Source organism: Onychomys torridus, chromosome 6 (assembly GCF_903995425.1).
Source record: "Onychomys torridus chromosome 6, mOncTor1.1, whole genome shotgun sequence".
Lineage (NCBI taxonomy): Eukaryota > Metazoa > Chordata > Mammalia > Rodentia > Cricetidae > Onychomys > Onychomys torridus.
The window spans coordinates 68,354,442-68,426,530 of record NC_050448.1 but is presented as its reverse complement, the minus strand read 5'-3'; the positions used below and the strand labels follow the sequence as shown (position 1 = coordinate 68,426,530).

At 38.5% G+C, this 72,089-nt stretch overlaps 4 protein-coding genes across 4 annotated transcripts; all 4 read left to right on the top strand.

The window, feature by feature from the left end:
• Nucleotides 1-10,263: 10,263 nt before the first annotated feature.
• LOC118585235 (late cornified envelope protein 1D-like) lies at nucleotides 10,264-20,241 on the top strand (the record flags this gene model as incomplete). Its single annotated transcript, XM_036189487.1, has 3 exons — nucleotides 10,264-10,311; nucleotides 10,372-10,669; nucleotides 20,057-20,241. Coding segments are annotated over exons 1-3 (531 nt in total), but the record flags the coding sequence as incomplete, so codon positions are not given.
• Nucleotides 20,242-29,927: 9,686 nt separating this feature from the next.
• On the top strand, nucleotides 29,928-30,359 carry LOC118586196 (late cornified envelope protein 1C-like). Its single transcript, XM_036191348.1, has one exon. The coding sequence runs from the start codon at nucleotides 29,928-29,930 to the stop codon at nucleotides 30,357-30,359; it is 432 nt and encodes a 143-aa protein (XP_036047241.1).
• Nucleotides 30,360-49,597: 19,238 nt separating this feature from the next.
• LOC118586195 (late cornified envelope protein 1C-like) lies at nucleotides 49,598-50,059 on the top strand. Its single transcript, XM_036191346.1, has one exon. It carries the CDS (start codon nucleotides 49,598-49,600, stop codon nucleotides 50,057-50,059), a length of 462 nt encoding a protein of 153 aa, XP_036047239.1.
• Nucleotides 50,060-68,843: 18,784 nt separating this feature from the next.
• LOC118586194 (late cornified envelope protein 1A-like) lies at nucleotides 68,844-69,260 on the top strand. Its single transcript, XM_036191345.1, has 2 exons — nucleotides 68,844-68,891; nucleotides 68,952-69,260. Exons 1-2 carry the CDS (start codon nucleotides 68,844-68,846, stop codon nucleotides 69,258-69,260), a joined length of 357 nt encoding a protein of 118 aa, XP_036047238.1.
• Nucleotides 69,261-72,089: the final 2,829 nt, after the last annotated feature.

The following is a 72,089-nucleotide window of genomic DNA, read 5'->3' as shown; positions in this document are numbered from 1 at the left end:
GTACATACAAACCTCACTTAAGGGCAGGCTGCATGCCAAGCACTAGATAATTATCAATGAAATCAATGGTATTTTGTAAATTTTTTTTGTCTCACAATGCTGTAGTCAGGCTTTTTTTTAAACCTAATGGTCCTTTGCTTATACATTATGGCTTCCAATTTTTGTTTATGAGTTCTGTGTTTGTGCAAACATTAGTGTCTCTACATGTACATGCAATTCTAGTGTTTCCCCCTTTTTTCTATTTGTTTATTTGGTTTATTCTGATTTGTTTTTGTTTTTCTGCTTCATTTCTAAAGATAGAGAGAAAGAATTCATAGAATTGGAAGGGTGAGGAGGTGAGGAGTATGTGGGTGTATATAAAGGAAGAGGGAAACTGATCTTAGTATATTTTGTAAAAATAATTATTCCTATTAAAACAAAATCTAAGAAAAAACATTGCCTTTGTTGTATCCATATTTGTTTTTATTTGATTTAAGAAATTTAAACAATTTCCTTCCTGAATTATTCTATCACACAACAGTCATTCAAGAGTTTAATTTTTAGTCTCAATTGTTTTTATATGCTTTCTTTTCTTATTTGTCATTCCTAATGGTTTCTAGTCTGATAAGGGAAAATCATTTTACCTTCCATATTTGTTAGGACTTTTATGGTCAAAATGTGATCTATTTTTAAGAGCATTCTAATAACTACAGAGGGTGAAGTCCTCTGTGCATGTGGTATTTTTGAAGTTTCGTCCATGTGTGTTGAATCCACACTTTCTTTGGAAGTTCATTTTATTTTTAGTTTTTATGACCTATCTATTGATAAAAGTAAAATATCAAAGTGAACCACTCACACTTGACATCCAGATTTCACACAAAAACATAACACACACACATACACACACACACACACACACACACACACACACACACAAACACTCACAAACATGCCCATACACACATATAGGGAGATAGATAGATAAGGGATAAATGTTAGTGTAATATTTTTTATAATTTTTGAAGAATTCTTCCTAAAAGAGATTAAAATAAAGAGATAGTTTTGAACGGTTTTATTACATGTCATCTATATATTATAATTAAACCACTAACAATAATCAAATAGTATTATTTAATAAGATGTTAATTAAAATTAAGTGATTTACAGACTTTATAATTTGAGAGTACTTATGTATCATGTGTAATTGTTAAACAGGTAGGCAAGAATGAATATCCTAAAAATCAGCATTGAATTTTCTTGATTTGGCCACCAGGGTGCAGAGAAAGAATCATTTTTCTATTTGAATTACTTCTGGTTAGAGTTTTCAGTGCTTTCTTATATTCCAGTAGAAGGAATATGTGGCCTTATAAAAGAGAAGTATCTGACAACTGATATCTTTGGAATGTCAACAGCTTTTGGTCAAAATAGTCATATTGACTTACAGCCGAAGTCTCCAGAGCTCACAGTCAAGGCTGACTCTAGTCTTCTCCCAGCCAGCATGGTACTAATGCACAACTATGCACAGGTGCTCAGCTGAGGACCTGGGAGTTACCCTACAAAAGGGCAGAAGTGTGGAGTAGCTGGAGTCACAGACACATCATCCTAGAAGTCCTAAACAGAGCCATGCATATCTACCATTGTGGAAACCATGGGTCATGTCCTGACCAATCCCAGTTGCTGAATCTTTCAGAACAACTGAGGAAACTACTTACCTGAGTCTGCCTCAGAGTTCAGGTTCCACTGGGGTGAGCCACATCTTTAGGTGTATCTATTTCTAAGCTTGCACATCAATGAAGATTCCAGTGAAAGGCATAGACATCAACAAATAGCTACAGAATGAGTGTTCAACTACTGAACACAAACCTTAAGACAGGTTGTTAAGGAATTCCCCATGACTACACTAAACATCATAGAATAAAGAAAAATAATGTGGACCTCAGCTGCTAATCATAGCAGCTAATGTTTGTTACATATAATTTAGAGAAAATCTTAACAAGAGAGAGAGAGAGAAAATATCATCATTGATCTGAGAAAAAATTTGAGAGCAGGTGGGAAATGCTTCTGGTAAAGCAGCACAAAAGCCTGTGTGCCAGAGACTAGCCCCCAGCTCCCATCCACCCCAGAACTCCCATCTGGACCAGAGGTGATTGCCTGGGGTCATACCCAGACAGGCCTGCCCCTAGGTCCCATCCCTGGGCACCAGCCATTCCGGTGAAGACCTGCCCAACTTGACCCCAGGTTCTGGCCACCCGGCAGGATCCCCCCTCACCAAGGTTCCCCTTCTCCAACGTCCCCCTGGAAGACCCTGCAATCTCCACACTCTGTCCCCATACGCATTTGCCTGAGACCCCAGCCACTGCCTGAGACTCAGAGACCAGCCCTGAGCTCTCATCTGGCCCAGAACTTCCATCGGGACCAGAGAGAGGCTTCCTGAATCTGTCAGCTCTGTCTGGACCAAGACCACTGATAAGAACAAGAATGAATCCACAAGGAGATGGGCAGATGTCAAGGCAGAAGTACATACAACAAAATAAAGAAAAATACAGCATCACCAGAACCTAGCCCTCCTCCAACAGCTAGACCTGAACATCACAAAATGGAAGAAGCAGAAGAAAACAACCTTATGAATAACATCATGAAGATGCTAGAGTCTTATATAGAAGAAATAAAAAATGAAGTGGAGGAACAGACAAACAAAAAATGGGAAGAACACCATAAAATACTAGAGGAAAGTACAAATAAAGCAGAAGAAAACAATAAGTCCCTGAAAGAAAACCATGAAAAAGCAATGAAACAAATGAGAGAAACAGTCCAAGACCTGAAAAGGGAAATAGAAAAAATGAAGAAGACGCAAACAGAGGGAATGCTGGAAATAGAAAATCTGAGTAAATGAACAGGAACTTCAGAGACAAGTATAACCAACAGATTGCAAGAGATGGAAGAGAGGATCTCTGGTGTTGAAGATATGGTAGAAGAAATAGATTCGTCAGTCAAAGAAAACAATAAAGTCAACAAAGTCATGACCCAAAATGTCCAAGAAATTTGGGACACCATGAAAAGACCAAACCTACAAATAATAGGGATAGAAGAAGAAGAAGAATACCAACTCAAAGGCACAGACAATATATTCAACAAGATTATAGAAGAAAACTTTCCCAACTTAAAGAAGGAAATGCCTATGAAGATACAAGAAGCCTATAGAACACCAAACAGACTGGACCCCCCCAAAAGTCCCCTTGCCACAAAATAATTAAACAACTAAACGTACAGAATAAAGAAAGAATATTAAGAGCAACAAAGGAAAAAGGCCAAGTGACTTATAAAGGCAAACCTATCAGAATAACACCCGATTTCTCAATGGAGACTTTGAAAGCCAGAAGGACTTAGATAGATGTAATGCAGACACTAAGAGACCATGGATGCCAGCCTAGACTAACATACCCAGCAGAAGTTTCAATCATCATAGATGGAGTGAAGAAGACCTTCCAAGACAAAGCCGTATTTAAACAATACTTATCCACAAACCCAGCTCTTCAGAAAGCACTAGAAGGAAAATCCCAACCTAAGGAAGTCAGATACACCTTCAAAAACACAGGCAATAGATAACAGCACAGCAGTAAACCCCAAAGAAGATAAGAACACACACTCTACCACCAAAAACAAAACAAAACAAAACAAAAACAAACAATCAAACAAAACCCCAAGCAAACAAACAGAAACCAGGAATGAACAATCACTGGTCATTAATATCCCTTAATATCAATGGACTCAATTCACCTATAAAAAGAAACAGGCTAACAGAATGGATACCATCTTTCTGCTGCATACAGAAAAACACCTCAAATCAAAGATAGACACTACCTAAGAATAAAAGGCTAGGAAAAGACTTTCTAATCAAATGGTCTTAAGCAGGTGTAGCCATCCTAATATCCAGCAAAATATACTTCAAACTAAAATCAATCAAAAGAGATCAAGAAGGACATTAGATACTCATCACAGGAAAGATCCACCAAGATGAAGTTTCAATTCTGAACATTTATGCCCCAAACACAAGGGCACCCACATATGTAAAAGAAACATTAATAAAGCTTAAATCACATTTAAAACCTCACACATTGATAGTGGGAGTCTTCAACACCCCACTTTCACCACTGGATAGATCTCCCAAATCGAAACTTAGCAGAGAAATAAAGGACTTAACTGATGCTATGTCTCAAATGGACTTAATCAATATCTATAGAGCATTCCATCCTAACAAAAAAGAATATACCCTCTCAGCACCCCATGGAACCTTTTCTAAAATCGACTACATACATGGCCACAAAACAAATCTCAATGGATACAAAACAATTGGAATAACTTCCTGTGTTCTATCAGACCACCATGGTTTAAAGTTAGATTTCAACAACAGAAAAAACTACAGAAAACCTACAATCTCATGGAAACTGAATAATGCTCAACTGAATCACCAATGGGTTAAGGAAGAAATAAAGAAATTAAAGACTTCCTAGACATCAATGAATACACCACATACCCAAACTTATGGGATACAATGAGAGCAGTGCTAAGAGGGAAATTCATAGCACTAAATGCCCACATAAAGAAGTTCTGAAAGCTCTAGAACAAGAAGAAGCAAAGATTCCCAGGAAGAATAGACTGCAGGAAATTATCAAATTGAGAGCTGAAATCAATAAAATAGAAACAAATAAAACAATACAAAATATTAATGAAACAAAGAGTTGGATCTTTGAGAAAATCAACAAGATAGACAAGCCCTTATCCAAACTAACCAAAAGACAGAGAGAGAGAGCATTCAAAACAACAAAATCAGAAATGAAAATGGGACATAAAAACAGATAATGAGGAAATCCAGAGAATCCTCAGGTCATACTTCAAAAACCTCTACTCCACAAAACAGGAAAATCTAAAGAAATGGATAATTTTCTGGATAGGTACATCCCTAAGTCAAATCAAGACCAGAGAAACTATTTAAATAGTTCAATAACCTCTAAGGAAATAGAATCAGTCATTAAAAGTCTTCCAACCAAAAAAAGCCCAGGACCAGATGGTTTCAGTGCAGAATTCTAGCAGATCTTCAAAGAAGACTTAATACCAATACTCTTTAAATTGTTCCACATAATAGAAGCAGAAGGAACATTACCAAACTCCTTCTATGAGGCTACAATTACCCTGATTCCTAAACCAAACAAAGATGCAACAAAGAAAGATAACTACAGACCAGTCTCCCACATGAACACTGATGCAAAAATACTCAATAAAATGCTGGCAAACAGATTCCAAGAACACATCAAAACAATTATCCACCATGATCAAGTGGGCTTCAACCCAGGGATGCAAGTTTGGTTCAACATACAAAAGTCCATCAATGTAATACACCATATAAACAAACTCAAAGAAAAAAAACCACATGATCATCTCACAAGATGCAGAAAAGGCATTTGACAAAATCCAACACCCCTTCATGATAAAAGTCTTGGAGAGATCAAAAATACAGGGAACATACCTAAACATGATAAAGGCCATTTACAGCAAGTCAACAGCCAACATCAAAATAAATGGAGAGAAATTCAAAGCGATTCCACTAAAATCAGGAACAAGGCAAGGCTGTCAGCTCTCCCCATACTTATTCAATATAATAATTGAAGTTCTAGCCAGAGCAATAAGACGACATAAGGAGATTAAGGGGATGCAAATTGGAAAGGAAGAAGTCAAGCTTTCCATATTTGCAGATGACATGATAGAATACATGAGTAACCTCAAAAATTCAACCAAGGAACTGATACAGCTTATAAACACCTTTAGCAACATAGCAGGGTACAAGATCAACTAAAAAAAAAAAAATCAGTAGCCCTCCTATATACAATTGACAAACAGGCTGAGAAGGAAATTAGAGATACACCACCCATTACAACAGCCATAAATGATATAAAATACCTTGGGGTAACTCTAACTGAGCAAGTGAAGGACTTATATGACAAGAACTTTAAGTCCCTGAAAAAAGAAATTGAAGATGTCAGAAAATGGAAAGATCTCCCATGCTCATGGAAAGGCAGGATTAACATAGTAAAAATGACAATCTTACCAAAAGCAATCTACAGATTCAATGCAATCCCCATCAAAATACCCACACAATTCTTCACAGACCTGGAATGAATAATACTCAACTTCATATGGAAAAACAAAAAACCCAGGATAGCCAAAAGAGTCCTGTACAATAAAACAACCTCGGGAGGCATCACAATCCCTGACCTCAAGCTCTACTATAGAGCTACCATAATAAAAACAGCTTGGTACTGGCATATAAAACCAACATGTGGTCCATGGAATCGATTGAAGACCCTGACATTAATCTGCACACCTATAAACATATAATTTTTGACAAAGAAGCTAAACCTTTTGTAACATTTGAGGAGACTAAAATCAAAGCATGTGAGACAATGAAACATTCCTCAAGGTCACATGGACACACATACCAGAGTCTGCCTCAGAGTTCAGGTACTATTGGGGTGACACATGTCCTTAGGTGTATCTATTTCTAAGCTTGCACATCAATGAAGATTCCAGTAGAAAGCTTAGGCATCACCAAATAGCTATAGGATGATTATGCTCAACTACAGTGGAAAAGCATAAATTCTAAGAAAGATTATTAAGGATTTCCTCATGACTACATTAAACATCACAGATTAAAAGAAAAATAATGTGGAGCTCAGCTGCATTATCAAAGCAGCTAAAGGTTGTAACATATAATTTAGAGAAAATCATAACCAAAGAAAGAAAATAGCACCATTCATCTAAGAACAAATTTGAGAGCAGGTGGGAAATGCTTCAGGTAATGTAGCTAAAAGGCTGCATGTCATGAATTTCTACTTCTGTTAAGTGGTATACATTCCCAAACAAGTCTTTGCTAATAACTTTGTGGTAGGTATCATTGGGAGTGTTAAGGTCTTCTATGGATCTGATGCTGCAACATTGAAAATGAAAGACCAATGGGCTTTAGGGGCCACATTGTGTAGTTAGAGTTTTTCTGCCTGGCCCAGTCAGGACAAATCTCTCTTACCCGCCAGTCCCACAGTCGCTCAGACCCAACCAAGAAAGCACATAGAAACTTACATTGTTTAGAAACTGTTTGGCTGTGGCAGGCTGCTTGTTATCTACTTTTTTTCTCTTAAATTAACCCATTTCTGTTAGTCTATATTTTGCCATATGGCTTGTGGCTTACAGGTGTCTTTACATGTTGCCTTTTAGGGCGGCGGCTGGCATTGTCTCCTCCAGCCTTCTCCTTCCCAGAATTCTCTTCTCTCTTGTCCCGCCTATACATCCTGCCTAGCCACTGGCCAATCAGAACTTTATTTACACAGAGCGATATCCACAACAACATTGATTTATAATTTCAGGTTAGTGTAAATATTAAATGTATTTCTAAAAGACACGGAGACAAATGATAGATAGATGAAAATATATGACAGAAGACAGAGGCATGGGCATCTTGCTATTTGAAGACATTCTATACAATTATAAATACATCTGTTTCTCTACCTTATTTTCTTGGTGCTCACCATGCTCTTGTGGCTCAAACTCATGTTATTATCAGGGCTTGGAAATTGCAGAATCCACCAGCATTTAAGGAGAAGAGATTTTGCCAATTTTGTTTGTTTATTTCTTTGCCGCTTCTCACTGATCTTTTTAGATTTAGGGAAATCTTACATCATGACTCATTACAACCATATCGATCTATGATAAATCACAACTTTTTCTTCTAAATCTGAAAAAGAGAAAAAGTTCTAAATATATGTTCATATATATTCTATGAACATGTAGAATATAAATGAAAATCAGGCATACAGAGAGAACAGAGGTCAAATGACCACAATAACACACTTTTCTGATTTAATAAGGAGTGATTCTATTTTAAATAACCTGCCTTCTTCAGTCAGAGATATAGTCCATTAGCCCTTGGTGACACATGCAGGAGTAGACTGACTCTGTTCCTTTGACCTTATAGGTGATATATATCATTCCCGTGACCTCATGTGAACCTTCTTCCTGATTTTCTCCTTACTAATGTGCCATCTGACCTCACTACTAATAGCATGACATATTCATGAAAGAGATGTGCTGGCTTGTACAGAATATCCAGCAATATTGAAACATTAAAGAAAAGGTGGCATATTCCTAAATAAGAATTACATGAAAATTCATGAAATATATGATATAAAATATATACTGAGACAAAGGTAAAGAAACAGATAAAATAAAGATGTCCATTTTCTCAGGACATAACCAACTTTGTATAATTATTAACACATATAAAATTTGACAAATATTGGGCTTCCTTGGGACATTTTCATACATTTAGCTTACTGATCCACTTTATCTTCTTTCCATTGCTATGTTTAAAGATTATAGTTTTATCTTAAATTGTGTGTTGTTGGATATCTATGTATATCTGTGCATGTTTCTGTGTGTGTATGTACATCACTTATGTAACTTTGGAGGTAAGAAGAGGGTGTTAGGTTCTCTGAAGGTGGTTGTGAGCTGCCTCACTTAGGTGCTAAAACAAAACTCAGAATTTCTATAAGAACAGCATGCATTGTTTACTGATGAGCCTTCTCTCAAGTACTATGATTGAAGAAAAGCATCCTCACTCTGTATTTAGAAGTTTGCACTGGTGTCTTATGTGAATAGTCTATGTGATCAGTTGATATTGTTTTATTTTCATAACAGTCTTACACTATCCTTAATATTATATTGTCATAGTAAAACTGGAAAATGACACAGTCCAAACAGACATTCAGAAACACACCTCAATATATCTTAATATTTTCCCGGATTTCTCATGCAGGATTTTGCTGGTGTAGATGTTTAAACTAGACTTACATAGGCACAGTTGGGAAGATGCAGACATTGACACTAACATGGAAGAAACCTCAAGGCTATACTAGCTCAATATGGGCCACATGCTGCAGGTATTACATTAAGAAGGAATAGAAATTTAAAAAGATGGAGAAGTGATTGGTTCCCATTCAGGTACTCTGCAGGCATGCCAGGGTTAAGGATCCAGGAATCCACCTCCTCCCTTCATGCCTAAGCCATGCTCTAAGATACATGCAGCATTACTGACCTCATGGAGGAAGGCTGGTGAGGAACATCTGGTCATCACCTGTCACATGACCATGTGGTGTCAGGAGGCAGGGCCTACCCTGTCCATACACTGTCTGACAGGCTGAGGCAGAGCCCAGGATCAGAATAAAAGGGCTGAAGCACAGGGCACTTCCATCCACTCAACTCCTGAGATACCCACAGATCCTGAGCTGCCTATCACCTTGGTAAGTGTGCATGGTAGACAAGAGCAGAGACTTTTCCAGAGGGCTTGCCAGTCTAGGTCTGGAGAGGGGACTGGGAAGGGTTTTTCTGACTAGAACACATACTGGCAGATCACTGAATGTGGTGACGAGTGAAGGGTAAGGCAATGGCGACCATGATACACACAAGCCACAGTTCTGAGAGACATGGGAATGCTTGGGGCATTCTGGCTCTGGAGAGAACAAAAGTATCTTCAGTGTACAGGAACCCTCTGGATGGGACACTGAGCACAAGAAGTTTCAGGGGAAGTTGGTCTGTAAAGATAATGCTCCCCCTCAGTTCCAAAGAAGACTTCCAATCAGGAATGGGCAACATTTTCTCACATTGACTTGGGAAAGAAAGAGATCCCTGGTTCTGGGGTTTGTTCACACACTTCTAAGATCAATAGGACACCTCAAGGCTGATACTGACCTTGCCAAGCAGGTCATGATTTGGATACCTCTGAACTCTGACCTCACAATAGGCCCTACTGTTCCAAGGCAGCCTTGAGAGGGTTTACATATTTTTCTTTCAGGGCCTCACCTTACTTCCTCAGTGACATAGAAGGTGCTTTGGAATACTGACCGTAAACTAAAAACATCTTCAAGTAATTGTTACTTTTTCCCTTTACAACCACTGTTCTCTGAAATAATCCATGTACTGACACATGTAGCAGGACTAGGACCAACAGATGTTTGACAATGTCACTAGATATTCATTCAGTGTGGCTGTATACCAGGTGACAATTAGTCTCACTGGCATGGATTTCCAAGTTTCTAAATTCATGATGAACTTGGTGTGACAAGCAAATGATGCTTCCTTGATTATCAGTGAAATTTCAGGGTGGGCTGAATGGGTCAGGTGGCTGTTGTGTGACATGTGTGTGATTCTCTTGCAGCTTCTGAGAACCCACAGGCCAAGATGTCCTGCCAGCAGAGCCAGCAGCAGTGCCAGCCCCCTCCCAAGTGTGCTCCCAAGTGCCCTTCCAAGTGCCAGACTCCAAAGTGTCCCCCCAAGTGTCCTCCCAAGTGTCCTCCCAAGTGCCCCCCTGTGTCTTCCTGCTGTAGCCTGGGCTCTGGGGGCTGCTGTGGCTCCAGCTCTGGGGGAGGCTGTGGCTCCAGTTCTGGGGGCTGCTGCAGCTCTGGGGGTGGTGGCTGCTGCCTGAGCCACCACAGGCCCCGCAGATCTCTCCGTCGCCATCGTCACAGTTCTGGATGCTGCAGCAGTGGTGGCAGCAGTGGCTGCTGTGGCAGCAGTGGTGGCAGCAGTGGCTGCTGTAGCAGCAGTGGCTGCTGTGGCAGCAGTGGAGGCAGCAGCTGTGGCAGTAGCCAACAGTCTGGTGGCTGTTGCTGACCTGCTGAGGAAGACTTCAGACAAGTGTTGCAGGAGGAAGCCATGCTCAGCAGACTGCCCATGCAGCTGCGCTCTCTCTTCCTGAATCCCTCCTTGCCCTGTCCTCAGAGATGCTGAGGTCTCCTGTGAAAGGGTCTGCATTCCACTCACCAGATGACAATGTCCCCTTCTCTCTTTGTTACAAATAAAAAAGCCTTGCCAACTAGTCCTGACAAGACTCTTGGTCATCTTCTCCAGCACCATACTCATCCCCTCCATTAGTCATCTTTTCCTGCAAACAGAGACTGGCACTCAGAGCTCTTGTCCCCTCCTAGACATGTATGTGTTTCCTATGACTTTGTATCAACTGTTTCGACTGTGTCTGTAAGAACTAACTCGGTCTTTTTAATAGTACCGTGATGTCAGAAGTTAGAAATGGCAGTCACTCCTCACAATGATAAAACCTGAGGTCCAACCCAGTGTCAGGGTTTTGAAGGTGAATGTTCACTATTAGACATTCATTAGAAGAATGAAGATTCAATACTCCGATTAAACAGGGACAACCATCATATCTGTCAGTCTCTTCTCTTCAACTTCATTTTTTGTTACTCTTTCTCAGACAAAATTTGACCTACTACTGCAGGAACTTACATAGTTTCCATCACTTTATTTTGTGGCTCTAATTGAGTTGTTGTAAAGCGGGAACACCCATACAGCTGACCATTGACAATGGTCTCATTCCCTCTGTTCTGCTGGTGGCTACTGAAGTCTTGACACTGATGACATCAGTATTCAAGAGCGGAGGTGTGGCCATCTTTGCATGTGTTCTCCTTACTTCTGTGATTTGTTTTTCAAATCAAGTCTCTGCAGTGGACCTAAGACAATGGTTTCATTGAAGTGTGGTCTCCTTCAGGTCTATAACGCTGTCCTCTGTCATTGTAGGAAACAGGCTTTGTCATCATTGTCCTACTGTCACTTAACATTCTTGCAAAAATGTTTAGGATGTATACCACAGAGTGTAGTGTACATATTGAATATTGTTTTGATATTGTCACTTGCTCTTCGAACAACATATAAAACAGAATAACCCTCCTAAAACATATAAATGTAAAAGCAGATGATCATAATTTCAATAAAATTAATTACATGTAAAAGAAAGCACCATTGAACTGAGAGAAGATTTTAGTTTAGAAGAGTATAACGCACATTAAACATTTATGCATGTGCACAGGTATTTTGATCTAAACTCCATAAATGATAGAAAATGGGCAATACTATTCCTTCTGTGTCTAATGATTTTAACATGATGTTACAGCTGGGTTCATATAGTCAACTGCAAATGACTTAATCTTTCATTAGGACTCAATACAATTCCATTGATTATGCACACCACATTTTCCATGTCCACATGTGATGGTCATCTAGGTTGGTTCTATGTGGGGGCTGTTATCAGCAATGGAGTGACACATGTCAGTCTGTACATGTCTCTGTTGGATCCTGACTTTGAGACTATGGATGTACACCTGAAAATGGTGTAGCTGGAGCCTAATATAATTCTCCTTTTAGCTTTGAGATTCCTTTTACCAAAATCCTCAACAACATTAGTTACCATTGTTTCCCCTGACAGTGGCCTTGATGACTTACTTCGATGTGCTAGAATTTCAAAAAATTTCATTTCCATTTCCCTGATGGCTACAACATAAATAACAACATAAATATTTTCCTTATATTGCTAGTCATTTCTCTTTTGAGTACTGACTTTTAAAAAAAATCCCTTTATTAATTGCATGATTTTTATGGTAAATTTTTATTTCTTTTTATCTTGTAGTGATTAATTCACTAACAAATATATAGTTCTCTAAATTTTTCTCTCATCCTGTAAGCTGTCTATTTACTGACTCTTACCTTTTTGAGTATGCACTTTTCAAGGTCATGCAAATCTTCACAATTCTCTTTCTTGAGAATAAAGATCATTTTAGAAAGTCCTTGCCACTTTGTATACCCTGAATCTTTTTTCCTTCTTTGTCTTGAGTAGTTGTCTGTCTTAGCGTCTGACATTTGAGTTGATTTTGTACAGGCTAAGAGGAATGGATCTAGTTTTTCTTTTTTTTTTTGTATGAGAATATCCAGCTATCTTAATACTGTTTATAGATAAGGAACTCTCTTCTTCAATGTGTGTTCGTGACACTTTCATCAAAAATTGCATGGCTGTATCTGTGTAGGGTTAACTCTGGGTCTTGAAATTTATTTTACTGGAGTGCATAACTATTTTCTGGCAGTATGCACCAGATTTTTTGCTATTTAATATAATAATTTTGTTCTGAAATATAATTTCAGTACGTATTTTGATACTTTTGACATTGTTCTTTCTGTGTTTGATAATTTTTGCTGGTGTGTGGTCTTTTATATACCATATACGTATTAAGATTGCATTTCCTATTTCAGTAAAAGTTCCCATTGTATTGTATTTGACAAGTTTCTAATTGAAACTTGAGATTATTTTCTAAAATCTAGTTATTTTCACAATATTAAATCTACTGATATGTAAAAAAAAAGTGCTTCTATCTTCCATTGCTTTTTCAAGTTTCTTTCTTCACTTTTATAAAGTTTTCATTGTGGAACTCTTTCTTCCTTGCTCCTGTTTATTTTAGGGTTTTCTTTTTCTTTTTATTCTTCCGTAAATGGATCTTATCCTTGTTTCTCTGCCAGGACTTTAAGTGTTGGCTCACAGAAATGCAACTGACCTCGGAAGATTGATTGTGTAGCCTGCCACTTTTCTGAACATTGTATATAAGATTTTTTGGTAGAATTTTGTGGCAATTCACATTTAGGATACTAGTGTCTGCACACAGAGATGATTTTGTCTTCTTCCTTTCCTGCTTGCATCCCTTTCCTGTCTTTCTCTCACAGAGCTAGAAATCGATTTTAAGAATGGAGAAAGTGGACACCTTGCCTTGGTACCAATTATGAAGGAAATAATTTTATGCTCACCTCAATTAGATAAAGTTTGATATATCTTTTCTATTCCTAGTTTCTTCAGATATTTAATAACGAATGATGTTTGACTTTTCTGCGTGCCATTTTGGCACCAATGGAGATGGTTATCACATTTCTGTCCCTAGGTCTCTTCACATACTCTATCGTATGTTCTAATTAGTTATTGCTCAACCATCCTTGCATCCATGAAATCATACCAACCACTATGGTAAACTATTTCTTTAATGTGCCCCATTTTCAATGTTTTAATAAAATATTTATTAACATAACAAATTTTCTTACTTGATTTACTGTAGTCACCCCTATTTATCCTACTAAGACCTACAGGATACCCTTTTATGTCTTCTTCCAAATTCAAGTTCTCTACTTGGTTTTGTTTTATAACAAAGAAAGTCTGTGCTGCCTATAAACTCCTGAGTGTGGAGAACTTCTCTGGAGCAAGGCCAGCCTAGGAGTGGCCCCATACTCACAGAAAACTGAGTCTTTTATACCAGAAGTCATTGACTGTCTACATCTACTCAGCTTACAGGCAATCACAGTTACTGTGATTTATGAGTGAACAAGTCTCAACATATATTTTCACAATTTCTATTTTGTTTTATTCTGATTTGTTTGTTTTTATTTGCATGTTTCCTCTCTAAAGAGAGAGAGAAAGAAGTCATAGAATTGGAAGGGTGAGGACGCGGGAAGTATCTGGAAGTATATGAAGGAGGAGGGAATCTGATCAGAATATAGTCTATTAAAAAATTCTTTTCAATTAAAATGAAAGGGAAGATAAAACATTGCCTTTGTTGTATGCATATTTGTTTTTAGAAATTTTAAAAGTTTCCTTGCTGATTTATTCCATGACACACCAGTCATTCAGAGTTTATTGTTTAGTCTCAATTATTTTTACATGGCTCCTTAATTTTCATTACTATTGATTTCTAGTCTGATAAAGAAAAATTATTTAATGCTTTCATATTTGTTAAGATTTTTTTAATTTATTATATTTGTGTTTTAATTTTACACGTCAGCCATGGGTTCCCCTGTCCTCCCCCTCCCACCCCTATCCCCACCTTCCTCCCAGCCCCTCCCATCCATTCCCATCTCCTCCAAGGCCAAGACTCCCCTGGGGATTCAGTTAAACCTGGTGGATTCAGTATAGGCAGGTCCAGTCCCCTCCTTCCAGGCTGAGCAAAGTGTCCCCACATAAATCCCAGGTTCAAACAGCCAGCTCATACTCTAAGGACAGGTCCGGCTCCCACTGCCTGGGTGCTTCCCAAACAATTCAAGCTATTCACTTGTCTCACTTATCTAGAGGGCCTGCTCCAGCTGGGGGGCTCCACAGCCTTTGGTTCATAATTCATGTGCTTCCATTTGATTGGCTATCCAATCTTGGTCTCAACAATTCACACTCTTGCAGACCCTCCTCTTTCTCGACAATTGGACTCCTAGAATTCCACCTGGGGCCTGGCCGAGGATCTCTGCATCCACTTCCATCAGTTATTGGATGAGAGTTCCAGCACGACCGTTAGGGTGTTTGGTCATCTGACCACCAGACTAGGTCAGATCAGGCTTTCTCTCAACCATTGCCAGCAGTCTACAGAGGATGTATCATTGTGGATATCTGGGGACCTCTTGAGCACTCTGCCTATTCCTGTTCTCATGTCATTATTTATTATTGTCTGTTATTCCTTGTTCTCCCTTTCCGTTCTTGATGCAACTAGGATCTCCTGCTCCCCTAAGCTTTCTTTCCCTAGAAACTTCCCCTTCATTACTCCCACTGTTGTTCAGCCCAACAGTCCAATTAAGAAATGGGCTATAGAACTAAACAGAGAATTCTCAACAGAGGAAGTTCAAATGGCTGAAAGACATTTAAGGAATTGTTAAGATTTTTATGGTCAAAATGTTAGCTGTTTTTTGTTTTTTGTTTTTTTAAGAGGGTTCTCATGGCTACAGAGAATAAAGTACACTTTGCATATGGTGATTGTGAAGTTTTGTCCACATGACCTATGACTTGATAAAAATAGAATATTGAAGGAACCACTCAACATTTAACACCTGGATTACACACAAAAGCATGCACATGCGCGCACGTGTACATACATACACACACACACACACACACACACACACACACACACACACAAAGGGAGAGAGAGAGAGACAGAGAAAGATGCAATAAGCATTATTATTTGTATAATGTGTTTTATCAGTTTTTGAAAAATTCCTCAAAATTAGTTTAAAATAATGTTTTTCTACATGCCATCAATATATTAAAATTATACCACTAGAAATAATAAAATAGTATTACTTTAAAATGTTAATAAAAATTAAGTGATTTGTGGACATTTCACTTTGAGAGAATTGATGCATCATATATAGTGGTTAAATGGGTAGACAAGAATGAACATCTTAAAAAACAACATTGAATTCTCATGATTCAGCATCTGATATGCAGAGAAAAGATTAATGTTTTCTTATATTCTCTTATACTGCCTTATAAAAGAAAAATATCTGACAAATGAAACCCTCAGAATGTCAACAGTCAACATATTCATATTGTCTTGCAGCCTCAGTCTCCAGGGCTCACACTTTAGGATGACACTATTCTTCTACTAGATAGCATGCTACTCATGCACACCTCTCTATGTACAATAGGTCATATGAGGACCTGGGTGTTGTCCTGCACAGAGGCAAAAGTGTGGTGTAGCTGGAGTCATAGCCACATCATCCTAGAGTCCTAAGCTGAGCCATGTGTAACTACCATTGTGGAAATCAGGGATCAAGTTCTGACCTCTCCCTGTTGCTAAACCTTTTGGGACAACTGAGGAGGAGACTGAAATCAAAGCATGTGAGACAGTGAAAGATTTTTCAAGGTTATGTGGATACACTTACCTCACTCTGCTTCAGAGTTTAGGTTCCATTGGGGTGAGCTAAGTCCTTAGGAGTATCTATTTCTAAGCTTGCACATCAATGAAGACTCTAGTGGAAGGCTTAGACATCACCAGATAGCTACAAGATGATTGTGTTCAACTGCTGAAGAAAAACACCAATCCTGAGAAAGGTTGTTAAGGCATTCCCCCTGACTACATTAAACATCATAGAATAAGGAAAAATAATGAGGGTCTCAACTGCATTATCATAGCAGCTAAAGTTTGTAACATATAATTTAGAGAAAGTCATAACCAAAGAAAAGAAAATAGCATCATTCATCTAAGAACAAAAGGCTGTGTGTCATAAGAGTTTCTACTTCTGTTAAGTGGTACATAATTCTGAATAAGTCTTTGCAAATGGATTTGGAGTAGTTATCATTGGGAGTGTTACAGTCTTCTGTGAGTCTTATTCTGCAACATAGTACATGGAAGATAATGTGAATGTTAAATATTAGATGTGTTTTGAAGAAGACTTGGAGACAGATGACAGATGAAAATAATTGACAGAAGACAAGCAGGTACACATCTCTATATTGGACTCTTTATACATTTAGGAGTACTCATGTTTTTCTACCATATTTTCTTTGTGCTCATCATGCTACTGTGTCCCTATCTCATATTATTCCCAAAATTTAGAAATTCCAGTGTCCACCCACGTTTAAGGAGAAGAGATTTTTGTCAATTTAGTTTGTATATTTCTTTACCTCTTCTCACTGACTTTTTTTTTTCAGACTTAGTGTATTCTTACTAATCACTACTCTTTACAACCATATCCTTCTATGATCAATCATGGCTATTTCTACTACATCTTGAAAAGAAAAATTTCTAAATAAAAATGTTTATATACAGACTATGGACATATAGAATATAAATGAAAATCAGGCACACCGAGAGAACAGAGATCTAATTAACACAGAAACACATTCTTCTGAATTACTAAGGAGTGACTCTTTTTTAAATAAACTGTCTTCTTCAGTCAGGGATATGGACCATTAGCCCTTTGTCTCACATTCAGGAGTAGACTGACTTTATTATTTATTTCTTATAGGTGAACAATATCATTTCCTCAATCTCATGTGAACCTTCTTCCTGATTTTCTTCTTACTAATGGGCCATCTGACCTCAGTACTAATAGCACTCAGTTTTCATGAAAGAGATGTGCTGGCTTGTACAGAGTGTCCAGCAATATTGAAATAGTAAAGAAAAGTTAGTATATTCCTAAATGAGGATTACATGTGAATTCATAAAATACATGATATAAAAATATGTACTGAGACAAATATGAAGAAACAATAAAATAAGAATGTCCACTCTCTTCTGTATTATTATTAGTGCAGATAAATTTGGCAAGTGTTGGGATTTCTTAGGACATTTTCATTAACATTATTTATTGAACCTCTTTATCTTCTTTAAAATTGCTATCTATAAAGATGATATTTTGTTTTAAATTGTGTGTCTGTGTGTCTGTGTATGTCTGTATTTTTGTGTATCTCTGTGTGTGTGTCTCTGTGTGGGTATTTGTACATGACTACATGTACCTGTAGAGGTAAGAGGAGGTTGTTAGAAGTTCTGAAGCTGGAGTTACGGATGGTTATGAGCTGCCCAACTTAGTTCCTAGGAACCAAACTCAGATCCTCTACAAGAGCAGTGTGCATTCTTCATTGATGAGCCAGCTCTCACTTGTTGAAAGAGCAGTATCTACACCTTGTATTTAGAAGTTTGCATGTGTCTTTTGTGAACAGTCTACATAATCATTTGATGTTTAATTTATTTTCATAACAGTTTTGCATTATCCTTAATATTGTACTGCCTTAGTTAAAATGAGAAATTACACTGCCTAAACAGACTTTCTGAACCATATCTCAAAAAATCTTGGTGCTGTCCAGGATCCATCCTGCAGGAATTTACTGGTGTAAATGTTTAAACTGGCCTTAAACAGGCACAGTTGGAAAAGTACACAGAGAGAAGAAGGTTTGGAAGAAACTTCAGATTTTATTACCTTGATATGGTCTATATGCCTCACATATCATATTAATAAAGTACAGAAAAGAAAAAAGATGGAGAAGTGATTGGCTCCCATTGAGGTACTCTGCAGGTATGGCAGGGTTAGGGATCTAGGAATCCACTTCCTCCCTTCATGCCTAAGCCATGGTCTAAGAGAGTTGCAGCATGCCTGGCCTCATGGAGGAAGGTTGGTGAGGATCATCTGGTCATCACCTGTCACATGACCATGTGGTGTCAGGAGGCAGGGCCTACCCAGTCCAGACACTGTCTGACAGACTGAGTCAAAGTCCAGGATCAGAATAAAAGAGCTAAGGCAAAGGCACTTCCACCAACTCACCACCTGAGATATCCACAAATCGTGAGCTACACATCTTGGTAAGTGTGCACAGGAGGCAAGAACAGAGAATTTTGAGAGGGGTTTCCACTCTATCATTGGACTGGGAAGGGTCTCTCAATCTAGGGGACATACTAACAGATCATTGAATTGGGGGAAGAGTGAGGGGTGAGGCAATGGTGACATAAAAAAACACAAGCTACAGTTCTGGAGACACTGGAATGCTTGGGACACTCTGGCTCTGGAGAGAACAATGTACCTACAGTGTATAGGAACCCTCAGAACAGGATACTAAGCACAAACATGTTCATTTGGGCAGGTTTCAGGGGGGAGGTGGCCTGTGAAGTAAATGCTTTCCTTCATTTACTAAGAAGACTTCCAGTCGGGAAAAGGCAGCAGGCTATCATTTTGGCTTGGGAAAGTAGGGAGCCCTGGTTCTTGGGTTTGTTCACACACTTCTCTGAGGAACAGGACACCATCAGGCTGACACTGACCTTGTCACCTTTAGCCTGAGCAGGTAGTGATTTGTATACCTCTGAACTCTGAACTCACAACAGGCCCTAGAGTTCCATGGCAACCTTGAGAGGGTTTACATACTTTTCTTTAAGGGGCTCAGCTTACTCCCACAGTGACATAGAAGGTGCTTTGGAATACTGACCTTAAACTAAAGACAGCTTCAAGCCATGGTTACTCTGTCCTTTGACAATCACTTTTCTCTTAAACAGTCAATGTACTGTCACATGTATGAGGACTAGAACCAGGAGAAATTTTACAATGTCACTAGATAGTCATTCAGTGCATCTGGACACCAGGTGACAATTACTGCCTCACTTGCATGCTTTTCTGAGGTTCTGAATTCATGAAGAACACACTGTGACAGCATGAATATGTTACAAATGAAAGGACTCTGAATGGTGTCTTGCCATGAGTGATTCTGACATGTGTGATTCTCTTGCAGCTTCTGAGCACCCACAGGCCAAGATGTCCTGCCAGCAGAGCCAGCAGCAGTGCCAACCCCCTCCCAAGTGTGCCCCCAAGTGCCCTCCCAAGTGCCAGACTCCAAAGTGTCCCCCCAAGTGTCCTCCCAAGTGCTCCCCTGTGTCTTCCTGCTGTATCCTGGGCTCTGGGGGCTGCTGTGGCTCCAGCTCTGGGGGAGGCTGTGGCTCCAGTTCTGGGGGCTGCTGCAGCTCTGGGGGTGGTGGTTGCTGCCTGAGCCACCACAGGCCCCGCAGATCTCTCCGACACAGACATCAGAGCTCTGGATGCTGCAGCAGTGGTGGCAGCAGTGGCTGCTGTGGCAGCAGTGGAGGCAGCAGTGGCTGCTGTGGCAGCAGTGGTGGCAGCAGCTGTGGCAGTAGCCAACAGTCTGGTGGCTGTTGCTGACCTGCTGAGGCAGACTTCAGACAAGTGTTGCAGGAGGAAGCCATGCTCAGCAGACTGCCCATGCAGCTGCGCTCTCTCTTCCTGAATCCCTCCTTGCCCTGTCCTCAGAGATGCTGAGGTCTCCTGTGAAAGGGTCTGCATTCCACTCACCAGATGACAATGTCCCCTTGCCTCTTGGTTACAAATATTAAAGCCTTGCCAACCAGTCCTGACAAGTCTCTTGCTCATCTTCTCCAGCACCATCCTCATGCCCTCCATTAGTCATCTTCTCCTGCACACAGAGACTGGCACTCAGAGCTCTTGTCCCCTCCTAGACATGTATGTGTTTCCTATGACTTTGCACCAACTGTTCTACTGTGTCTGTAAGAACTAACTTGGTATTTTTAATAGTACCATGATGTCAGAAGTTAGAAATGTCAGTCATTCCTCACAATAATAAAACCCGAGGAAAAACCCAGTGTCAAGGGGGTTGAAGGTGAATGTTCACTATTAGACACTCATTAGAAGGATGAAGATTCAATACTCCGATTAAACAAGGACAATCAGCACATCAGTCAGTCTCTTCTCTTCAAGTTCATTTTTTGTTACTCTTTCTCAGACAAAATTTGACCTACAACTGCAGGAACTTACATAGTTTCCATCACTTTATTTGAGTTTTTATAATGTGGGAACTTTTGTACAGCTGACCAATGACAATGATCTCATTCCTTCCCCTGTGCTGGTGGCTGCTGAAATCTTGATGACATCAGTATTCAAGAGTGGAGGTGTGGCCTTCTTTGCATGTGTTCTCCATACTTCTGTGATTTGTTTTTCAAATCAAGTCTCTGCAGTGGACCTAAGACAATGATTTCATTGAAGTGTGGTCTCCTTCAGGTCTGTAACTCTGTCCTCTGTCATTGTAGGAAACAGGCTTCGTCATCATTGTCCCACTGTCACTTAACACTCGAGTGGCCCCCCAAATGCACTCATTCACCCTGTCTACCTTCTGCTTAAGTTTACATACACATACATATATAAATATTTTTGAAAAATGTCTTAAACCATTTAAGTCCCAGTGCTATATATAAATTAAACACAATAAAATAAATTAATTTACATGAAAAATATCTTTATTTGGCAAAATATCTATGATTGTGTGCTGCAAAATGCAATGACCACACTGAATTTTTTTGAGACCTGTTTGCTTTCTATATGAACAATATATAAACAGCAGAGCCTCACATACATATATATGTGTGTGTGTATATATATGTATATATATACATATATATATAAATGATAATGTGGTGAACATATTTTCAATAAATTAAATTTATGTGGTAGAAAGCACCACTGTTTGGTTGAAGATTTCAAGTTAGAAAAGTATAAAGCCTACTATACATTTATGTGTATGCTCATCTATTTTATTCTAAAATTCATACGTGATAGAAAATGTGCAATATTTGTCTTTCTGCATCTAAATTTTCAACTTGACTTGATTGCTGAGTCCATCTATTCTCCTGCAAAGGACTTAACTAATTTTTACAAATGAATACAATCCCATTGATCATGCACACCACATTTCTTTATCCACATGTGATGGTCATCTAGGTTGGTTCTATATGGTGGCTGTTATCATCAATGCAGTGACACATGTCAGTCTGTAGGGGTCTCTGTAGGATTCGGACTTTGGTAACTTTGGGCGTGTACCTGGAATTGTTGGAGCTAGATCCCAAGGTAATTCTAGTTTTAGTTTTGAGGTTCCTATTCTCCAACATCCTCACCAGCATTATTTGTCACAGATGTTTTTTTTTTATGGTGGCCAGGATGTCTGCTGGGAGCTGAATCTCAGTATCAGTTTCATTTCCATCAATCTGATAAGTAATAAAAATAAATATTTTCTATTTATTGCTGGACTTTTCTCTTTCTAGTACTGGCTGTTCATTTCATTTCTCTTCTTATTAATTGAGTGATGTTTCTGAGAACATTTTAATTCTTTTTGTCTTCTAGGTATTAATTCCCCCAACAAATGTATAGTTTTCCTTATTTTTCTCTCATCCTGTAAGCTGTCTATTTACTGACTTACCTTTTTGAGTATGTACTTTTCAAGGTCATAAATCTCCACAATTCTCCTTCCCAAAAATGAAGATCATTTTAGAAAGTCCTTGCAGCTTCCTATACCCTGAAGTCTTTCTCCTTGATTGTCTGGAGGAGTTGTTAGACTTAGATTCGGGACTTTGATTCATTTGAGCTGATTTTGGGCAGGGTAAGATGAATGTATCGAGTTGTTTCTTGTGTATGAGGATATCCAGCTATCTCAGCACCATCTACTGAATGGGCGTACTCTTATTCAATGTGGGTTAGTGACACTTTCATCAAAGACCACATGGCTGTATCTGTGTATGTTTATCTCTGGGTCTTGAAGTCTAATTTACTGCTGTACACATCTATTTTCTGGCAGTACACAGCAGTCTTTGCAATTTAATATAATAATTTTGTTCTGAAATATAATTTTAGTAGATATTTTTATGCTTTTGACATGCTCTTTTCCTTATTTTATTGTTTTGCTGTTGTGTGTTCTTTTAAATACCATGTACATTTTTCTATTTCAGTAAAAATTCATATTTTATTGTATTTGATAAGGGTTGAATTGAATTTGGAGATTGCTTTTTGTAATACATTTGCTTCTACAACATTAAATCTACCTGTATGTGAGAATGAACAGTCTTTCCATCTTATAAAGTTTTTATTGTGGAACTCTTTTAATTCCTTGCTCCTGTTTATTCCAAAGTTTTCTTTTCTTTTTTTAATGGTACCATGAATGGGACTATTTTCTGGTTTTTTTTTTTGTACTTTCAGTTTGACTTATATAAATGCTACTGAACTTTAAATATTGATTTTGTAGCCTATCATTTAGCTGAACATTGTATCTAAGGTTTTTTGCTGGTAGAATTTTAGGGCATTTCCATTTAAGATGCTACTGTCTGCAAACACAGATAATTAGTCTTCTTCCTTTTCTGCTTGCATTCCTATTTTGATGTTCTCTGACAGAGCTCTAGCTAAGATTTTAGGAATGCAGAAAGTGGATACCCTTGTCTCAGTATAATTATAAAGAAAATAATTTTATGTTCATCCCACTTAGGTTATGTTTGATAAATCTTTTCTGTTCCTAGTTTCTTCAGGGCTTTAATCATGAATGATGTTTGACTTTTCTCTATGCCATTTTGGCACCAATGGAGATGGTTATTACATTCCTTTCCGTAAGTCTATTCAATATACTTTATTGCATTTACTGGTTGGTAAATACTAAAACATCCTACCAACCAACCACCATGCTAAACTATTTATTAATGTGCTCCATTTTCAATAAAATATTTATTAACTCATCAGTTTTCTAACATAATGTCCTGTTGTGTGATGATATTCACACCTTTTTCTCCTAAGAAGACCTATAAAATACCCTCCCTTGTCTTCTTCTGAGTTCAAGAAAGTCCCGTCTGTGCTCCCCATAAACACCTGAGTATGCAGACCTCCTCTGGAACAAGGCCAATCTAGGCATGGCCACATACATATCGAAAACTGAGTCTCTTATACCAGAAGCCACAAATTGTTCATATGTATTCAGTTTGTAGACAACCACAATTGCTGTGATTTTCATGATTTTTATGGTCCCTCCTCACCTCTGACTCTTACAATCTTTTCACAACCTCCTCTGCAATGGTCCATGTGTCTTGGGAGGTGTGAGACACAGACATCTCATTGTTGACTGATCAATATGCTGACACGTGTTCTCTGAACTTTGATCAGTTGTGATGCATTGCATTAACCATTGTCCATGGCACAAAATAATTGTTGTTATGATAAGGTTTGAGGACTGACTGGCCTAGAGTGTAGTAGTCTCTGGAATCTACAAACACCAGAGCCAACAGACTATAGATCTTTGTAAAGTACAAAGGAAATGTGAAAGTTGTGGGTGAGGATTGGCCAGGAACTATATGCCTTTATCTTGAGGTAGCTGACCTTTGAGAGCAGATTAAATGAAGTTTCTAGTAAACAGAAATGTACTTGATCAGATTCCCAAAGAATGCTGGTTTTAGGCTTTTGTTTATCCAATAAGAATTATTCTATCTGGTCAATATCCTACTGTTCAGAATGTTGTCACCAGCACTCCCATTTGGATCTAACAGACCAAGCCCCCATCCTTCTCCCATGATCCATTTCTTTTCTTTTCTTTCTTTCTTTTTCTTTTCTTTCTTTTTTTTTTTTTTTTTTTTTTTTTTTGGTTTTTTGAGACAGGGTTTCTCTGTGTAGCTTTGTACCTTTCCTGTATCTCGCTCTGTAGACCAGGCAGGCCTTGAACTCACAGAGATCTGCCTGGTTCTGCCTCCCAAGTGCTGGGATTAAAGGCGTGCGCCACCACTGCCCGGCCCCAGGATCCATTTCTAATCATCAACTACCAGCTAAGAAAAGATTGATTTTCTCCAATCTAGTATCACTGTATATACAAACAACACTTAAAGTCAGACTTCATGCCCAGCACTACATAACTATGAACAAAATCAATGGTATTTTTGGAAATTTTTTGTCTCACAATGCTGTACTCAGGCTTTTTTTTTTTTTTTTTAACCTCAAAAGTTTTTGCTTATTCATTATGTTTTCCAATTTTTGGTTTAATTTCTGTGTTTGGGCAAATGTTAGTGTGTCTACATGTACATGCAATTCTATTGATTTTCCTTTTTAAAATTTATTTGGCTTATTTTTATTTGTTGTTTTGTTTCCTGCTTTATTTCTAAAGAGAGGGCAAAAGAAGACATAGAATTGGAAAGATGAGGAGATACGGAGTATCTGGGAGTATATCAAGGTTAAGGGAACCTGATCAGAATATATTCTATAAAGATTATCCTCAATTAAAATGAAAACTAAGAAAAAGCATTGCCTTTGTTGCACCCATATTTCTTTTTATTTGATATTTAAGAATTTAAAAAAATTTCCTTCTTAAATTATTCTATCACACGCCAGTCACTCAAGAGTTTATTTTTTAGTCTCAATTGTTTTTATATACTTTCTTTTCTTATTTGTCATTCTTAATGTTTTCTAGTCTGATAAGGAAAGAATTATTTTAAGCCCTTCATATTAGCAGGATTTTTATGGTGAAAATGTGATCTATTTTTAAGAGTGTTCTCATAGCTACGGAGGATAAAGTACACCTTACATTTGATATTTTGAAATTTTGTCCATGTGTATTGAATCCACTTGACCTATAGTGAAGTTTTTCTTTGGAAGTTCATTTCATTTTTAGTTTTTATGACCTATCTATTGATAAAAGTAGAATTTGGAAGTGAACCACTCAAAGTTGACATCTAGATTACACACGAAAGCATAACACACACACATACACACATATGGGGACAGGGATAGATATGTGATAAATGTTATTATTCATGTAATATGTTTTATCATTCTTTGAAGAATTCTTCCTAAAAGGGTTTAAAATGATGAGAGAGTTTTGAATGGGTTTATTACATGTCAGCTATACATAAAATTATACCACTAACAATAACCAAATATTATTATTTAACGAGATGTTAATTAAAATTAAGTGATTTATAGACTTCATAATTTGAGAGTATTTATGTATCATATGTAATTGTTAAACAGGTAGCCAAGAATAAACATCCTAAAGACTCATTGAATTTTCTTGATTTGGGCTCAGGGATGCAGAGAAATAAAGCAATTTTTTAAGAGTTTTCAGTGTTCTCTTATATTCCAGGAGAAGGAAAATGTGGCGTTATAAAAGAGAAATATCTGACAACTGAAATCCTTAGAATGTCAACAGCTTTTGGTCAAAATAGTCATATTGACTTACAGCCAAAGTCTCCAGAACTCACAGTCAAGGCTGATTCTAGTCTTCTCCCAGCCAGCATGGTACTAATACACAACTATGCACAGGTGCTCAGCTGAGGACCTGGGAGTTACCCTGCAAAAGGGCAGAAGTGTGGAGTAGCTGGAGTCATAGACACATCATCCTAGAAGTCCTAAACAGAGCCATGCATATCTACCATTGTGGAAACCATGGATCATGTCCTGACCAATCCCAGTTGCTAAGCCTGTTGGAACAACTGAGGAGGAGATTACTTACTTCAGTCTCCCTCAGAGCTCAGGTTCCATTGGGGTGAGCCACGTCTTTAGGAATATCTATTTCTAAGCTTGCATAATCAATGAAGATTCCAGTGAAAGGCTTAGACATCACCAAATAGCTACAAAATGAGTGTTCAACTACTGAAGAAAAACACAAACCTTAACACAGGTTGTTAAGGAATTCCCCATGACTACACTAAACATCATAGAATAAAGAAAAATAATGTGGACCTCAGCTACATTATCATAGCAGCTAAAGTTTATAACATATAATTTAGAGAGAATCTAAACCAATATAAGAAAGAAAATATCATAATTGATCTGAGAACAAATTTGAGAGCAGGTGGGAAATGCTTCAGGAAAAGTAGCACAAAAGGCTGTGTGTCATAAAACTTTTTCTACTTCTGTTAAGTGGTATCCATTCCTGAAAAAGTCCTTGCTAATGATTTGTGGTAGATATCTTTCTGAGTGTTAGGGTCTTCTATGGATTGATCCTGAAACATAGTAAATGAAAGACCAATGGGCTTTAGGGGCCATATTTTGAGTTAGAACATTGGGTTTGTGTAAATATTAGATATATTTTTTAAAAGACATGGAAACAAATAATGGATGAAAATATATGACAGAAGACATGGAACTATGCATCTATGTCTATGAGGATTCTCTATACAATTATATTTATCTCTGTTTCTCTATCATATTTTCTTGGTGCTCACCAGGCTCTTGTGGCCCAAGACCATGTTATTCACAGGGCTTGGAAATCCCAGAACTCAACAACATTTAAGGAGAAAAGATCTTGCCAATTTAGTTTGCATATTTCTTTGCCACTTCTCACTGACATATTTTAGATTTAAGGCTATCTGAAATCATGACTTTAAAAACATGTCTTTATATGATAAATCACAAATATTTCTACTAAATCAGAAAAAGAGAAAAAGTTCTAAATAAGATGTTCATATATAGCCCATGATCATGAAGAATATAAATTAAAATAAGGCACATAGTGAGAACTGAATTCTAATGACCACAGAAACACATCTTGTGAATTATTAGGATAGATTCTATTAAATAACCTGCCTTCTTCAGTGAGGGATTTGGCCCATTAGCCCTTTGTCTCACATGCAGGAGTAGACTGACTCTGTTCCTTTATTTCTGATAGGTGGACAATATTATTCCCATGAACTCAAGTGAGCCCTCTTCCTGATTTTCTCCTTATTAATATGCAATCCAGACCACAGTAGTAAGAGCATGCAGTTTTTATGAAGGAGATGTACTTGCTTGTACAGAATATCCAGCAATATTGAAACAGTAGAGAAAAGGTAGTATATTCCTAAATAAGTGTTAAATAAAAATTCATGAAATATATGTTATAAAAATATATACAGAGGCAAATATAAAGAAGCAGATAAAATAAGGATATCTCTCTGGACACTACAACCCCTTACAATTATTAATGTATATACATTTTGTCAATATTGGGCTTCCTTAGGACATCATGTATTTTATTTATTGAACCTCTTTATCTTCTTACACTTGCTATTGTTAAAAGTAATAATTTTACCTTAAATTGTGGTGTATGTTTGTGTTTGTGTGTGTGTGTGTGTGTGTGTGTGTGTCTGTCTGTCTGTCTCTGTATGTGTGTGTGGGTACACGACTTCATATACCTTTGGAGGTAAAAAGATGATGTTAGATGCTCTGAAGCTGGAGATACAGGTGGTTGTGAGCTGCCCCACTTAGGAGATAAAACCAAACTCAGATTCTCTATAAAAACAGCATGTATTGTTCACTGATGAACATTCTCCCAATTTCTATGACTAAAGAAAAGCATGCTCTCTCTGTATTTAGAAGTTTGTACAGATGTGTTACATGAACAGCAAATGTGATCACTTGATGTTGTTTTATTTTCATAACAGTAACATATTTCATAAATATGTTACTCTTAATATTGCACTATCTTATTAACTATTGGAACTGACACAGCCTAAACAGACAGACATTCAGAAACACACCTCAACATGTCTTGGTGGTGTTACAGACTTTTCATGCAGAATATACTGGTGTAGATGTGTAAAATGTACTTTCATAGGCACAGATGAGAAAGAGCAGGAATTGAAACAATTATTGAGGAAACTTTGAGGTCCTGTTAGCTCAATATGGGCTGCATGCTGCACATACCACATTAAAAAGGAACAGAAAAGAAAAAAAGTTGGAGAGCGACTGGTTCCCATTCAGGTACACAGGACGTATCCAAGGTTAAGGATCCAGGAATCCACTTCCTCCCTTCATGCCTAAGCCATTGTCTAAGATACATGCAGCATGCCTGGCCTCATGGAGGAAAGCTTGTGAGGAACAGCTGGTCATCATCTGTCACATGACCATGTGGTGTCAGGAGGCAGGGCCTACCCTGTCCATACACTGTCTGACAGGCTGAGGCAGAGCCCAGAACCAGAATAAAAGGCTGAAGCACAGGGCACTTCCATCCACTCACCTCCTGAGATACCCACAGATCCTGAGCTGCCTATCACCTTGGTAAGTGTGCATGGGAGGCAAGAGCAGAGACTTTTCCAGAGGGCTAGCCAGTCTAGATCTGGAGAGGGCACAGGGAAGGGTCTCTCTGCCTAGATGTCTGGTAGATCATTAAATGTGGTGAAGAGTGAGGTTAGAGCTAATGACAACATGGACATACAGAAGCCACAGTTCTGTGAGAAAATGGAATGATTGGGACATTCTAACTCTGGAGAGTACAAAGCAACTTCAGTGTATAGGAATCCTCAAGAAAGGACAGTGAGCAAGAGAAGTATATGCATCTGGACAGGTTTCAGGGAGGACTTGGTCTGTGAAGATAATGCTACCCCTCATTTCTGAAGAAGACTTCCAGTCAGGAAAGAGCACCAGTCTCCTCCTTTGACTGGGGAAAGACAGAGATCCCTGGTTCTGGGATCTGTTCACACACTACTTAGATCAATAGGACACCACAAGTCTGATACTGACCTTGTCACCCTTAGCTGAGCAGTTGATGATTTGTATACCTCTAAACTCTGACCTCACAATAGGCCCTACTGTTCCAAGGCAGCCTTCAGAGGGTTTACATATTTTTCTTTCAGGGGCTCAGCTTACTCCCTCATTGACATAGAAGGTGCTTTGGAAAACTGACATTAAACTAAAAACAGCTTCAAGTAATGGTTACACTTTCCCTTTACAATCACTGTTCTCTGAAATAATCCATGTACTGGCAAACGTAGAAGGACTAGGACCAACAGAAGTTTTACAATGTCACTATATATTCATTCAGTTTACCTGGATACCAGGTGACAATTAGTCTCACTGGCATGGTTTTCTTAGGTTCTAAATTCATGATGCACTTGGTATGACAAAATAAATGATGTTTCCTTGATTATCAGTGTAATTTCTGGGAGGGCAGGATGGGTCAGGTGGCCACAGTGTCTGTTGTGTGACATGTGTGTGATTCTCTTGCAGCTTCTGAGCACCCACAGGCCAAGATGTCCTGCCAGCAGAGCCAGCAGCAGTGCCAGCCCCCTCCCAAGTGTGCCCCCAAGTGTCCTCCCAAGTGCCAGACTCCAAAGTGTCCCCCCAAGTGTCCTCCCAAATGTCCCCCTGTGTCTTCCTGCTGTAGCCTGGGCTCTGGGGGCTGCTGTGGCTCCAGCTCTGGGGGAGGCTGTGGCTCCAGTTCTGGGGGCTGCTGCAGCTCTGGGGGTGGTGGCTGCTGCCTGAGCCACCACAGGCCCCGCAGATCTCTCCGACACAGACACCAGAGCTCTGGATGCTGCAGCAGTGGTGGCAGCAGTGGCTGTTGTGGCAGCAGTGGAGGCAGCAGTGGCTGCTGTGGCAGCAGTGGTGGCAGCAGTGGCTGCTGTGGCAGCAGTGGAGGCAGCAGCTGTGGCAGTAGCCAACAGTCTGGTGGCTGTTGCTGACCTGCTGAGGAAGACTTCAGACAAGTGTTGCAGGAGGAAGCCATGCTCAGCAGACTGCCCATGCAGCTGCGCTCTCTCTTCCTGAATCCCTCCTTGCCCTGTCCTCAGAGATGCTGAGGTCTCATGTGAAAGGGTCTGCATTCCACTCACCAGATGACAATGTCCCTTTGCCTCTTTGTTACAAATAAAAGACTTGCCAAAGAGTACTGAAAAGACTCTTGCTCATCTTCTCTGCACCGTCCTCATCCCCTTCCTTAGTCATCTTTTCCTGCCAACAGTGATTGGCACTCAGAGCTCCTGTCCCCTCCTAGACATGTATGTGTTTCCTATGACTTTGTACCAACTGTTCAACTGTATCTTAAGAACTAAGGTGATCTTTTAAAAAGTAACCTGATGTCAGAAGTTAGAAATGGAAGTCACTGCTCAGAATAACGGAACCTGAGGACAAACCCAGTGTCAAGGGTGTTGAAGGTGAATGTTCACTATTAGATATTCATTAGAAGGATGAAGATTCAATATTATATTTAAACAAGGACAATCAGCACATCAGTCTGTCTCTTCAACTTCATTTTTTGTTACTCTTTCTCAGACAAAACTTGACCTACAACTGCAGGAACTTACTTTGTTTCCCTCACTTTATTTTGTGGCTGTAACTGACTTGTTATAATGTGGAAACTTCTGTACAGCTCAACTGTGACAATGGTCTCATTCCATCCCTTCTGCTAGTGGCTGCTGAAGTCTTGACACTGATGAGATCAGTATTCAACAGTATTCAAGAGCAGAGGTGTGGCCATCTTTGCATGTGTTCTCCATACTTCTGTGATTTGTTTTTCAAATCAAGTCTCTGCAGTGGACCTAAGACAATGGTTTCATTGAAGTGTGGTCTCCTTCATGTCTGTAACGCTGTCCTCTGTCATTGTATGAAACAGGCTTTGTCATCATTGTCCCACTGTCACCTAACACTGGAGTGAACTCCAGAGGCTCTCATTCACCCTGTGTTCCTCCTGCTTAAGTTTATATACACATATGTATATAAATATGTTAGAAAAATATCTTATACCATTTAAGTCCCAGGGCTATATATGAATTAAACACAACAAAATTCATTAATTTACATGTACAATTTCATTATTTGGCAAAATATTTAAGATTGTGTGCTGCAAAGTGCAATGATCACACTGAATATTTTTGAGAACAATATATAAACAGCAGAGCCTCACTAATACACATAAATGATAATGTGATGAACTTATTTGCAATAAATTAAATTTTATGTGGTAGAGAGTACCAATGAACTGGTTGAAAATCTCAAGTTTTAAAAGTATAAAGCATACTCTTCATTTATTTGTATGCTCATCTATTTTATTCTAAACTTCATATGTGATAGAAAATGTGCAATATTTGTCTTTCTGTGTCTAAACTTTTAACTTGACTTGATAGCTGAGTCCATCTATTCTCCTCAAAGGGCTTAACTAATTTTTACAAATGAATACAATTCTATTGATCATGCACCCCACATTTCTTTGTCCATATGTGATGGTCATCTAAGTTGGTTCTATATGGTGGCTGTTATCATCAATGCAGTGACACATGTCCGTCAGTAGGGGTCTCTGTGGGATTCGGACTTTGATGACTTTGGGCATGTACCTGGAATTGTTGGAGCTAGATCCCAAGGTAATTCTAGTTTTTCAATTTTGAGGTTCCTTTTCTCCAACTTCTTCACCAACATTATTTGCCACAGGTGTTTTTGATGATGGCCAGATGTCTGCTGTAAGCTGGATTCTTAGTTTCATTTCCATCACTCTGATACCTAATAAAAATAAATATTTTCCATATATTGCTGGACTTTTCTCCTTTTAGTATTGGCTGTTCATTTAATTTCTCTTCTTATTAATTGCATAAGTTACGTGGTAATATTTTAATTCTTTTTGTCTTCTAGGAATTAATTCCTCAAAAAATGTATAGTTTTCCATATTTTTCTCTCATCCTGTAAACTATCTATTTACTGACTCTTAGTTTTTTGAGTATGCACTTTTCAAAGCCATAAATCTCCACAACTCTCTTTCCCCAAAATAAAGATCATTTTAGAAAGTCCTTGCAGCTTCCTATACCCTGAAGTCCTTTCTCCTTGATTGTGTGGACGAGTTGTTAGACTTAGATTTGGGACTTTGATTCATTTGACCGGATTTTTTGCAGGGTAAGATGAATGTATCTAGTTGTTTCTTGTGTATGAGGATATCCAGCTGTTTCAGAACTATTTACTGAAGGAGTGACACTTTCATCAAAGACCACATGAATGTATCTGTGTAGGTTTATCTCTGGTTCCTGAAGTGTAATTTGCTGGTGTTCACATCTATTTTCTGGCAGTATGGAGCAGTCTTTGCACTTGTTTTGGCCTACAAAAATGCTACTGATCTTGAAATACTGATTTTTGTAGCCTGACATTTAGCTGAACATTGTACCTAAGGTTCCCCCCCTCCCCCGGCAGAATTTTAGGGCATTTCACATTTATGATACTACTGTCTGCAGACAGATAATTCAGATAATTTGTCTTCTTCCCTTTCTGATTGCATTCTTATTTTGTCTTTCTCTGACAGTGCTCTAGCTAAGATTTTAAGAATGCTGAAAGTGGACACCCTTGCCTTGGTACCATTATAAAGAAAGTAATTTTATTTTTACTCCAAGGTTATGTTTGATATATCTTTTCTATTCCTAGGTTCTTCAGGGCTTTAACTGTGAATAATGTTTGATTTTTCTGTATCCCATTTTGACATCAATAGAGATAGTTACCACATTTCTGTCACGAAGTCTGTTCATATACTTTATTGCATTTACTGATCAGTAATTACTCAACCATCCTAGTATCTGTGAAATCATACCAACCACAGTGGTAATCTATTTATTAAAGTGCTTAATTTTAAATGTTTTAATAAAATGTTTATTAATTCGTTTTCTAACAAAATGTAGTTTGATGATATTCACACCTTTTCCTCCTAATAAGACCTATAAAATACACTTCCTTGTCTTCTTTTGAGTTCAATCCTCTTCTTGGTTTTGTTTTGTAAGCAAGAAAGTCCCATCTGTGCTGCCCATAAACACTGAGAATGGAGGCTTTGGTCCCATCTAACCTCTGATTCTTACAATCTTTTCACAACCTCCTCTGCAATGGTCCATGTGTCTTGGGAGGTGTGTGACACAGATACCTCATTGTTGCCTGATCAATATGTTGACACTTGCTTTCTAAAATCTGATCAGTTGTGATGCATTGCATTAACCATTGTCTATGGCACAAAATAATTGTTGTTATGATACAGTGTGAGAACTGACTGGTCTGGAGTGTAGTAGTCCATTCAATATACAAACTCCAGTGACAGCAGAATATAGATATTTGTGAATAAACAAGGAAATATGACAGCATGAGGATGTAGACTGCTCAGGAACTAGATGCCCTTACTTGAGGTAGCTGACTTTTGAGAACTGATTAAATGAGGTATCTGACAAACAGAAATTTGCTTTATCAAATTCCCATGGAATGCTGGATAATAGTATTTGTTCACCCAATAAGAATTATTCTTCCTAGTCATTGCCCTTCTGTTCAGAATATTGTCACTAGCACTACCCTTTGTGGGTAAACTTTGGATCTAACAGGCCAAGCCCCCATCCTTTTCCCAGGATCCATTTCCAAGCCTCAGTTGCCAGCAAAAGAAAGATTGGTTTTCTCCAATGTAGTATCACTGTATAAACAAACAGCATTTAAGGGTATGCAGCATGCCAAGCACTAGATAACCATCAACAAATTCAATGGTGTTTTTGGAAATTTTTTGTCTCACAATGCTATAGTTAAGATTTTTTTTTAAACCTCAATGGTCCTTTGCTTATACATTATGGTTTCCAATTTTTTGTTTATGAGTTCTGCATTAGTGCAAATGATAGTGTCTCTACATGCACATGATATTCTAGTGTTTCCCCCTTTTTCTATTTGTTTATTTGGTTTATTCTGATTTGTTTTTGTTTTTCTGCTTAATTTCTAAAGAGAGACAGAAAGAAGTCATACAATTAGAAGGGTAAGGAGGTGAGGAGTATCTGGGAGTATATCAAGGAGGAGGGAACCTGATCAGAATATATTCTATAAAGATTATCCTCAATTAAAATGAAAACTAAGAAAAAGCATTGCCTTTGTTGCACCCATATTTCTTTTTACTTGATTTTTAGGAATTTAAACAATTTCCTTCCTGAATTATTCTATCACACGCCAGTCCCTGAGAGTTTATTTTTAAGTCTCAATTGTTTTTATATGCTTTCTTTTCTTATTTGTCATTCTTAATGTTTTCTAGTCTGATAAGGAAAGAATTATTTTAAGCCCTTCATATTAGCAGGATATTTATGGTGAAAATGTGATCTATTTTTAAGAGAGTTCTCATAGCTACAGAAGATAAAGTACACCTTACATCTGATATTTTGAAATTTCAACCATGTATGTTGAATCCTCTTGACCTATAGTGAAGTTTTTCTTTGGAAGTTCATTTTATTTTTAGTTTTTATGACCTATCTATTGATAAAAGTAGAATATGGAAGTGAACCACTCATAGTTGACATCTAGATTACACACGAAAGCATAACATATATACTTACATACACAGACAGAAAGATACACACACACACACACACACACACACACACACACACAGACACACACACACACATGCCCAAACACACATATGTGGAGAGAGATAGAGAAGGGATAAATGTTAATATTTGTGTAATATGTTTTATAATTTTTTGAAGAATTCCTCATAACACAGTTTAAAATAATGAGAGAGTTTTAAATGGTTTTATTACATGTCATTTAGATATTATAATTAGACCACTAACAACAATCAAATAGTATTATTTAATAAGATGTTAATTTAAATTAATTGATTTACAGCCTTTATATTTTGAGAGTACTTATGTATCATGTGTAATTTTTAAACAGGTAGGCAAGAACGAACATCCTAAAACAGCACTGAATTTTCTTGACTTGGCCACCAAGGTGCAGAGAAACAATCTTTTTTTTTTTTTTTAATTTCAATTACTTCTGGTTAGAGTTTTCAGTGTTCTCTTATATTCCAGGAGAAGGAAAATGTGGCCTTATAAAAGAGAAATATCTGATAACTGAAATCCTTGGAAGTCAACAGCTTTTGGTCAAAATAGTCATATTGTCTTACAGCCTAAGTCTCCCAGGCTCACAGTCAAGACTGACTCCAGTCTTCTCCCAGCCAGCATGGTACTCATACACAACTATGCACAGGTGCTCAGCTGAGGAACTGGGAGTTACCCTGCAAAAGGACAGAAGTGTGGAGTAGCTGGAGTCACAGACACATCATCCTAGAAGTCTTAAACTGAGCCATGCATAACTACCATTGTTGAAACCATGGATCATGTCCAGACCAATCCCAGTTGCGAAGCCTTTTGGAACAACTGAAGAAGAGACTATTTACCTCACTCTACCTCAGAGTTCAGGTTCCATTGGGGTGAGCCAAGTCATTAGGAGTATCTATTTCTAAGCTTGCACATCAATGAAGATTCCAGTGAAAGGCTTAGACATCACCAAATAGCTACAGAATGAGTGTTCAACTACTGAAGAAAAACACAAAACTTAACACAGGTTGTTAAGGAATTCCCCATGACTACACTAAACATCATAGAATAAAGAAAAATAATGTGAACCTCAGCTGCATTATCATAGAAGCTAAAGTTTGTAACATACAATTTAGAGAAAATCTTAACCAACAAAAGAAAGACAGAAAATATCATCATTGACCTGAGAACAAATTTGAGAGCAGGTGGGAAATGCTTCAGGAAAAGTAGCACAAAAGGCTGTGTGTCATAAAACTGTGAAGTGGTATCCATTCCTGAAAAAGTCCTTGCTAGTGACTTTGTGGTAGATATCTTTGAGAGTGTTAGGGTCTTCGATGGATCTGATCCTGAAACATAGTAAATTAAAGACCAACAGGCTTTAGGGGCCATATCGAGGTATAACTTTGGGTATGTGTAAATATTACATGTATTTTTAAAAAGACATGGGGACAAATGTTAGATAGTTGAAAATATATGACAGAAGACAAGGACCTATGCAGCTATGTATATGAAGACTTTATACAATTATAAATATCCCTGTTTCTCTATCATATTTTCTTGGTGCTCACCCTGCTCTTGTGTCCCAAGCTCATGTTATTCACAGGGCTTGGAAATTCCAGAGCTCACCAGCATTTAAGGAGAAGAGACTTTGCCAATTTAGTTTGCATATTTCTTTGCCACTACTAACTGATCTTTTTAGATTTAGGGCAATCTTACATAATGACTCTTTACAAACATATTCTTCTATGATGAATCACTTATCATTTCTACTAAATCAGAAAAAGAGAAAAAGTTCTAAATAATATGTTCATGTATCACCTATGAACATGTAGAATATAAATGAAAATCAGGCACATAGAGAGAACAGAGGTCTAATGACCACAGAAACACTTGTGAATTACTAAGGATTGATTTTATTTAAAAAATCTGCCTTCTTCAGTCAGGGTTTTGACTCATTAGCCCTTTGTCTCACGTGCAGGAGTAGACTGACTCTATCCCTTTATTTCTTACAGGTGAACAATATTATTCCCTCAAACTCAAACTCCTGATTTTCTCCTTACTAATACACCATCTGACCACATTAGTAGTAGCATGCAGTTTTCATGAAGGAGATGTGCTTGCTTGTACAGAATATCCAGCAATATTGAAACAGTAAAGAAAAGGTAGTATATTCCTGAATAAGGATTACATGAAAATTCATGAAATATATGATATAAAAATATATCCTGAGACAAATATAAAGATACAGATAAAATAAGGATGTCCACTCTCTCTGCATACTATCACCTGTGTACAATTATTAATACATATACATTTTGATAAACATTGGACTTCCTTAGGATACTTTCAAGAATTTTATTTACTGAACCTCTTTATCTTTTAATTACTATTTTTAAAGGTAATAATTTTATCTTAAATTCGTGTGTGTGTGTGTCTGTGTATATCTCTGTGTGAGTATGTGTACATGACTGCATGTACCTTTGGAGGTAAGAAGAGGGGTTACATGTTCTGAAGCTGAGGTTACAGGTGGTTGTGAGCTGCCCCACTTAGGTGCTAAAACCAAAATTAGATTCTCTATAAGAACAGCATACATTGTTCACTGATGAGCATTCTCCCAATTGCTATGATTTAAGAAAAACATCCTCATCTGTATTTAGCAATTTGCACAGATGTGTTACATGAACAGCCTATGTGATCATTTGATGTTCCATTTTCATAACAATCTTATGTTATTCTTAATATTGCACTATCTTAGTAAATATGGGACCAGACACAGCCTAAACAGACATTCAGAACACACCTCAACATGTCTTGGTGGTGTTCCAGATCTTACATGCAGAATTTTACTGGTCTAGATGTTTCAAATGGATTTACATAGATAGTCACAGTTGGGAAAGTGCAAGGATTGAAGCAATTATGGAAGAAACTTAGAGTTTTGCTAGTTCAATATGGACTACATGCTCCACATACCACATTAAGAAGGAACAGAAGAAGAAAAAAATTTGGAGAAGTGACTGGTTCCCATTCACGTACTCTGCAAGTATGCCAGGGTTAAGGATCCAGGAATCCACTTCCTCCCTTCATGCCTAAGCCATGCTCTAAGAGAGTTGCAGTATGCCTGGCCTCATGGAGGAAGATTGGTGAGGAACATCTGGTCATCACCTGTCACATGGCCATGTGGTGTCAGGAGGCAGGGCCTACCTAGTCCAGACACTGTCTGACAGGCTGAGGCAGAGCCCAGGATCAGAATAAAAGGGCTGAAGCACAGGGCACTTCCATCCACTCACCTCCTGAGATACCCACAGATCCTGAGCTGCCTATCACCTTGGTAAGTGTGCATGGGAGGCAAGAGCAGAGACTTTTCCAGAGGGCTTGCCAGTCTAGATCTGGAGAGGGCACAGGGAAGGGTCTCTCTGCCTAGATCTCTGGTAGATCATTAAATGTGGTGAAGAGTGAGGTTAGAGCTAATGACAACATGGACATACAGAAGCCACAGTTCTGTGAGAAAATGGAATGATTAGGACATTCTAACTCTGGAGAGTACAAAGCAACTTCAGTGTATAGGAATCCTCAAGAAAGGACAGTGAGCAAGAGAAGTATATGCATCTGGACAGGTTTTAGGGAGGAGTTGGTCTGTGAAGATAATGCTACCCCTCATTTCTGAAGAAGACTTCCAGTCAGGAATGAACACCAGTCTCTTCCTTTGACTGCAGAAAGAAAGAGATCTCTGGTTCTGGGATCTGTTCACATACTACTTAGATCAATAGGACACCACAAGGCTGATACTGACCTTGTCACCCTTAGCGGAGCAGTTGATGATTTGGATACCTCTGAACTCTGACCTCACAATAGGCCCTACTGTTCCAAGGCAGCCTTCAGAGGGTTTACATATTTTTCTTTAAAGGGTCAGCTTACTCCCTCAGTGACATAGAAGGTGCTTTGGAAAACTGACATTAAACTAAAAACAGCTTCAAGTAATGGTTACACTTTCCCTTTACAATCACTGTTCTCTGAAATAATCCATGTACTGGCAAACATAGAAGGACTAGGACCAACAGAAGTTTTACAATGTCACTATATATTCATTCAGTTTACCTGGATACCAGGTGACAATTAGTCTCACTGGCATGGTTTTCTTAGGTTCTAAATTCATGATGAACTTGGTATGACAAAATAAAGGATGTTTCCTTGATTATCAGTGAAATTTCTGGGAGGGCAGGATGGGTCAGGTGGCCACAGTGTCTGTTGTGTGACATGTATGTGATTCTCTTGCAGCTTCTGAGCACCCACAGGCCAAGATGTCCTGCCAGCAGAACCAGCAGCAGTGCCAGCCCCCTCCCAAGTGTGCCCCCAAGTGCCCTCCCAAGTGCCAGACTCCAAAGTGTCCCCCCAAGTGTCCTCCCAAATGTCCCCCTGTGTCTTCCTGCTGTAGCCTGGGTTCTGGAGGCTGCTGCAGCTCTGGGGGAGGCTGTGGCTCCAGTTCTGGGGGCTGCTGTAGTTCTGGGGGTGGTGGCTGCTGCCTGAGCCACCACAAGCCCCGCAGATCTCTCCGTCGCCATCGTCATAGCTCTGGATGCTGCAGCAGTGGTGGCAGCAGTGGCTGCTGTGGCAGCAGTGGAGGCAGCAGTGGCTGCTGTGGCAGCAGTGGTGGCAGCAGTGGCTGCTGTGGCAGCAGTGGAGGCAGCAGCTGTGGCAGTAGCCAACAGTCTGGTGGCTGTTGCTGACCTGCTGAGGAAGACTTCAGACAAGTGTTGCAGGAGGAAGCCATGCTCAGCAGACTGCCCATGCAGCTGCTTTCTCTCTTTCGGAATCCCTCCTTGCCCTGTCCTCAGAGATCCTGAGGTCTCCTGTGAAAGGATCTGCATTCCACTCACCAATGACAATGTCCCTTTGCCTCTTTGTTACAAATAAAAAAGCCTTGCCAACCAGTCCTGACAAGACTCTTGCTCCTTTTCTCTGCACATCCTCATTCCTTTCCTTAGTCATCTTGTCCTGCAAACAGTGATTGGCACTCAGAGCTCTTGTCCCCTCCTAGACATGTATGTGTTTCCTATGACTTTGCACCAACTGTTCAACTGTGTCTGTCAGAATTAAGGTGATCTTTTTAATAGTAACCAGACTTGATAACTAAGAAATGATAGTCACTCCTCACAATAATAAAACCTGGGGACAAACCCAGTGTCAAGGTGAATGTTGATTACTAGACACTCATCAGAAGAATGAAGATTCAATACTCAGATTAAACAAGGATAATCAGCACATCAGTCATTCTCTTCAACTTTAATTTTTGTCAGTCCTCAGAAAAAAATATGACCTACAACTGCAGGAACTCACATAGTTTCTACTACTTTATTTTGCAGCTTTAACTGAGTTGTTATAATGTGGGAACATCTGTACAGCTGAACAATGACAATGGTGTCATTCCTTCTGTTCTGCTGGTGGCTGCTGAAATCTTGACACTGATGATATCAGTATTCAAGAGTGGAGGTGTGGCCATCTTTGCATGTGTTCTGTGTACTTCTGTGATTTGTTTCTCAAGTCAAGTCTCTGCAGTGGACCTAAGACAATGGTTTCATTGAAGTGTGGTCTCCTTCAGGTCTGTAATGCTGTCCTCTGTCATTGTAGGAAACAGGCTTTGTCATCATTGTTCCTCTGATACATCACACTGGAGTGACCCCCAGAGGCTCTCATTCACCCTGTCCAAGTCCCGCTAAGTTTATATACACTTATGTATATAAATACATTTGAAAATGTCATAACATTTAAATCCCAGGGCTATATGTAATTTAAACACAATAAATTTCATTAATTTCCATGTAAAATTTCATTATTTGGTAAAATATTTAGGATTGTGTGCTGCAAAGTGCAATGTGCACAGTGAACATTATTGAGACATTTTTGCATGCCAAATGAACAATATATAAACAGCAGAGTCTCACTAATATATATAAATGAAAATGTGATGAACTTATTTTCAATAAATTATATTTTATGTGGTAGAAAGCACCACTGAACTGGTTGAAAATTTCAAATTAGAAAAGTATAATGCATATTACATATTTATGCATATGCTCATCTATTTTATTCTAAACTTCATATGTGATAGAAAATGTGCAATATTTGTCTTTCTGTGTCTAAATTTTTAACTTGACCTGATATCTGAGTCCATCCATTCTCCTGGAAAGGACTTAACTAATTTTTAAAAATGAATACAGTTCCATTGATCATGCACACCACATTTCTTTGTCCACATGTCATGGTCATCTAAGTTGGTTCTATATGGTGGCTGTTATCATCAATGCAGTGACACATGTCAGTCTGTAGGGGTCTCTGGGATTCGGAATTTGATGACTTTGGGCGTGTACCTGGAATTGTTGGAGCTAGATCCCAAGGTAATTCTAGTTTTTGTTTTGATGTTCCTTTTCTCCAACATCCTCACCAGCATTATTTGCCACAGGTGTGTTTGATGGTGGCCAAGATGTCTGCTGGGAGCTGAATCTCAGTATCACTTTCATTTCCGTCACTTTGATAGCTAATAAAAATAAATATTTTCCATATATTGCTGGACTTTTCTCTTTCTAGTATTGGCTCTTCATTTCATTTCTCTTCTTATTAATTGCATGATTTTTCTGGTAATATGTTAATTTAAGTCTTCTAGGTATTAATTACCAAACAAATGTATAATTTTCCATATTTTTCTCTCATCCTGTAAACTATTTACTGACTCTTGCCTTTTCGAGTAAGCACTGTTTCTTTTTTTATTAATTTTTTTCATTCATTTTATGCACCAATCAAAGATCCCCCTCATACCTTCACCCATCTCTCATCCTCTCCCCGGAACCCAAGTCTCACTCCCCCTGCTACAAGAAGGCAAGGCCTCCCATGGGGCGGCACAGGGTATGTACCTTTCAGGTCATGTATATGTTCGTAATTCTCTCTCCCAAAAATGAAGTTCATTTTCAAAAGTCCTTGCAGCTTCCTATACCCTGAAGTCCTTTCTCCTTGATTGTCTGGAGGAGTTGTTAGATTTTGGACTTTGACTCATTTGAGCTTATTTTTGTGCAGGGTAAGATGAATGTATGTAGTTGTTTCTTGTGTATGAGGATATCCAGCTATCTCAGCACCATTTACTGAATGGGTGCACTCTTATTCAATGTGTGTTAGTGACACTTTCATCAAGGACCACATGGCTGTATCTGCGTACGTTTATCTCTGGGTCCTGAAATCTAATTTACTGCTGTACACATCTATTTTCTGGCAGTACACAGCAGTCTTTGCAATTTAATATAGTAATTTTGTTCTGAAATATAATTTTAGTACAGTTTTTTAATTTTTCACATTGTCTTTTCCATATTTTATTATTATCTTGCCAGTGTGTGGTCTTTTAAATACTATGAACATTTTTCTATTTCAGTAAAAATTCATATTTTATTGTATTTGATAAGGGTTGAATTGAATTTGGAGATTGATTTCTGTAATACAATTATTTTTAAAATATTAAATCTACCTATTCATGAGAATGGGAGATCTTTTCATCTTTTGTTTTTTCAAAATTCTTTCTTCAATTTTATACAGTTTTCATTGTGGAATACTCACCTCCTTGCTCCTGTTTATTCCAAAGTTTTCTTTTCTTTTCTTTTTTTTTTTTTTTGAGCTGAGGATCAAACCCAGGGCCCTATGCTTGCCAGGCAAGCGCTCTACCACTGAGCTAAATCCCCAACCCAGTTTTCTTGTTTTTTAAACATTACCATGAATGTGACATTTTCCTGTTATTTGTTTATTCATTTTTTTTAGGACTTTCAGTGTTGACATACAAAAATGCCACTTAATTTGAAATATTGATTTTGTAGCCCTCTACTCTGCTGAATATTGTATCTAAGATTTTTTTTCTGGTAGATTTTAGGGTGCTGAATGTTTAGGATACTACTGTCTTCAAACATAGACAATTTGTCTTTTTCCTTTTCTGTTTGCATTCCTATTCTGTCTTTCTCTCACAGAGCTCTAGTTCAGATTTTAAGAATGCAGAAATGGACACCCTTGTCTTGGTATGAATTATAATTGAAGTAGTTTTATGTTCACTCCATTTAGGTCATATTTGACATATCTTTTCTATTCTTAGTTTCTTCATGGCTTTAATCATGAATGATGTTTGATTTTTCTGTATGCCATTTTGACACTAATGGAGATGGTTATCACATTCTTGTCCCTAAATCTATTAATATCCTTTATTGCATTTACTGATTAGTAATTACTCAGGCATACTAATATCTATGAAATCATACCAACCACCATTGTAAACTTTATTCAATGAGCTCCATTTTCAATGTTTTAATAACATATTTATTAATTCATTAATTTTCTAACACAATGTCCTGTAGTTTGATAATATTCATCCCTTTTCCTCTTAATAAGACCTGTAAGATACACTTCCTTGTCTTCTTCCCAATTCAAGTCTTCTTGGTTTTGATTTATAACCAAGAAAGTCCCATCTGTGCTGCTCATAAACACCTGAGTGTGGAGACCTCCTCTGGAGCAAGGCCAGCCTAGGAGTGGTCACATACTTATAGAAAACTGAGTCTGTTATATCAGAAGCCATCAATTATTCATATATATTCAGTTTTAGGCAACCACAGCTGCTGTGTTTTTTTATTATTATATTTGTGTTTTATTTACACATCAGCCATGGGTTCCCCTGTCTCCCCCCCCCCCCCCCCCCCCCCCAAGTCCCTCCCCTCCATTCCCATCTCCTCCAGGGCCAAGACTCCCCTGGGGATTCAATATAACCTGGTGGATTCAGTACAGGCAGGTCCAGTCCCCTCCTTCCAGGCTGAGCAAAGTGTCCCTGTGTAAGCCCAAGGTTCCAAACACTCAGGATAAGTGAGACAATTGAATAGCTTGAACTGTTTGGGAGGCACCCACGCAGTGGGACCCAGACCTGTCCTTAGAGCTGCTGTGATTTTTATGAGTGGACTAATCCTGTTTTGCTTTGGTCCCACCTGACCTCTGACTCTTACAATCTTTTCACAACATCCTCTGCAATGGTTCATGTGTCTTGGCAGGGGTGTGACATAGATATCTCATTGTTGGCTGATCAATACACTGATACTTGTTCTCTGAACTTTGATCAGTTGTAATGCACTGTATTAATTGTCGATGGCACAAAACAATTGTTGTTATGATAAAGTGTGAGGACTCACTGGTCTAAAGTGTAGTAGTCTCTGCAATCTGCAAACCCCAGGGACAGCAGAATATAGGTCTTTGTGAAGCAAGAAGGAAATATGAGTGTGTTGTGTGGATTGGCCAGGAACTAGATGCCCTTGTCTTGAGGTAGCTGACCTTTGAGAGCTGATTAAATGAGGTGTTTGTTAAACAGAAATATGCTTTATCTGATTCCCAAGGAATGTTGGATATAAGATTTTGTTCATCCAATAAGAATTCTTCTACCTGGTCACTGTCCTCTGGTTCAGCACATTGTCAACAGCACTCCCCTTTAAATCTAACAGGCCAAGCCCTGATCCTTCTCCCATGATCCATCACTAAGCATCAACTGCCAGCAAAGGAAAAATTGGTTTTCTTCCATGGAGTATCACTGTATATACAAACCACATTTAAAGGCAGGCTGCATGCCCAGCAGTAGATAACTATCAATGAAATCAATGTTATTTTTTGGAAAATTTTTATTTCACAATGCTGTAGTCAGGCTTTTATTTTAAAACCTCTGTGTTCTTTTGCTTATACATCATGGTTTCCAATTATCAGTTTATATGAGTTCTGCATTTGTGCAAATGTAGGTGTCTCTACATGTACATGCAATTCTAGTGTTTTTCATTTTTTCAATTTGTTTACTTAGTTTATTCTCATTTTTTTTGCCTGTTTCATTTCTAAAGAGAAAGAGAAAAAGTCCTCGAACTGGAAGAGTGAGGAGATGAGGAGTATCCTGATCAGAATATATTCTGTAAAAAAAAAAAAAAAATATTCTCAATTAAAATGAAAGCTAAGAAATACACTGCCTTTGTGGTATCCATATTTGATTTTAGTAATTTCAGCAATTTCCTTCCTGAATTATTCTATGACACACTAGTCATTCAAGAGTTTATTGTTTAGTCTCAATTGCTTTCATATGTTTCCTTATTTGTCATTACTAATAATTTCTATTCTGCTAAGGGAAAATTATTTTAATGTTTTCATATTTGTTAAGATTTTTTGTGGTCAAAATGTGATCTATTTTTAAGAGAGTTCTCATAGATACAAAGGATGAACTACACATTGCTTCTGGTGATTGTGAAGTTTTTTCCATGTGTGTTGAAATCAATTGACCTAGGGTGAAGTTTTTCTTTGGTAGTTCATTGGTTATTTTTAGTTTTTATGAACTATCTATTGATAAAAGTAGAATATAGAAGAAACCACTCAAAGTTGACATCTGGATTATACATAAAATCATACTCATACACATACATGCACACACACATGCACATTCACGTACGGGGAGAGAGATAGAGATGGGAAAAACTTGTGTAATATGTTTTATTATTTTTTGAAGAATCCTTTTTAAAAGAATTTAAAATAATGAGAGTTTGAATGGTTTTACTACATGTTATCTATATAGTAAAATTATACTACTAACAGTCAAATAGTACTATTTAATAAGATGTTAATTAAAATTAAGTGATTTATAGGCTTTATATTTTCAGAGTATATATGTGTCATGTGTAATTGTTAAACAGGTAGACAAGAATGAACAACTCAAAAGCAACACTGAATTTTCCTTATCCGGCTTCCTAGGTGCAGAAAAATAACATCCTTTAATTTGAATTACTTCTGGTTAGAGTTCCCAGTGTTCTCTTACATTCCAGGATAAGGAAAATATGGCCTTATAAAAGAGAAATATCTGAAAACTGAAATCCTTAGGCTGACTCTAGTCTTCTCCCAGCGAGCATGGTACTAATACACAACTATGCACAGGTGCTCAGCTGAGGTGTTGCTCTGCACAGAGGCAGAAATGTGGAGTAGCTGACATCACAGCTAAATCATCCAAGAAGTCCTAAGCTGAGCCATGCATAACTACCATTGAGGAAATCAGGGATCAGGTTCTGACCTCTCCCTGTGGCTAAACCTTTTGAAACAACTGAGGAGGAGACTAATATCAGAGCAGGTAATACTGAAAGATTTCTCAAGGTCACGTGGACACACTTACCTCAGTCTGCCTCAGAGTTCAGGTTCCATTAGGGTGAGCCAAGACCTTAGGAGTATGTATTTCTAAGCTTGCACATCAATGAAGACTCTAGTGGAAGGCTTAGACATCACCACATAGCTACAGGATGATTGTGCTCAACTACTGAAAAGAAACAAAAATTCTTAGAAAGGTTGTTAAGGAATTCCTCATGGCTACATTAAATATCATGGATTAAATGAAAAATAATGTGGACCACAGCTGCATTATCATAGCGGCTAAAGTTTGTAACATATAATTTAGAGAAAATTATAAACAAAGAAAAGAAAATAGTACCATGCATCTAAGAACAAATTTGAGGGCAGGTGGGAAATCCTTCAGGTAAAGTAGCTAAAAGACTGTGTGTCATATGAATTTCTACTTTTGTTAAGTGGTATACATTTCTGAACAAGTCTTTGTTAATGACTTTATGGTAGGCATCATTGGGAGTGTATAGATCTGATGCTGCAACATAGTAAGTGAAAGACCAATGGGTTTTAGGGGCCATATTGAATTATACGTGTGAATATTAAATGTATATTTAAAAGACATGGAGTCAAATGGTAGATAAATGAAAATATATGACAGAAGACGGGGACGTATGCATCTTGCTATATGAAGACACTCTATACAATTATAAATACCTGTTTCTGTACCTTATTTTCTTAGTGCTCATCATGCTCTTGTGGCCCAAGCTCATGTTATTCCCAGGGCTTGGAAATTCCAGAGCCCACCAGCATTTAAGTAGAAGACATTTTGCCAATTTAGTTTGTATATTTCTTTGCCTCTTCCCACTGATATTTTAGATTTAGGGCAATCTTACATCATGACTCTTTATAACCATATTCATCTACAATAAATCACAACTATTTCTACTAAATCTGAAAAAGAGAAAATTTTCTAAATAATCTGTTCATATATGAACATTCTATGAACATGTAGAATATAAATGAAAATCAGTCATATAGAGAGAACAGAGATCTAATGACCACAATAACACACTTTTCTGATTTAATAAGGAGTGATTCTATTTTAAATAACCTGCCTTCTTCAGTCAGAGATATAGTCCATTAGCCCTTGGTGACACATGCAGTAGACTGACTCTGTTCCTTTGACCTTATAGGTGAAATACATCATTCCCTTGACCTCATGTGAACCTTCTTCCTGATTTTCTCCTTACTAATGTGCCATCGGACCTCACTACTAATAGCATGCCATATTCATGAAATAGATGTGCAGGCTTATACAGAATATCCAGCAATATTGAAACATTAAAGAAAAGGTGGCATATTCCTAAATAAGAATTACATGAAAATTCATGAAATATATGATATAAAATATATACTGAGACAAAGGTAAAGAAACAGATAAAATAAGGATGTCCACTCCCTTGGGACACAACCAACTGTGTATAATTATTAACACATATAAATTTTGACAAATATTGGGCTTCCTAGGGACATTTTCATACATTTAGCTTACTGAACCACTTTATCTTCTTTCCATTGCTATGTTTAAAGATTATAGTTTTATCTTAAATTGTGTGTGTGGTTGGATATCTGTGTATATCTGAGCATGTTTCTCTGTGTGTATGTGTGTGTACATCACTACATGTAACTTTGGAGGTAAGAAGAGGGTGTTAGGTTTTCTGAAGGTAATTGTGAGCTGTCTCACTTAGGTGCTAAAACAAAACTCAGAATCTCTATAAGAACAGCATGCATTGTTTACTGATGAGCCTTCTCTTAAGTACTATGATTGAAGAAAAGCATCCTCACTCTGTATTTAGAAGTTTGCACAGGTGTCTTATGTGAACAGTCTATGTGATCAGTTGATATTGTTTTATTTTCATAACAGTCTTACATTATCCTTAATATTGTATTGTCATAGTAAAACTGGAAAATGACTCAGTCCAAACAGACATTCAGCAATACACCTCAACATATCTTATTATTGTCCCGGATCTCTCATCCAGGATTTTACTGGTGTAGATTTGTAAAATGTACTTACATGGTTACAGTTGGGAAAATGCAGAGATTGACACTAACATGGAAGAAACCTCAAGGTTATACTAGCTCAATATGGGCCACATGCTGTCGGTATTACATTAAAAAGGAATAGAAATTTTAAAAGATGGAGAAATTATTGGTTCCCATTCAGGTACTCTGCAGGAATGCCAGTGTTAAGGAACCAGGAATCCACTTCCTCCCTTCATGCCTAAGCCATGGTCTAAGATACTTGCAGCATGCCTGGCCTCATGGAGGAAAGCTGGTAAGGAACATCTGGTCATCACCTGTCACATGACCATGTGGGTGTCAGGAGGCAGGGCCTACCCAGTCCAGGCACTGTCTGACAGGCTGAGGCAAAGCCCAGGATCAGAATAAAAGGGCTGAAGCACAGGGCACTTCCATCCACTCACCTCCTGAGATACCCACAGATCCTGAGCTGCCTATCACCTTGGTAAGTGTGCATGGGAGGCAAGAGCAGAGACTTTTCCAGAGGGCTAGCCAGTCTAGAGTTGGAAAGAGGACTGGGAATGGTTTTTCTGCCTAGAGGACATATTAATAGATCATTGAATGTGGTGAAGACCGAGGGGTAAGGCAATGGTAACAATGATACACACAAGCCACAGTTCTGAGAGACATTGGAATGCTTGGGGCATTATGGCTCTGGAGAGAAAAAAGTATATTCAGTGTACAGGAACCCTCTGGATGGGGCACTGAGCGCAAGAAGTTTCAGGGGAAGTTGATCAGTGAAGATAATGCTTCCCCTCATTTCCGAAGAAGACTTCCAGTCAGGAATGAACACCAGTCTCTTCTTTTGACTGGGGAAAGAAAGAGATCCCTGGTTCTGGGATCTGTTCACACACTACTTAGATCAATAGGACACCACAAGGCTGATACTGACCCTGCCACTCTTACCCAAGCAGATACTCATGATTTGGACACCTCTGAACTCTGACCTCACAATAGGCCCTACTGTTCCAAGGCAGCCTTGAGAGGGTTTACATATTTTTCTTTCAGGGGCTCAGCTTACTCCCTCAGTTGACATAGAAGGTGCTTTGGAATACTGACCTTAAACTAAAAACAGCTTCAAGTAATGGTTACTTTTTCCCTTTACAATCACTGTTCTCTGAAATAATCCATGTACTGGCACACATAAAAGGACTAAGACCAAGAGATGTTTTACATTGATATTCAATCAGTGTGGCTGGATACCAGGTGACAATTAGTCTCATTGGCATGGTTTTCTTAAGTTCTAAATTCATGATAAACATGCTGAGACAAGCATAAATGTTTTCCTTGATTATCAGTGAAATTTCTGGGAGGGCAGGATGAGTCAGGTGGCCACAGTGTCTGTTGTGTGACATGTGTGTGATTCTCTTGCAGCTTCTGAGCACCCACAGGCCAAGATGTCCTGCCAGCAGAGCCAGCAGCAGTGCCAGCCCCCTCCCAAGTGTGCCCCCAAGTGCCCTCCCAAGTGCCAGACTCCAAAGTGTCCCCCCAAGTGTCCTCCCAAGTGCCCCCCTGTGTCTTCCTGCTGTAGCCTGGGCTCTGGGGGCTGCTGTGGCTCCAGCTCTGGGGGAGGCTGTGGCTCCAGTTCTGGGGGCTGCTGCAGCTCTGGGGGTGGTGGCTGCTGCCTGAGCCACCACAGGCCCCGCAGATCTCTCCGACACAGACACCAGAGCTCTGGATGCTGCAGCAGTGGTGGCAGCAGTGGCTGTTGTGGCAGCAGTGGAGGCAGCAGTGGCTGCTGTGGCAGCAGTGGTGGCAGCAGTGGCTGCTGTGGCAGCAGTGGTGGCAGCAGTGGCTGCTGTGGAAGTAGTGGAGGCAGCAGCTGTGGCAGTAGTCAACAGTCTGGTGGCTGTTGCTGACCTGCTGAGGAAGACTTCAGACAAGTGTTGCAGGAGGAAGCCATGCTCAGCAGACTGCCCATGCAGCTGCTCTCTCTCTTCCCGAATCCCTCCTTGCCCTCTCCTCAGAGATGCTGAGGTCTCCTGTGAAAGGGTCTGCATTCCACTCACCAGATGACAATGTCCCCTTGCCTCTTGGTTACAAATAAAAAAGCCTTGCCAAGTCCTGACAAGTCTCTTGGTCATCTTCTCCAGCACCATCCTCATGCCCTCCATTAGTCATCTTCTCCTGCAAACAGAGCCTGGCACTCAGAGCTCTTGTCCCCTCCTAGACATTTAAGTCTTTCCTATGACTTTGTACCAACTGTTCGACTGTGTCTATAAGTACTAAGGTGATCTTTTTAATAGTAACCTGATGAAAGAATTTAGAAAAAGAAGTCACTCCTTAGAATAATAAAACCTGGGGACAAACCCAGTATCAAGGAAGTTCAAGGTGAATGTTCATTATTAGACTCTCATTAGAAGGATGAAAATTCAATATTCTGATTAAACGAGGAAAATCAGCATATCAACTTCATTATTTTTGTTACTCTTTCTCAAAGAAAATTTTACCTACAACTGCAGGAACTTACATAGTTTCTATCACATTATTTTGTAGCTGTGATTGAGTTGTTATAATGTGGGAACATCTGTACAGCTGAACAATGACAACAGTCTCTTTCCTTCAGTTCTGCTGGTGGCTGCTGAAATCTTGACACTGATGATATCAGTATTCTAGAGTGGAGGTGTGGCCATCTTTGCATGTGTTCTCCATACTTCTGTGATTTGTTTTTCAAATCAAGTCTCTGCAGTGGACCTAAAACAATGGTTTCATTGAAGTGTGGTCTCTTTCAGGTCTCTAACGCTGTCCTCTGTCATTGTAAGAAACAGGCTTTGTCATCATTGTCCCTCTGATACATCACACTGGAGTGACAACCAGAGGCTCTCTTTCACCCTGTTCACCTTCTGCTTAAGTTTATATATATATATATATATATATATATATATATATATATATATATATATATATATATATATATATATATATGTGAATGTTAGAAAAATATCTTATACCATTTAAGTCCCAGTGCTATTTATGAATTAAACACAATAAAATTCATCAATTTACGTGCAAAAGTTCATGATTTGGCAAAATATTTGGTGCTGTATGCTGCAAAGTGCAATCTGCACACTGAATATTTTTGAGACCTATTTGCATGCTATATGAACAATATATAAACAGCAGAGCCTTACTAATACATATAAATGATAGTGTGGTAAACATATTTTCAATAAATTAAATTTTATGTGGTAGAAAGCACCACTGAACTGGTTGAGAATTTCAAGTTAGAAAAGTTTAATTCATACTATACTTTTATGTGTATGCTCATCTATTTTATTCTAAACTTTATATGTGATAGAAAATGTGTAATATTTGCCTTTTGTGTCTAATTTTTAACTTGAGCTGGTATCTGAGTCCATCTATTCTCCTGGAAAGGACTTAACTAATTTTTAAAAATGAATACAGTTCCATTGATCATGCACACCACATTTCTTTGTCCACATGTCATGGTCATCTAAGTTGGTTCTATATGGTGGCTGTTATCATCAATGCAGTGACACATGTCAGTCTGTAGGGGTCGCTGTAGGATTCGGAATTTGATGACTTTGGGCGTGTACCTGACATTGTTGGAGCTAGATCCCAAGGTAATTCTAGTTTTAGTTTTGAGGTTCCTTTTCTCCAACATCCTCACCAGCATTATTTGCCACAGGTATTTTTGATGATGGCCAGATGTCTGCTGGGAGCTGAATCTCAGTATCAGTTTCATTTCCATCACTCTGATACCTAATAAAAATATTTTCCATATATTGCTGGACTTTTCTCCTTCTAGTACTGGTTGTTCATTTCATTTCTCTTCTTACTAATTGCATAATTTAACTGGTAATATTTTAACTCTTTCTTGTCTTGTAGGTATTAATTCCCCAACAAATTTATAGTTTTTCCATATTTTTCTCTCATCCTGTAAGCTATTTACTGACTCTTACCTTTTTGAGTATGCACTTTTCTTTAATTTTCATTCATTTTACACACCAAAGATCCCCTTTACCTCTCCCACCCCTCAGTCTTCGGTCGCAACCCACTACAAGAAGTCAAGGCCTCTCATGGGTACACACAGAGTATGTACTTTTCAAGGTCATGTATATGTTCATAATTCTCTTTACCCAAAATGAAAATCAATTTAGAAAGTCCTTGCAGCTTCCTATACCCTGAAGTCTTTCTCCTTGATTGTCTGGAGGAGTTGTTAGACTTAGATTCGGGACTTTGATTCATTTGAGCTGATTTTGGGCAGGGTAAGATGAATGTATCGAGTTGTTTCTTGTGTGTGAGGATATCCAGCTATCTCAGCACCATTTACTGAATGGGCGCACTCTTATTCAATGTGTGTTAGTGACACTTTCATCAAAGACCACATGGCTATATCTGTGTAGGTTTATCCCTGGGTCTTGAAGTCTAATTTACTGCTGTACACATCTATTTTCTGGCAGTACACAGCAGTCTTTGCAATTTAATATAATAATTTTGTTCTGAAATATAATTTTAGTAGATATTTTTATGCTTTTGACATGCTCTTTTCCTTATTTTATTGTTTTGCTGTTGTGTGTTCTTTTAAATACCATGTACATTTTTCTATTTCAGTAAAAATTCATATTTTATTGTATTTGATAAGGGTTGAATTGAATTTGGAGATTGCTTTCTGAAATACATTTGCTTCTACAACATTAAATCTACCTGTATGTGAGAATGAACAGTCTTTCCATCTTATAAAGTTTTTATTGTGGAACTCTTTTAATTCCTTGCTCCTGTTTATTCCAAAGTTTTCTTTTCTTTTTTTAATGGTACCATGAATGGGACTATTTTCTGGTTTTTTGTTTTTTTTTGTACTTTCAGTTTGACTTACATAAATGCTACTGAACTTTAAATACTGATTTTGTAGCCTATCATTTAGCTGAACATTGTATCTAAGGTCTTTTGCTGGTAGAATTTTAGGGCATTTCCATTTAAGATGCTACTGTCTGCAAACACAGATAATTAGTCTTCTTCCTTTTCTGCTTGCATTCCTATTTTGATGTTCTCTGACAGAGCTCTAGCTACGATTTTAGGAATGCAGAAAGTGGACACCCTTGTCTCAGTACAATTATAAAGAAAATAATTTTATGTTCATCCCACTTAGGTTATGTTTGATAAATCTTTTCTGTTCCTAGTTTCTTCAGGGCTTTAATCATGAATGATGTTTGACTTTTCTCTATGCCATTTTGGCACCAATGGAGATGGTTATTACATTCCTTTCCGTAAGTCTATTCAATATACTTTATTGCATTTACTGGTTGGTAAATACTAAAACATCCTACCAAACAACCACCATGCTAAACTATTTATTAATGTGCTCCATTTTCAATAAAATATTTATTAACTCATCAGTTTTCTAACATAATGTCCTGTTGTGTGATGATATTCATACCTTTTTCTCCTAAGAAGACCTATAAAATACCCTCCCTTGTCTTCTTCTGAGTTCAAATCCTCTTCTTGGTTTTTGTTTTTTTTTTTATAACCAAGAAAGTCCCGTCTGTGCTCCCCATAAACACCTGAGTATGCAGACCTCCTCTGGAACAAGGCCAGTCTAGGCATGGCCACATACATATCAAAAACTGAGTCTCTTATACCAGAAGCCACAAATTGTTCATATGTATTCAGTTTGTAGACAACCACAATTGCTGTGATTTTCATGATTTTTATGGTCCCTCCTCACCTGACTCTTACAATCTTTTCACAACCTCCTCTGCAATGGTCCATGTGTCTTGGGAGGTATGAGACACAGACATCTCATTGTTGACTGATCAATATGCTGACACGTGTTCTCTGAACTTTCATCAGTTGTGATGCATTGCATTAACCATTGTCCATGGCACAAAAATCATTGTTATTATGGTAAGGTCTGAGGACTGATTGGCCTAGAGTGTAGTGGTCTTTGCAATCTGCAAACACCAGGGCCAATAGTCTATAGATCTTTGTAAAACACTAAGGAAATGTGAGAGTTGTGGGTGAGGATTGGCCAGGAACTATATGCCTTTATCTTGAGGTGGCTGACCTTTGACAGCAGATTAAATGAAGTTTCTAGTAAACAGAAATATACTTTATCAGATTCCCAAGGAATGCTGGATTTAGGCTTTTGTTTATTCAATAAGAATTATTCTATCTGGTCAATATTCTCCTGTTCAGAATATTGTCACCAGCACTCCCATTTGTATCTAACAGGCCAAGCCCCCATCCTTCTCCCAGGATCCATTTCTAAGCATCAACTGCCAGCCAAGCAAAGATTGGTTTTCTCCAATGGAGTATCACAGTATATACGAACGACACTTAAAGGCAGGCTTCATGCCCGGCACTGGATAACTATGAACACAATCAATGGTATTTTTTTGAAATTTTTTGTCTCACAATGCTGTACTCAGGCTTTTTTTTTTTAACCTCAACGGTTTTTTACTTATTCATTATTGTTTCCAATTTTTTGTTTATATAAGTTCTGTGTTTGGGCAAATGTTAGTGTGTCTACATGTACATGCAATTCTATTGTTTTTCCTTTTTAAAATTTATTTGGCTTATTTTTATTTGTTTTTTTGTTTCCTGCTTCATTTCTAAAGAGAGGGCAAAAGAAGACATAGAACTGGAAAGATGAGGAGATACGGAGTATCTGGGAGTATATCAAGGAGGAGGGAACCTGATCAGAATATATTCTATAAAGATTATCCTCAATTAAAATGAAAACTAAGAAAAAGCATTGCCTTTGTTGCACCCATATTTATTTTTATTTGATATTTAGGAATTTAAACAATTTCCTTCCTGAATTACCCTATCACACACCAGTCACTCAAGAGGTTTATGTTTTAGACTCAATTGTAATTATATGGTTTCCTTTTTTATTTGTCGTTCTTAATGTTTTCTATTCTGATAAGGAAAGAATTATTTTAATCCTTTCATATTTGTTAGGATTTTTATGGTGAAAATGTGATCAATTTTTAAGAGAGTTCTCATAGCTACAGAGGATAAAGTATACCTTACATCTGATATTTTGAAATTTTGTCCTTGTGTGTTGAATCCACTTGACCTAGAGTGAAGTTTTTCTTTGGAAGTTCCTTTTGTTGTCAGTTTTTATGACCTATCTATTGAAAAGTAGAATATGGAAGGAACCACTCAAAATTGACATCTAGATTACACACAAAGTCATAACACACACACACACACACACACACACACACACACACACACACACACATTCATACCCATGCCCATACACATTTATGGTGAGAGAAATAGAGGTGGGATAAATGTTATTATTCATGTAATATGTTTTATCATTATTTGAAGAATTCTTCCTAAAAGAGTTTAAAATAATGAGAGAGTTTTGAGTGGTTTTATTACATGTCAGCTATACATAAAATTATACCACTAACAATAACCAAATATTATTATTTAATGAGATGTCAATTAAAATTAAGTGATTTATACACTTCATAATTTGAGAGTATTTATGTATCATGTGTAATTGTTAAACAGGTAGACAAGAATAAACATCCTAAAGACTCATTGAATTTTCTTGATTCGGCCTCAGGGGTGCCGAGAAAAAAAAAACAACACGTTTTTATTTGAATTATTTCTAGTTAGAGTTTTCAGTGTTCTCTTATATTCCAGGATAAATAAAATATGGCCTTATAAAAGAGAAATATCTGACAACTGAAATCCTTAGAATGTCAACTGCTTTTGGTCAAAATAGTCATATTGACTTACAGCCGAAGTCTCCAGAGCTCACAGTCAAGGCTGACTCTAGTCTTCTCCCAGCCAGTATGGTACTAATGCTCAACTATGCACAGGTGTTCAGCTGAGGACCTGGGAGTTGCCCTCAAAAGGGCAGAAGTGTGAAGTAGCTGGAGTCACAGACACATCATCCTAGAAGTCCTAAACAGAGCCATGCATATCTACCATTGTGGAAACCATGGATCATGTCCTGACCAATCCCAGTTGCTGAACCTTTCGGAACAACTTCAGTCTGCCTCAGAATTCAGGTTCCACTGGGGTGAGCCAAGTCATTAGGAGTATCTATTTCTAAGTTTACATAATCTGTGAAGATTCAAGTGAAAGGCTTAGACATCACCAAATAGCTACAAAATGAGTGTTCAACTACTGAAGAAAAACACAAACCTTAACACAGGTTGTTAAGGAATTCCCCATGACTACACTAAACATCATAGAATAAAGAAAAATAATGTGGACCTCAGCTACATTATCATAGCAGCTAAAGTTTATAACATATAATTTAGAGAGAATCTAAACCAATATAAGAAAGAAAATATCATAATTGATCTGAGAACAAATTTGAGAGCAGGTGGGAAATGCTTCAGGAAAAGTAGCACAAAAGGCTGTGTGTCATAAAACTTTTTCTACTTCTGTTAAGTGGTATCCATTCCTGAAAAAGTCCTTGCTAATAACTTGGTGGACTATATCTGAGAGTGTTAGGGTCTTCGATCGATCTGACCCTGAAACGTAGTAAATAAAAGACCAACAGTCTTTAGGGGCCATATCGAGGTACAACTTTGGGTATGTGTAAATATTACATGTATTTTTTAAAAGACATGGAAACAAATGATAGATGAAAATATATGACAGAAGACAAGGACCTATGCACCTATGTATATGAAGACTTTGTACAATTATAAATACCCCTGTTTCACTAACATATTTTCTTGGTGCTCACCCTGCTCTTGTGTCCCAACCTCATTTTATTCCCAGGGCTTGGAAATTCCAGAGCTCACCAGCATTTAAGGAGAAGAGACTTTGCCAATTTAGTTTGCATATTTCTTCGCCACTTCTCACTGACTTTTTTTTAGATTCAAGACAATCTTAAATCATGACTCTTTACAAACATATTCTTCTATGATGAATCATAATTATTTCTACTAAATCAGAAAAAGAGAAAAAGTTCTAAATAATATATTGCCTATGATCATGTACAATATAAATGAAATCAGGCACATAATGATAACAGAGGAATAATGACCACTGAAACACATCTTGTGAATTATTAGGATGGATTCTATTAAATAACCTGCCTTCTTCAGTGAGGGATTTGGCCCATTAGCCCTTTGTCTCACATGCAGGAGTAGACTGACTCTGTTCCTTTATTTCTGATAGGTGGACAATATTATTCCCATGAACTCAAGTGAGCCCTCTTCCTGATTTTCTCCTTATTAATATGCAATCCAGACCACACAAGTAAGAGCATGCAGTTTTTATGAATGAGATGTGCTTGCTTATACAGGATATTCAGCAATATTGAAACAGTAGAGAAAAGGTAGTATATTCCTAAATAAGTGTTAAATAAAAATTCATGAAATGTATGTTATAAAAATAAATACAGAGATAAATATAAAGAAACGTGTGAAATAAAGATGTCCACTCTCTCTGGACACTACCACCTTTTACAGTTATTCATGTATATACATTTTGACAATATTGGCCTTCCTTAGGACATTTTTATATATTTTATTTATTGAACGTCTTTATCTTCTTATAGTTGCTATTGTTAAAAGTAGTAATTTTATTTTAAATTGTGCTGTATGTATGTGTGTGTGTTTGTGTGTGTGTGTGTGTGTGTGTGTGTGTGTGTGTGTGTGTATCTCTGTGTGTGTATCTGTGTGAGTGTATAGGTACATGACTGTATAGGTATATACCTTTGGAGGTAAGAAGATAGTGTTAGATGCTCTGAAGCTGGAGATACAGGTGGTTATAAGCTGCTCCACTTAGGTGCTAAAACCAAATTAGATCCTCTATAAGAACAGCATGCATTGTTCACCGATGAGCGTTCTCCCAATTGCTATGATTAAAGTAAAGCATCAGATGTGTTATATGACTAGCCTATGTGATCACTTGATGTTGTTTTATTTTCATAATAGTCTTACGTTATTCTTAATATGGCACTATCTTAGTAAATATGGGAACTGACACATCCTAAACAGACATTCAGAAACACACCTCAACTTGTCTTGGTGCTGTTCCAGACTTTTCATGCAGAATTTTACTGGTGTAGATGTGTAAAATGTACTTTCATAGGCACAGTTGGGAAAGTGCAGGAACTGAAACAATTATTGAAGAAACTTTGAGGTTTTGTTAACTCAATATGGGCTACATGCTGCACATATCAAATTAACAAGAAACAGAAAAGAAAGAAGTTGGAGAATTGAATGGTTCCCATTCAGGTACTCTGGATGTATCCAGGGTTAAGAATCCAGGAATCAACTTCCTCCCTTCTTGCCTAAGCCATGGTCTAAGTTACATGCAGCAGGCCTAACCTCATGGAGGAGAGCTGGTGAGGAATATCTGGTCATCACCTGTCACATGACCATGTGGGTGTCAGGAAGCAGGGCTTCCCCTGTCCAGACACTGTCTGACAGGCTGAGGCAGAGCCCAGGACCTTGTGGCTTTTAACTCTGCAATTGGCGCTGTGTTTCTTATTTAACAAGATGGTTGCATCTACAAAGGACTGAAGCACAGGGCACTTCTATCCACTCATCTCCTGAGATACCCACAGATACTGGGCTGCTTATCACTTTGGTAAGTGTGCATGGTAGACAAGAGCAGAAACTTTTCCAGAGGGCTTTCCAGTCTATATCTGGAGAGGGGACAGGGAAGGGTCTCTCTGCGTAGAGCACATATTGGTAGACATTAAATGTGGTGAAGAGTGAGGTTAGAGCTAATGACAACATGGACATACAGAAGCCACAGTTCTGTGAGAAAATGGAATGATTGGGACATTCTAACTCTGGAGAGTACAAAGCAACTTCAGTGTATAGGAACCCTCAAGAAAGGACAGTGAACAAAGAGAATTGTATGCATCTGGATAGGTTTCAGGGAGGAGTTGGTCTGTGAAGATAATGCTTCCCCTCATTTTTGAAGAAGACTTCCAGTCAGGAATGAGCACCAGTCTTCCTTTGACTGAGGAAAGACAGAGATCCCTGGTTCTGGGATCTGTTCACACACTTCTCAGATCAATAGGACACCACAAGGCTGATACTGACCTTGTCACCCTTAGCTGAGCAGTTGATGATTTGGATACCTCTGAACTCTGATCTCACAATAGGCCCTACTGTTCCAAGGCAGCCTTGAGAGGGTTTACATATTTTTCTTTAAAGGGCTCATCTTACTCCCTCAGTGAATAGAAAGTGCTTTGGAATACTGACATTAAACTAAAAACAGCTTCATGTAATGCTTACTCTTTCCCATTGCAACCACTTTTTTTTCTGAAATAATCCATATACTGGCACATGTAGAAGGACTAAGACCAACAGATGTTTGACAATGTCACTAGATATTCATTCAGTGTGGCTGGATACCAGGTGATAATTTGTATCACACTGGCATGGATCCAAGTTTCTAAATGCGTGAGGAACATGGTATGGCAGAAATAATGGTGTTTCCTTGATTATCAGTGAAATTTCATGGGGCGCAGAATGGTTCAAGTGGCCACAGTGTCTGCTGTGTGATATGTGTGTGATTCTCTTGCAGCTTCTGAGTACCCACAGGCCAAGATGTCCTGCCAGCAGAGCCAGCAGCAGTGCCAGCCCCCTCCCAAGTGTGCCCCCAAGTGCCCTCCCAAGTGCCAGACACCAAAATGTCCCAAATGTCCTCCCAAGTGTCCTCCCAAGTGCCCCCCTGTATCTTCCTGCTATAGCCTAGGTTCTGGGGGCTGCTGCAGCTCTGGGGGAGGCTGTGGCTCCAGTTCTTCGGGCTGCTGCAGCTCTGGGGGTGGTGGCTGCTGCCTGAGCCACCACAGGCCCTGCAGATCTCTCCGTCGCCATCGTCACAGCTCTGGATGCTGCAGCAGTGGAGGCAGCAGTGGCTGCTGTGGCAGCAGTGGAGGCAGCAGCTGTGGCAGTAGCCAACAGTCTGGTGGCTGTTGCTGACCTGCTGAGGAAGATGTCAGACAAGTGTTGCAGGAGGAAGCCATGCTCAGCAGACTGCCCATGCAGCTGCTCTCTCTCTTCCTGAATCCCTCCTTGCCCTGTCCTCAGAGATGCTGAGGTCTCCTGTGAAAGGGTCTGCATTCCACTCACCAGATGACAATGTCCCCTTGCCTCTTTGTTACAAATAAAAAAGCCTTGCCAACCCGTCCCGACAAGACTCTTGCTCATCTTCTCCAGCACCATCCTCATGCCCTCTATTAGTCATCTTCTCCTGCACACAGAGACTGGCACTCAGAGCTCTTGTCCCCTCCTAGACATGTATGTGTTTCCTATGACTTTGTATGAACTGTTTCGACTGTATCTGTAAGAACTAATGTGGCCTTTTTAATTGTAACCAGACTTGATAACATAGAAATAGCAGTCACTGCTCACAATAATAAAACATGAGGACAAACCCAGTGTCACGGGGGTTGAAGGTGAATGTTCACTATTAGACACTCATTAGAAGGATGAACATTCAATACTCTGATTAAACAAGGACAACCAGCACATCAGTCAGTCTCTTCTCTTCAAGTTCATTTTTTGTTACTCTTTCTCAGACAAAATTTGACCTACAACTGCAGGAACTTACATAGTTTCCATCAGTTTATTTTGCGGCTGTAATTAAGTTGTTGTAATGTGGAAACATCCATACAGTTGACCAATGACAATGGTCTCATTCCTTCCGTTCTGCTAGTGGCTGCTGAAGTCTTGACACTGATGAGATCAGTATTCAACAGTATTCAAGATGGATGTTTGGCCATCTTTGCATGTGCCTCTCCTTCTGTGATTTGTTTTTCAAATCAAGTCTCTGCAGTGGACCTAAGACAATGTTTTCATGGTAGTGTGGTTTCTTTCATGTCTGTAACGCTGTCCTCTGTCATTGTAGGAAACAGGCTTTGTCATCATTGTCCCACTGTTACATCACACTGGAGCAATCCCCAGATGTTCTTATTCACCTTCCACCTCCTGCTTAAATTTATACCACATATGTATATAAATTTGTTAGATAAATGTCTTATAACATTTAAATCCCAGTGCTATATATAAATTAAACACAATAAAATTCATTAATTTAAATGTAAATTTTAATTATTCTTTCAAAAATATTTAGAGGTGCATGCCACAAGGAATAATGTACACACTGTGAATATGACTGAGCACTTCTCATATGTTATTTGAATAATTTATAAAACAGAGTAGCCCTCCTATAACATTTACATGAAATGGCAGATGAACATAATTTCAATAAAATTCAGCACCTGTAGTAGAAATCACCATTGAAATGATAGAAGACTTAAGTATGCAATATAATGCGTATTACACATTATGAGCATGCCCTGGTATTTCATTCTGTACTCCATAATTGACAGAAAATGGGCAATACCTTTCTTTCTGTGTCTGATGATTTTAACATAATGTTACAGCTATCTTCATATATTCAACCGTAAATGACTTAACTTTTCTTTAGAACTCAATAGAATTCCATTGATCATGCACACCTCATTTTCTTTGTCTACATGTGATGGTCATCTTAGTTGGTCTGTATGGTGGCTCTTTTCAATAATGCAGTGACACGTGTCAGTCTGTAGGGGTCTCTGTAGGATGCTAACTTTGATGACTTTGTGCGTGTACCTAGAATTGTTGGAGCTAGATCCCAAGGTAATTCTAGTTTTTCAATTTTGAGGTTCCTTTTCTCCAACTTCCTCATCAACATTATTTGCCACAGGTGTTTTTGATGGTGGCCACGATGTCTCCTGGGAGCTGAATCTCAGTATCAGTTTCATTTCCATTACCCTGATAGCTAATAAGAACAAATATTTTCCATATATTGCCGGACACTTTTCTTTTGTATACTGGCAGCTCATTTCACTTTCCTTATTTGCATGATTTTTATGGTACCTTTTTACTTCATTGTTTAGTCTAGGTACCTATTAAACATCAAATATATAGTTCTCCGTAATTATCTCTCATACTGCAAGCTGTCTCTTTACTGATTCTTACCTTTCCTGAGAATGAACTTTTCAAGGTCATGTAAATCTTCATAACTCTCTTCCCCAAAAGTGAAGAGCATTTTAGGCAGTACTTACTCCTTCTTATACCCTGAAGTCTTTTATCCGTGATTGTCGCAAGTAGATGCCAGACTTAGATTCGAGACTTTGACCCATTTGAGTTCATTTTATGCTGGGTGAGAGAAGTGGATTGAGTTTTCCCTGTGTATAATGATATCCATCTTTCTCAGCACCAGCACTGAAGGGGCGCTCTCCTATTCAATATTTTAGTGATACTTTCATTAAAGATCACATGGCTGTATCTGTGTATGTTTATCTCTGGGTCCTGAAGTCTATATTACAGTGTACACATCTATTTTCTGGCACTATGCAGCAGTTTTTGCTATTTAATATAATAATTCTGTTTTGAAATATAACTTTAACTTGAAAGTTAGTATTTTGATCCTTTTAACATTGTCCTTTCTGTGTTTGGCTGTTTTTTGTTTTGTTTTGTTTTCTGCTAGTGTGAGCTCTTTAAAATATCACGTAAGTTTTAAGGTTGCATTTTCTATTTCTGTAAAAATTCCTATTGTATTGCATTTAATAAAGATTGAACTGAATTTTGAGATTTCTTTATGTAATACAGTTATTTTCATAATATTAAATCTACCTATATGTGAAAACATATGTTCCCATCTTTCATTGTTTTTTCAAATTTCTTCAGTTTCATAAACTTTTCCTTGTGCAACTCTTTTACCTCCTTGCTCCTGTTTTTCCAAGGTTTTTTTTTTTTTATGCCACCTTACATGTGACTTTTCCTCATTTCTCTATCTGGATTTCCAGTGTTGGCTTACAGAAATGCAACTGAACTTGGAAAATTGACTTTGTAACCTGCCACTTTCCTGAACATTGTATCTAAGGGGTTTTTTTTGTTTTGTTTTGATTTTTGGTAGAATTTTAGGGCATTTCACATTTAGGATACTATTGTCTGCTCAATGAGATGATGTGTATTCTTCCTTTTCTGTTTGCATCCTTTTTCTGTCTTTCTCTCCCAGAGCTCTAGCTAAGATTTTAAGAATGGAGAAAGTGGACACCCTTGTCTTAGTACCAATTATAAAGGAAATAATTTTACATTCTCCCAATAAGGTCATGTTTGATATAACCTTTCTAACCTTAGTTTCTTCAGGGCTTTACTCATGAATGATATTTGATTTTTCTTGACATCATTTTGGAACCAATGGAGATGATTATCACATTCCTGTCCCTAGGTGTATTTACACCCTCTATTTACAGATTAGTTATTGCTCAACCATCATTGCATCCATGAAATCATACCAACCACCATGGTAAACTATTTATTTAATGTGCTCCATTCTCAATGTTTTAATAAAAGATTTATTAATTCATTAATTTTCTTACATGATATCCTATAGTTTGTTGATATTCACCCCTTTTCCTCCCACTAAGACCTACAAGATACCTTGTATGTCTTCTTCCAAATTCAAGTCCTCCTTTTGGTTTTGTTTATTAACTAAGAATGTCTGTGCTGGTGTGGAGACCTTCTCTGGAGCAAGGACAGCTTAGGAGTGGACACATACTTATAGAAAACTGAGCCTATTATACCAGGAGTGATTAACTGTCTATATCTACTCAGCATGCAGGCAACCACAGCTGCCGTGATTTATGAATGAACCAGTCTTGTCATATCAAGAAGACAATGTTTTGCTTTGATCTTGCTTGACCTCTGACTTTTACAATCTTTTCACAACCTCCTCTGCAATATTCCATGTGTTTTGGGATGGGTGTGACATAGATAGCTCGTTATTGGCTGATCAATATGCTGACACTTATTCTCTGAACTTTAATCAGTTGTGATGCACTGAATTAACCATTGTCAATGACATAAAAATTGTTGTTCTGATAAGGTCTGAGGACTGACTAATTTAGAATGTAGTAGTCTCTGCTGTTTGCAAACACCAGGGCCAGCAGAAGAGTTCTTGTAAAGCAAGAAGGAAGTGTGACAGTATGTGGGTGTGGATTAGCCAGGCACTGGATGCCCTTGCTGAGGTAGCTGACCTTGGGGACAGATGAAATGAAGTCTCTAATAAACAAAATTGTGCTTCATCAGATTCCCAAGGAGTGCTGAATTTATGCTTTTTTTCATCCAATTCTCCTACCTGATCAGGGTCTTTCTGCTCAGAACATTGTCACCAGCACTCCTATTTGGGGGGGCACCTTGGACCCAACAGACCAAGTCCCCTCTTTCTCCCAGGAGCCATCTTCAAGCATCAATTGCTGGCAAAGGAAAAATTGGTTTTCTCCAATGAAGTATCATAGGATATACAAATCACACTTAAGGGCAACTGCATGCCCAGCGATAGATAATCAGCAGCAATTGGATTCTCTTGATTCAGCCTCTGGGGTGCAGAGAAATGAACATTTTTTTTTTATTTGAATTACTTTCTGATTAGAGTTTTCAGGATATTCCAGGATAAGTAAAATATGGTCTTATAAAAGAGAAATATCTTTTTTTGCTTTATTTTTAGTAAGAGCTTTTCTATTCATTGTACATACAAATCACAGATTCCCCTGTCCTCCCTCCGCCCACCCCCAGCATTTCCCCCCACAACTTACCCCCCATTTCTGACAACTGAAACCCTCAGAATGTCAACAGATTTTGGTCAAAACATTCATGTTGTCTTGCAGCCTAAGTCTCCAGAGCTCACACTTTAGGCTGACAGACACTATTCTTCTGATACCCATCTGTCTGTGTACAAGAGGTCAGCTGAGGACCTGGGTGTTGCCCTGCACAGAGGCAGAAGTGTGGACTAGCTGACATCACAGGAACATCATCCTAGAAGTCCTAAGCTGAGCCATGCATAACTATCATTGTGGTAATCAGGGATCAGGTTCTGACTGCTCCCATTTGCTAAGACTTTTGGAACAACTGAGGAGGAGATGAAATCAAAGCATGTGAGACAGTGAAAGATTTATCAAGGCCACGTGGACACACATACCTCACTCTGCCTCAGAGTTCAGGTTCCATTAGGGTGAGCCAAGTCTTTAGGAGTATGTATTTCTAAGCTTGCACATCAATGAAGATGTCAGGGAAAAGTTTAGACATAATGAAATAGCTGCAGGATAAATATGCCAAACTACTGAAGATAAAAATACAAACCTTAAGAAAGGTTGTTAAGGAATTTCTCATGACTACATTAAACATCATGGGTTAAAAGAAAAATAATGTGGACCTCAGCTGCATTATCATATAGCAGCTAGAGTTTGTAATGTATGATTTAGAGAAAATCATAACCAAAAAAAAAAAAAAAGAAAGAAAGAAAAGAGTATCATTCAAGAGCAGGTGGGAAATGCTTCAGGTAAAGTAGCATAAAAGGCTGTGTGTCCTAAGAGTTTCTACTTTTGTTTAGTAGTATATATTTCTGAACAAGTCTTTGCTAAGGACTTTATGGTAGATATCACTGGGAGTGTTAGGGTCTTCTAGGGGTCTGGTGCTTCAATATAGTAAATGAAAGATTGAGGGGCTTTAGGGACCATGGTGAGAGGAGGAAATGGGAGGGAGATGTGAGGTTGGTATGTAAAATGAATAAAAAATTAAAAAAAACTTGGAGTATGTGTAAATATTAGATGTGTTTTTAAAAAGATTTGGAGACAGATGATCTACAAAGGAAAATAAATAACAGCAGTCAGGGAAGTATGCATCTCTCTCTATGGGACTCTTTATACATTTATAAGTACCCATGTTACTGTACCATATTTTCTTAGGGCTGACTATGCTCCTGTGTCCCAAGCTCATGTTATTCCCAAGGCTTGGAAATTCACCAGCCTTTAAGGAGAAAAGATTTTGCTAATTTAGTTTGTATATTTCTTTGCCTCTTCTCACTGACTGTTTTTAGATTTAGGGTAATCTTAAATCATAACTCTTTACAACCAGATCCTTCTATGCTGAATAATATCTACTCCTACTAAATCTTGAAAAGAAAAAAAATTTCTAAGTAATGTGATCATATATAGCCTACAGCCATGTAAAATATAAATGAAAATCAGAGGCACAGAGAGAGAATAGAGGTCTAATGACCACAGGAATGCATTCTTGTGAACTACTGATGAATAATTCTTTTTTAAAATAACCTGCCTTCTTCAGTGAGGGATTTGGCCCATTAGTCCTTTGTCTCACATGTAGGAGTAGACTGACTCCATTCTTTATTTCTATAGGTGAACAATATCATTCCCTCAATGTCATGTGACCCTTTTTCCTGATTTTCTTCTTACTAATGTGCCATCTGACCTCACTAGTAATAGCACATCATTTCATGAAAGAGATGTGCTGACTTCTACAGAGTATCCAGTAATATTGAAATAGTAAGGACAAGGCAGTATATTCCTAAAGGAGGATTTCATTTAAATTTATGAAATATATTATATAAGTATATTTACTGAGACAAATGTAAACAAACATAAAATAAGGATGTCCACTCTCTCTGGACACAATCACTGCTTTATTATTATTAATGAATATTAATTTTGCCAAATATTGGGTTTCCTTGGGTCATTTTCATACATATTACTTATTGAACCTCTTAATCTTCTTTCAGTTTCTATTTTTAAAGATTATATTTTAATTTTAAATTGTGTCTATATGTGTGTCTGTGTTTGTATCTCTGTGTGTCTGTGTACATGACTGCATGTATCTTTGGAGGTAAGAAGGGGGTGTTAAGCTGGGCAAAACGAGTTCCAGGAATGGCGTAAAGCTACACAGAGAAACCCTGTCTCTAAAAACCAAAAAAAAAAAAAAGATGGTGTTAGAAGTTCTGAAGCTGGGGTTACGGATGGTTGTGAGCTGCCCCACTTAGTTCCTAGGAACCAAACTCAGATCCTCTACAAGAGCAGTGTGCATTCTTCATTGATGAGCCAGCTCTCACTGGCTGTGTTCTTGTATTTAGAAGTTTGCAGGTGTCTTTTGTGAAGTATACATAATCATTTGATGTTTCATTTATTTTCATAACAGTCTTGAATTATCCTTAATATTGTACTGTCTTAGTTAAAATGAGAAATGACACAGCTTAAAGAGACTTTCAGAACCACAACTCAACAAATGTGGTGCTGTCCGGGATCTATGATGCCGGTTTTTACTGGTGTAGATGTTTAAACTGGATTTACGTAGGCACAGTTGTGAAAGTGCAGAGAGAGAAGCAGAACAGGAAGAAACTTCAAAGTTTTACTACCTTGATATGGGCCACATGCTGCACGTATCACATTAAGAAGGAACAGAAAAGAAAAATGATGGAGAAGTGACTGGTTCCCATTCAGGTACTCTGCAAGTATGCCAGGGTTAAGGATCCAGGAATCCACTTCCTCCCTTCATGCCTAAGCCATTGTCTAAGATGCATGCAGTATACCTGGCCTCATGGAGGAAAGCTGGTGAGGAACATCTGGTCATCGCCTGTCACATGACCATGTGGTGTGAGGCGGCAGGACCTACCCAGTCCAGACACTGTCTGACAGGCTGAGGCAGAGCCCAGGATCAGAATAAAAGGGCTGAAGCACAGGGCACTTCCATCCACTCACCTCCTGAGATACCCACAGATCGCGAGCTGCCTATCACCTTGGTAAGTGTGCATGGGAGGCAAGAGCAGAGACTTTTCCAGAGGGCTTGCCAGTCTAGGTCTGGAGAGGGGACTGGGAAGGGTTTTTCTGACTAGAACACATACTGGCAGATCACTGAATGTGGTGACGAGTGAGGGGTGAAGCAATGGCGACCATGATACACACAAGCCACAGTTCTGAGAGACATGGGAATGCTTGGGGCATTCTGGCTCTGGAGAGAAAAAAAGTAACTTCAGTGTACAGGAACCCTCTGGATGGGACACTGAGCACAGAGAACTGTGTTCATCCGGATGGCTTTCAGGAAGGAGTTGGCCTGTGAAGACAATGGTCCCCTCATTTCCAAAGAAGAGCCCTAGTCAGGAAGGGCATCAGGCTCTCACTTTGTTGTTGTAGTTTTGTTGTTGTTTTGTTGGTTTGTTCATTTGTTTGACTTATTCCCACACTCTTTTTTTAATTAAGAATTTTTTTATTCACTTTACATACCAGACACAGATCAGGCTCTCACTTTGACTTGGGAAAGAGTGGGAGCCCGTGAACTGGGATCTGTTCACACACTTTTCTGAAGAACAGGACATCACCAGAATGACACTTTGTCACCCTTAGCCTGGGCAGGTGATGATTTGGACACCTCTGAACCCTGACCTCACAGCAGGACCTACTCTTCTCAAGGCAACCTTGAGAGAGTTTACATGTTTTTCTTCAGGGGATCACCTTACTTCCTCATCAGTAGTCTAGAAGTTCCTTGAAATACCAAACCTTAAACAAAAATCACCTTCACATGATGATTGCTCTTTCTTTTAACAAATACTTTTGTCTGAAATAACCCAAATCCTCTCAAATCTATGAGGATTAAGACTACCAAACATGTTACAGCACCAGTAGTTTTTCATTCATTTGGTACTGATGGATACCCGGTGATGATTAGTGTCTCACTTGCATGGGTTTCTGAGATTTCAGAATTGAAATGAATATAGATGGTGTTTATATAATTATCAATGACACTTCTGGTGATCAAGATGAGCCAGGTAGCCACAGTGGTGTCTGGTATCTGACATGTGTGCGATTCTCTTGCAGCTTCTGAGCACCCACAGGCCAAGATGTCCTGCCAGCAGAACCAGCAGCAGTGCCAGCCCCCTCCCAAGTGTGTCCCCAAGTGCCCTCCCAAGTGCCAGACTCCAAAGTGTCCCCCCAAGTGTCCTCCCAAGTGTCCTCCCAAGTGCCCCCCTGTGTCTTCCTGCTGTAGCCTGGGCTCTGGGGGCTGCTGTGGCTCCAGCTCTGGGGGCTGCTGCAGCTCTGGGGGTGGTGGCTGCTGCCTGAGCCACCACAGACCCCGCAGATCTCTCCGTCGCCATCGTCACAGCTCTGGATGCTGTAGCAGTGGTGGCAGCAGTGGCTGCTGTGGCAGCAGTGGAGGCAGCAGTGGCTGCTGTAGCAGTGGTGGCAGCAGTGGCTGCTGTGGCAGCAGTGGAGGCAGCAGCTGTGGCAGTAGCCAGCAGTCTGGGGGCTGCTGCTGACCTGGTCGAGGAAGACTTCAGGGAAATGGTGTATGAGGAATCAAGTTCCGAAGACCTGCATCTGCCTGCTAGTCCCGTCTTCTACCCCTGTCCTGAATCCTAGTCATTGATATGTTGAAATCTTCCTGTCCAAGATCTTCAATTCATACCCAGTTTCCAAGGTCCCCTTTCTATTCTACCTAATAATAAAGTCTTCTCTGCCATTCCCATCAGCCTCTTGGTCGTTTTAATCACTAGTATTTCCACAGGTCAGAAGGGTAGAAGTTTGACTCAGAACTTCTATGTCAGGTAACAGCAAGTCACTGCACAGAGTAGGATGGTGAACTTTGGTTACCCTTTCCTGTACACAGAGGGGCCGGTCCAGTCTGCACATTGATACTGATAGCTTTGGCTACTGCCTTCTTCTAGGGTCAAAGGGTTTTTATTATTATTATTATTATTATTATTATTATTATTATTATTATCCATCACTCTATAGTTTTGATGGTATTTCTAACAGTCAATATGGAGTGATAACATTAAAACAAGGAATAAATTAAGTGACCATTTCAAGGAAAGCAGATGATTATTATTACAACTTATTTATTCAAAGAACTGTAATTTATTCAAAGAACAATGAGCCAGGACAAAGCGACCTGCCATTTCTCTTTTATTTTACCTATGTGGTGCTCTTTCTCACACAAATAATTTTTAACTTAAAATGGATAAACTTAATATTACCTTTCCTAGATATCACAGGATAACAAATAGGAAGCCCAATAACAAAAATGGGTTGCATATATTGGAGCTGTTTGCAAGTGAGTTATCATAGATGCCCAAATATTACAGACCATGTGTAAGGAGTGAAGGAGGTGCCAAGTAAATGTCTGTTGTTGATATGACCCATGGAAACAGCAAAGCTTTCCTCAGGTGAGGCTTACAGAAATAGCAAAGCCTTCCTTTAATCCAAGTATGAGTGTTTATAAATGACTGACCAGTGTTACGTAGAAACTATCAACCACAGTTTCTGCTACCAAATGTTTATTGCCTGAGACTGCCCCCTGTAGAGCCTCCCCTACTGAGATTAGCTAAACTTGCCTCCTTATTTAGCTGTATACCATACACCTGACTTCTCCATCTAAATGTATGTAATAAACTTTCTGAGTTCCCATGTTGTGGGTGTGTCTCCATCACAGCACATGGCCACCCAATCCCCGCCCTTTTGTACTTTTATCTGTAAGCCTGCCCTCTCTTCATTTCCCTGTTGCTCCAGGCAGGTCAGTCCCTAAAGTAGAGTGTTAGCTTTCACACACTCCAGTGGATAGCCATATACCTAAGAGTATATAGGCAGCACTAAATGGACTCTATTCCCAGATAAGGAACTTTGCAAAATCAATGGCCACTAAAAGTAGGAGAATCCATTTTTCTCAATTTCAAGCCCCAGAATGGGTTACCAGGGATCCAGCCTTAAACACATATACATATGGGCAAAACTAAATGGGCTCAGTTTTATTAATATATACACACATACCTAAAATAAAGAAGAAGAGGTCATAAAGTACAGAGAGTGTAGGGGTAATATAAGGATCTAGAGAGGAGAACATGGGGTGTAAAGAGTGGAAATGCAGGAATGCCAAGTGCTTTGAAACACTATGTTTTTATTTGCATGGTTGTGGGGGATTGCACTTTCCTGTATGATTTTTAACCTTGCTTTGTGGTAAAGATTGACATATTTATGGAATTTACTGTTCTTTCACTGACATTATTTTTTTTTAGTTTCATCTGATTATGACAAGAAATGATATTTTATATAATTTCAACCCTTCAAATGTTATTAAAGCATGCCTTTAGTCTTTCCATGCATAAAAGGCAGTGCTGAGGTAAATTTATACCAATAAGCATTGTATGACAAAAGCCCAATAACACCAACCTCAGTGAGTCAGAAAAGAAAAAATTGATCCCACATTTAGAAAGAAGAAGGGAATTGAAAAGGTTGGACCACAGATCAGTGAGATGCAGAAAAGAATAAGCAATAAAAAAAACCAAGGAGTGTAGGTGGGAGAAATGGTTCAGTAGGTAAGATCACTGTCTGCTCTTCCAGAGGACCAGAGTTTATTTTCTAGAACACACATGGTAGCTCAAAAGTGTCTGTAACTCAATTTCCAAGAGATCTGACTCTCTCTTCTGGCCTCCACAGGCGCCAGGTCCACAAGTGATACACAGACATATGTACAAGCAAAACATCCTTACTCATAAAATACAAAGAAAAAAAGAAAGAAAGGAAGGAAGGAAGGAAGGAAGGAAGGAAGGAAGGAAGGAAGGAAGGAAGGAAATGAAATGAATAGTTTCTTCTTTGCACTATTAAACCATAAAAGACAAGGGCCAACTCAGAAAATAAAACTAGACAAAAGCAGTAGACATTGTAAAAAAACAACAACAACAACAAAAAACCTGTAGTATAAAAGAATTTTGTGAATAACTGTGTGACAACAAATGTTGTATTCCAAGAAATATAAATTTCACCGTGATGGATTCATTGGCAAACTACAAACAGAGCAAGAAGATTGAGTCTATGAATGATCCTCCAACAAATAAAATACAGGCCCAAAGACTCTTAGTGGTGAATGATTCTGGACATTTAAAGGAAAATCAACACCAAATATACCTGAATTATTCCCAAAAGCCAGGAAGGGAAGAGAACACCTCTGAATTCATTCTAATGTGCTAGTGTTATTTTGACAACAGAGTCAAAGACACTTTGGGAAAGAAAACCATAGATCCAAAACCCCAATGACATTGGGGGTATAAAATAATAAACAAGGTGATAACAAAGCATTTGGTAGCACATTA

Bases quoted from the DNA above. Each gene is read 5' to 3' on its own strand.
- LOC118586195 (XM_036191346.1), top strand. From the start codon at position 49,598: ATGTCCTGCCAGCAGAGCCAGCAGCAGTGCCAGCCCCCTCCCAAGTGT.
- LOC118586196 (XM_036191348.1), top strand. From the start codon at position 29,928: ATGTCCTGCCAGCAGAGCCAGCAGCAGTGCCAGCCCCCTCCCAAGTGT.
- LOC118586194 (XM_036191345.1), top strand. From the start codon at position 68,844: ATGTCCTGCCAGCAGAACCAGCAGCAGTGCCAGCCCCCTCCCAAGTGT. The intron at 68,892-68,951 runs GTCCCCAAGTGC...TGTCCTCCCAAG, and splicing joins GCCAGCCCCCTCCCAAGTGT to TGTCCTCCCAAGTGCCCCCC.